At 42.2% G+C, this 72,089-nt stretch overlaps 2 protein-coding genes, 1 long non-coding RNA gene and 1 pseudogene across 6 annotated transcripts in view; 1 reads left to right on the top strand and 3 right to left on the bottom strand.

The window, feature by feature from the left end:
* Window positions 1-29,394: 29,394 nt before the first annotated feature.
* On the bottom strand, window positions 29,395-38,231 carry LOC140582161 (uncharacterized). The gene is made up of 2 exons (XM_072706190.1): window positions 35,879-38,231; window positions 29,395-35,287 (listed from the first exon to the last, which is right to left on the bottom strand). Exons 1-2 carry the CDS (start codon window positions 36,623-36,625, stop codon window positions 34,466-34,468), a joined length of 1,569 nt encoding a protein of 522 aa, XP_072562291.1. The 5' UTR covers window positions 36,626-38,231; the 3' UTR covers window positions 29,395-34,465.
* A 9,309-nt stretch (window positions 38,232-47,540) lies between these two features.
* Window positions 47,541-47,720, top strand: LOC140582582 (U2 spliceosomal RNA; annotated as a pseudogene).
* A 3,719-nt stretch (window positions 47,721-51,439) lies between these two features.
* On the bottom strand, window positions 51,440-55,071 carry LOC140582164 (uncharacterized). Of its 3 annotated transcripts, none has more exons than XR_011985080.1 (3): window positions 54,251-55,071; window positions 51,667-52,964; window positions 51,440-51,592 (listed from the first exon to the last, which is right to left on the bottom strand). XR_011985080.1 is itself a non-coding variant. In XM_072706195.1 (2 exons), exons 1-2 carry the CDS (start codon window positions 54,360-54,362, stop codon window positions 52,012-52,014), a joined length of 1,065 nt encoding a protein of 354 aa, XP_072562296.1. In that variant the 5' UTR covers window positions 54,363-55,071; the 3' UTR covers window positions 51,440-52,011. The 3 variants fall into 3 exon arrangements, 1 of the variants encoding a protein (XP_072562296.1); XR_011985081.1 differs by having other exon boundaries at window positions 51,678-52,964; XM_072706195.1 differs by having other exon boundaries at window positions 51,440-52,964.
* Window positions 55,072-66,289: 11,218 nt separating this feature from the next.
* The window catches only part of LOC140582175 (uncharacterized), a 6,829-nt gene continuing 1,029 nt past the window's right edge, over window positions 66,290-72,089 (bottom strand). For both annotated transcript variants that reach the window (XR_011985097.1, XR_011985096.1), the window contains 10 exons: window positions 71,832-71,983; window positions 71,404-71,547; window positions 70,461-70,607; window positions 70,220-70,380; window positions 69,950-70,086; window positions 69,720-69,813; window positions 68,930-69,260; window positions 68,645-68,816; window positions 68,382-68,509; window positions 66,290-68,279 (listed from right to left, as the gene is read on the bottom strand). This is a non-coding gene — a long non-coding RNA (uncharacterized lncRNA). The remainder of the gene's footprint in view (window positions 68,280-68,381; window positions 68,510-68,644; window positions 68,817-68,929; window positions 69,261-69,719; window positions 69,814-69,949; window positions 70,087-70,219; window positions 70,381-70,460; window positions 70,608-71,403; window positions 71,548-71,831; window positions 71,984-72,089) is intronic.

Below are 72,089 nucleotides of genomic sequence, written 5' to 3'. Positions count from 1 at the left end.
AAAATGTCGCGATCGCATCGTCTGGACGGAGCTGTTTCAACGCCGCTAAGCAGTGCCAATGTGCAAAAGCCTGAAATGCTACTATAGATGTCGACCTTTCAAGAATTAACGTATCAGCGACGTAGCACGCACCGATATACAGTACTTGTGCTGACTGGGTCACTTAATTGTCACACTGATTATCTCTAACAATTATAAAGCAGCATTTTGAAAACCGCTTTAAAAAAATAACGGGTAAAACACTTACCTTGGCTTCTGGCCAAACGAAATTTGTATTTCCCCCTACCTTGTTTGCCCTTCAGTTCTACTGAAGACCCATATCAGGTCCTTTTTTTCCTTTGGATGATGTTTTTTTTTCCTTGATTGTTTTTTTTTCCCTTTGCATGTTCTTTTTTTCCGTTGGATGTTTTTCTTTTTCTTTCTTTTTCTTCTTTGGATTTTAATTTACGGAACAAGAGCAGCACATTATAATAATGTCTGCTGGAAGCACCAACTGAACGCAGTGAAACAGTACCCAGCTCTTTTATAGGGAGTGTCAACCCGATGTTTACGTAACCAAAGATCTAGAACGTTGAGTCTCACTTTTCATTGGTTTCCCAGCTATGATGTCAAAATAATATTTGCTGATTGGTCGAAAATGTTAAAATGCCCCCGAGTACTGTAAAAAACAACTGAAGATTTTGTTACCCTACGAAGCGGTCATAATTTAAAAATATATATATATTTTTTTTAATCTTCTGCGCCCAAGTTATATTCAGCTAATTTTAGCAGGCCACAATTAGACTAGGCCACCCTTATTTTGTCAGAGCTTAAGGAAAGTTCCCCAAATAACACGTTAAACATAAAAAATATTTTAACTTTATTAAGCAATCAAAATACATAAATCATGGGTTTGTTCAAAAGGCATACACCTATATGCTGCACCCCAATACAGCCAACAAAAGAACAAGTTGCCCAGAGTTCGCTCAGGTGCACCTGTCATGCCCCGCTCCGTCCGATCCTAATGTGTGCCACGCCCCCTCGTTAACCTCATGTGGAATCCCAGTGTTTTACAGCTGTTTCGGATTGTTGTCATTAGTTCAGTGTATTTAGTCCGCGTTCCTGTTTGTATCCCCAGTCCGGTCATTGACGTTGTAGTGTCATGCGTTGTTCCCAGTCTGTTAGTCCTGTCGCCTGATTAAACCCTCGTCTTGCCCTACCTACTGGCTCCGCTCTCCTGCTTTCCGGCTCGCGCGCCCTGCGATCATAACAGCACCCCACAGCACAACCTTAAAAACACATCCAGCACAGATGATCGACACTAGTGAATGACACCGCAAACACTACAGGGTCAATTTAGACTCATCAATCAACCTATCCTGCACATACACTGAAAAAAATGAAACATTGGATCAACTTAAAATATTACTTCATTTTTTCACACATTTTTTTCAAGTCAGTTCAACTTAAAGTAGTCAATCTAATACACAGGTGTCAAACTCCAGTCCTGGGGGGCCGGAGCCCTGCACATTTTTGGGTTTCCCCTCATTTAACACACCTGATTTAACTCCTTGTACTAATTACCACACAGTTCTTGAGCTGAATCATTTATGGTGGAACAGGGAAGGGACTAAGCTACACAGGGCTCTGACCCTCCAGGACTGCAGTTTGACACCCTTGCCATCGGGTGTTAAGTCAATGAGTCTCCACCTCCACATATCTGCCCCATTGTAATATGCGCACAAGAAGCTATGAGGATCAGAAGAGCCATCCCAGATTTACCCACCATCATGAGAAAGACTCTGACCAAAAAGGACCTTACAGCTTTTTATTATTTCATTTTGAAGCTTTGCTGTTCTAACTGATCTTGGTAATTAGAGAGCTGTAGTGCAGGTGGTTTTTCTGCTGACATGTGATTTTATAGCATGTTGGTATCAAAAAAATTGACAGAAGAACTCTTGGAAACATATTGGATGATTCTCCTGATTGGTATATATTTTAATGGTGTTGGGGTTGTGTTTGATTGCCAGTCCTGCCCTTGGATGATTAATATATGCGGACAGGTGTTAGGGCAGTTGTGATACCCTTTTCTGTGCAGCTCCTGGTACCACCCACTCCCCTGTAGACCAATGGTGCTGGATGTATATTTGCATAGCATGACACAGTACTGTTTTTGACTTAACAGATTTTTCATTTTTTTTTTATCTACCGCGATTGTGATGAATAGGGCAAGAAAACAAAAACCACAGAAATAGTTCTTGTGCGTTATCTTCTATGGTTTAAGTAGGAGGGAATTTGGCTGAGAGGAAAATCAATTTCTTTGTTCCTTCTCCAAGCTTGGGCTCTCTAGGAAAAGCATCCAGACCTGTACAATTGAGAAGATTTCTTTGTGGATACACATATATAGGATCAAAATGCACTACTCAGACCAATTAACATACACCAACACAGGCAACCTGGAAATAGTGAGAGCAACAGGTGGTAAATACTAATATCAGTGCCATACCATCTCCACCTCCACCCATGGTGGGTTTCTAAATGAAACTCTGAATATTAAATGAGCAAAGTGATTTGATTTGTTCTTCTATCCCAAGTTGTGGTCTAAAAGCAATAAGGCCACCAACCATTATATCTGCTTTAGCAGAAACGCACTCCTTCCACCATTAAGCTCTCACCTTTTCTCAGTACTGCTAAATAATTATGAGATGCAGTCTAAAACAATCTAGCTTTATTATCCGCGCTTGGTGCCATACATTTAACTCACTTTTACACCACATGCAGTTCTCAGGTGAACATGACTGGTTTGTAACCTGATTGAAAACACCTTTTCTATTATGCTTAAATGAGAAAAGGCTATGTTGGTCTGAGTCTTTCTTATTATGGTGGATTAGTAAAACACAGCAGCTGAATGCCCAAATAAGTTCAAATGAGTGCACATTAAAATGGGGCAGATATGGGCCACCCATTTTGGGCTTGCAATTTGGGAAGAGGTTGAGACACATTGACTTAACACCCGATGGCAAGGGTGTCAAACTGCAGTCCTGGAGGGTCAGAGCCCTGTGTAGCTTAGTCCCTTCCCTGTTCCACCATAAATGATTCAGCTCAAGAACTGTGTGGTAATTAGTACAAGGAGTTAAATCAGGTGTGTTAAATGAGGGGAAACCCAAAAATGTGCAGGGCTCCGGCCCCCCAGGACTGGAGTTTGACACCTGTGTATTAGATTGACTACTTTAAGTTGAACTGACTTGAAAAAATTGTGTGAAAAAATGAAGTAATATTTTAAGTTGATCCAATGTTTCATTTTTTTCAGTGTACAGGTTATACCGTTTTGTCTGTGGTGTGAAATTAAAGCGTTTTTGTGGACTCTGGTCCACATGCGGCACCATGGACGCAGTGCTCAGTGCTGCCGTCAGCACCGTGGACAGCATAGCCGGCCCACACGGCCCGCGGGTTCACACACGGCAGCAGGCAGGTGGGCTGCCGGCTCTGAACAGCTGCAAAGGGAACCTTCATCCTAACGCCTTACAGGATGCACTTCTGGATGCCCTCACCTCTCCCCAGCCTCACAAAGATCTGCAGGAAGGTTTTACATGAGCATCAGTTTAGTTTGGGTTGGTCTTCTGTACTTGCTTCCATTAATGGAGGGCAATCTGTTAGAAATGCATTGGTTCTCATGCCATAATGACACACTCTCCATCACTCTGTGAACAGCTGCTGTTAATGTCCATAAACAGCTGGGACTCGCTACCCATCATGAACTCTGAAGGATATTAATGGGAACATCCATGTTCTGGTCATATTGAAGCACTTACACATTAGCGGCCTTGTGATTGGCCACCGACACATTAATCTGTGGCTCCTTAGTCCAGAAGTTGGTTTATTTTCTTGTGTGTTGCTGAGAATGGATCAGAACCGTCACAGGAAAGGTGCCCCTCTTTCATTCATATGCGAACAGATGTGCTGTGCTCATGCTTTGCTGAGTGTGAAAAGATTGGCGCTTCCGCAGTCGGCCGAGAGCGATGAAAGCCGCATTTGCTGCCGCTTGATGGCTCACTGGACTTGCACGCAAATCCTTCGCACACACAGCTTCCTGGATGCAGCAGCGCCGGAAAGAGGGTGTGTGTCTTCCAGAAGCTGGGGTTTTGGTCACACCATTTCACCATATATGCGTTGCACAGGGCTTTGGATGTAACTGGTCTAGGCTGCTCTCCCACTGACTCTATGCTGGACAGGTAGATGGCTGTTTGTTCGAATGACATTTCATTATATTTTTTGTATGCATAGTATGATCCTATTATCGTATTGCTGTCTAGATTTATACTTATTCGTTAAGCATGAGGCTACAGCCAGATTCCTAGTCCATGGTTTCCTTTGGCATTCACAGCAAGCACATTCTTAGTGGTGACGTTGTGGCCGCTATCCTGGGCACAGGGACCAGGCCGAGTGCCACCTTAGGTGACCGTCACCCTCCCCCTGCTTGTTGTTGCCACTCAGCCATTCAGGGACTTGCACCTGGCTGCCAGTGTGCCAACAGTAGGATACCATGTGATTACCATTCTCTTCAGGGGAAGTAGCGGATCTGCCCTCAGCTTTCTGCTGAGTCGGGGTGGGGGCTGCCAGGAAGCCTTTCATCTCTTTCATCCAGCGTGTGATTATGGTCTTATCACTCCATGAATCCGAATGCATCAGGACTCCCTGTGTCTTAAACCAAACTATCGGTGTAGCTTTAAAGTGTCAGAACTGGTGTGAGCCACCCATGAAGGTGTGTGTGTTCCCATCAGGCAGATAAGGGGAACTGGCAAAGGTACAGACGCTCGCGGGTAAGAGATTAGCACCTGGCTTGTGAAAAATACACTGATTACATGTATCTCTCCGCTACCGTGAGGCATAAGCCCCCAAGGACTCATGCTGAGGCATGTTACAGTGGGTAAATGGACCCAGCATTTCTTGGGAAGCCACATGTCAGCCCATGACCCAGTGCCCTCTCACAGAAGCACAGCACTTGCCGATGACCTCGTTGGATGATGGACTAAGAGCAGTGCTAAACACCGCTCACGCCCTGACTCCCCCCACCTGTCCCAAAGCAGGATGCATGGGGAAGTGCGGGGAAGCATTGGTGAATGCTGGTGAAGGTGCCGCTATTGCAACTTCAGACAAAGGCACCAGGACTTCGAGCCTCAGTGCCGAGTCTCTGAGAGCTCATCAAAACACTGACGGGCCAAGCAGCCCAGCAAATGGAATGTTGTCTTTCCCAGAAATGGATGCCAGAGGGCTCCAAAAATCTGCTGTGAGCCATAGACTGTGAGTGTCTGTGCCCTTGTTTGTGTACAGAGTGAAGGTGCCACTCACAGCTGGTTTTCCCACCATGCTGCTGGGATGGAGAGCTGCTCATGCGGAGACTGCTGGTCCAGCAGAAACCTGTGGCACGCCAGCAACACTGAATATGGTGTTGGGTCCAGCACTGGCGATGCATCGATTGACCCTGTCGACCCTGTGTTTCACTCTCCCAGAACACCCTAAGGCGTGATGGTAATGGAGCCCCTGTGCCAGAAATTGAGGGCTGATTCTATGCATGAGCCGTCTGCCTGCTGTCCCAGCATGCTCTGGGCTGGAGACACGTGTGGAGCCGCTGAGCTGCAGTGTGCTCGGGTAACACTGCCTTCAGTGACTCACACAGCCGTGCTCTGTTGCTTTGGAAGGCTTCTCTTCTTCCACACAGTAACTCACAATAGCAGAGCCCGCAATGACAGCCCTCCACAGGAACACACACCGCTGTGTGCATGTCCCTGGTGGGTGTGCACATCAGTCTCACTGATTATACCCGGTGACTGAGCATGGTTGATCGATCTCTGATGAGATGATGAGTGTTCACTGCTCCAGTACCTTTCCTCGCATACCGACCTCCCCAGGACGTATGGTTCTGATGTGTTTTGGGTCACCGATGCCCTCAGCTTGGTGCTGACAGATGAAGGTTTGGGTCCGTTAGGTAGCTAGTGCCATGGCGCACACCTGTGGCTGAGCGTGCCGGCTCTTGTAGGCCTGGCAGTGGGCCCATCCAGATCGGGCTCCCGGCTGTTCCAGCTGGTTAGGAGGACATGCAAACCCTGGGCCCACTGGCCCTCAGGAGCCTGTCAGAGCGCATGTTAAATTAGCCATTTGTTTTCACTCACAGGTAGGTCTGCACACAACACTGATGTGAAACGAGGCCTGGCCTGCCTGTGGTACAGCAAGGACCGACTCCATGCATACTAGCTGTAACAGGTCTCTTACCGTCACACACGCGGCCGGCGGGCAGGACAGCAGGACACAGAGAACGGCTGTCAGAGGCCCCACATCACTCAGATCTCCCTCATACAGAAGGCCGAGTGCAAGTGGCCCCTGCCACCCTTGCCGGGCCCAGCCTGGCCGAGCTGCAGTAAGAGCAGAGTGCTTGGAGGCCATAGATCCCAACTGGAGCACAGAGATCCTGTTTGAAGAGTATCTTCATATCTCTGTGTCACTGTTAATGTAAGTGCATCTCCCAACCTGTGTCTGTCAGTCTAAGTGTATCTCCCATCCAGAATCCATCAATCAAGTGCATCTCAACCTGTGTCTGTCAGTCTAAATGTGTCTCCCAGCCTGTATCTATCTCTAGAGTGTTTAGCGGCAGCAACAGCTTGTTAGCTACTTTTCTTTATATGTTTGACATTCTGATTATTTGGTTTTAAATTTCTTACAAATTACTTCCCAGGTACAAACTGATATTAAAATAATATAAAAATTCCAACAAACTGCCAGGCATCTGGCTTGAGACTGTAAGGATTGCAGTCCCTTAATGACAGGTGGGAACAGTTTCTGAGGCACGGTCCCCTTTAAAACCACTCTGGAGAATAAGGTCCCTTCACAGAGCCCTGCTGCACGACACTGAGCTGAGGACAAGCAGGCTAACATTTGAATTAGCATCCCTGCACACATCTGCCTTCTGGAGTGAAACCCAAATCACCCCACTGTGCAGGTTCCAGGCTGTATTTGGTTCTTGTGTTCAGAAGCCTCTAATGTTACTGTGCTGTCGCCGTCACCGACAGTGATTCATTCTCTCGAATATCCATGTTTATTTAATGTGTGATCTGAAGCCTGTGATGTCATTGTGATGTTAGTGTCTCAGACAGTGATTCATTCTCTTAGTTTAATATCCTACTTTTTATAAAGTTTGTGTGTTCAGAATTCTGTGTCATTGAGTTGTTACTGTGCTGTCACAGTCCAAGACACCGCCTTGGTTCATAATCCTGCTGTTGAATGGAGAGTCCCCACAAAGATATGAATACAAACATGTCACATATGCTGTCTTGGTTCACTCTACTACTGTTTATTTAGTTCATGTGTTCAGAAGCCTGTATCACTGGGCTGTCCTCTGTTAATTTCGTGTCACTGATCCGGACAGCATAACTTTAATGAATAAATGCATCATGCTCCAATGGGGCAGGAAAGCTGTATGTTTGCCGCTGTGAGATTTCTGTGTGTGTGCCCATGCTACCTGCATCCCACTCCACCCCCCCAGGCAGGTTGCTTTCTGTCCCCTAGCTTCCCATACCCCTGACCACCCTGGCAGAGATGTACTTCCACTTTGATTGCGGCGATTGTCAACTAACCTCACAGGTGAAGTTACATGTCAGCAGGTGCCTTTGCTGAAATGTTAGTGTTGGCTCCGTGTCAGACCATCCATATGAAACAGTTTGTTTGGTCACGTTTCCCCCATTATGACACCCTTTGGCCATCTGCTCCTGGTAACATGTTCAAATGAGCCATACATCAAACAGGTTTGTGGGGGAGGGGTGTTCAAGTGATTAAATACAGGGAGGAGACAGACTGTCATGCATCTTCACAGGCCCCGCTTTGCTTCTGAAAATCAGGACTTGTTTCTGTACACTTGTTGCGTGTCCTAATTTTACCCACTACTGGCGGTGATTCCCATATATCAGCACTATATCTGCCTTTTCATAATCTGTAAACCGAGGTACTGTGATGTATATTCTGCCTGTTCATGGGATAATCTCTAATCTAATCTAATGTGTATTCTACCTCTACATGGGATAATCTCTAATCCCAGCAAGCATTATGTGTATTCTACCTCTACATGGGATAATCTCTAATCACAGGATCTGTGATGTGTATTCTGACTGTTCCTGGGGTAATCCCACAACCAGCAGTGAATATTCCATCTGTTCATAGGATAATCAGAATCAGAACTTACTTTACTGCCATTATGTACCAACATACCAGAATTGTTTGTGGTCCAATGCCAAACATGAAGTACATAATATTAAAGGAGAAACACTTCACAGAATACTATGTATAAAAATAGGAATTCAACAAAGCACACAAACATGTACGGAAGACCAGTACGATCATACAAATGATAGAATGAAAGAGATCTTATGACAACAATGAACATAGAAGAGGAGAATTATCCCTGGCTGAATGGATTGCATGTGACTGACGGGATTACTGAAGTACTAGGTGAGTTTATTTATCCCTTCTGTTCCTCTTCTGATCAACATTCTTCATTTATTAAATCAGCATTCACATAGTGCTATATTTACATCAAAGTGAAGTGCTGCTTTCTAAATTCCATTTTTAAAATGAATCCTGGGTCCAGATTATGGAGAAGTGCCTTCTGGGAATTGCATTACAGAAATTGCATTACAGAAATTGCATTACTGGCTCCATCCTACCTAAAAGACCTCATCACACCCCGCACTGCACCACGATCTCTCCGATCCTCCAGCACTGCTCGACTGGTCCCACCACCCCTCAAGGCACAAGGAAGACACACCTCCCGGCTCTTCTCTGTTCTGGCACCAAGTTGGTGGAATGAACTCCCCCTAGATGTCCGAACAGCTGAGTCACTGCATGTCTTCAAAAGACGACTTAAAACACACCTTTTCCAGAAATACCTGAATTAGCACTTCTGGCATTATACTTTCATTACTTAAAAAAATAATAATAATAATAAAAAAAAAGCACTTTTCCAACAGAGTATTAGATCGATGGTACTCATAGCCTTGGTTTTTATTGAGCTAGTATCGGGAAAAATTCATTGTGGAGTCTTAAAGCACTTATGTAAGTCGCTCTGGCTAAGGGCGTCTGCCAAATGATGTAAATGTAAATGTAAATGATGGCAAAATCATAATTTTATTACTTCTACTAATAGTGAATGGCTCGCAGTGTTAATCACTAGCAAATGCACTACACAACCATTCTATGTTCTTTTAGCTGCCCCTTGTGGTGAAAACTCCCGCTGATTAAAAGATGATAACATTAGCTTTGGCTTGGCTCAGCAAGCAGTTAGGAGAAGCGGTGTCTGTACATAGCCTACAGTGTGTGAGATGGGCTTCCATTCTGTCTCCAGTGTCCCCATGCTTCTTGGAGTTCAGACACAGAGTAGGACACCTGAGTGAGGTGTCGTGGTTGTGTTGGGCTCTGCTCTGGCAGGAGGTCATCTGAGCATGGGAAGGAAGAGCACAAAAGGACAGGGCTCTACAGCAGGCAGGTGGCCCAGTGCATACTGGGTGTATATAGCTGGGTCACCTTCCTTCAGTGTGGCCGGTGAATAAAATCCCTGAAAACTGAGCTTTACCTTCATTCAATGAGAATCACCTTTTAAAATATATTTGTCTATAGTCCAAATGAAATGTTGAGAGGGGGGCTCCTTTAATGTAATGTAATGTAAAGTGCAAGAACTGGTGTTGCGCTAGCTGTCCGAATTGTAGAGCATAAGCAGAAAGGGAGACAGGATTCCCGAAGAAGTTCCATCCATCCCAAAATCTACAACTACCTTCAGCAAATAGCTTGAACACAGTCATAATGTCTAAAAGCCTTAATTACACTCATTATAATCAACCCCAGGTTCTCAGGGAATAGAATTGTTTATGACAAACAAAACATGAAGATCAACCAGTGAAATTTGAAATAATAATAAAAAAAAAAACACACACACATTTGAATTCATATCTTTGTGGGGACTTTCATGTCATTTCTACAGGAAGTTTTTTGATTGCAGTCATGGATTTTTATAAAACTTAGTTTCCCCTTGTGGGGACTGAAAAAGTGGTCTGCACAATGTCAAAATAACAGGTTTTACATTGCTATACAAAAACACACCGATGAATGCTTTAAAGTATCACACAGAATCAAGGAGTCAATTTGAAGACACAGATGCAGCAGCCACAGATTTCCACATGTGCTCCATCAACAACTTGAGATACTGCTGTTCCTACGGTAAGATGATGTTCAACATCAAAAAAATGTGGACTGTCTGCGAGGGAGCTCAGAGCAACAAAAACATGGACCGGCTGCGGCATCATTACCGCGAAGATCATTACCGGGCGCACACACGCCCACACACACAAGTCAATTTAGAGACACAAATATACCTAAGTACACCTCTTTCAATCTTTGGAGTAAAACAGAGGATCCAGAGAAAATTCATATAACACTAGGAGAACATGCAAACCTCACACACAGAGCAAAAGTGATCTTTGACTCCCAGCCCCCAGAGGTGTGATGTAACTTATGTGTCCTGAGCCTCTGCGCCGTCCAAACCCGAAAAATCACCCAACCATCAGTCTGTTTGTCCTGGGCAGAGTCACCTGGGGCCCGTGCCAAGCAGCACAGGGCACAAGGCTGGGGTACATCCTGGGCAGGATGCTAGTCCATCACAGGTCATATACACACACATTCATACACTATGGGAAATTGTAGAAGCACCAATTAGCCTAAACAATGTCTGCAGGAAAACATTCATGCATACACCGAGCAGCAGGGGCATTGCTAGAGATTGTGGGCCCCATGAAGGCATATCATATTGGGCCCCCCAGTCCAGACTAATCCAGCTATTCTCCCAATTTTTTAGGCCGCCTGTCATTCAGGGGCCCTTGGAATCATCGTAACTTTCCCCCGCCATTACGGCACCCCTGCCAAGCAGTGATGAGATTCAAAGCCCCAAACCCATCGGTGACAGACAACAGGGCCACCAGCTAAGCCTCCATGACACCCTACTTTCAAGTCAATACATATTTAAAAGTGTTGAAGTTTAAATGACCGTGTGATAATTTCAATTATATTATATTGGGGTCAAAATGTCCCCATATTACTTTCATCATATTAACACAATTCATGTTTAATTGAAGTTACTGAAAACTATCAGCATTAAAGGATGTCAAACAAGCTTTTAAGTAATAACGTGGATTGTATTGGTAGGATAAGGGATAACACACAAACGCACACACACAGGCATTTTTTTTCTAAACACACAGGTATTTTTTTTTAAATAATGATTTAATATTATTTTTTAAACCAATCAGCATACCCTGTACTGGTATAAACAATAAAATGACAGATGCCTTATATGGAGGGCCCTGTGTGATGTCAAAACAGAACAGAATTCCGGAACTGGCCAGTGATGTCATCGAAGGAAGATTTTCCTATATAAGAAGCAATTGCACCTTCACATTTCATTCTTAGAGACTCTCTCGAAGGAAGCACTGGTGAAAGAGAATCTAAGCTATATCATTTGCATAATTTCAGTATGGGTTTAAGTTGCACAAAGGTGCAGGGCCCTAAACAAAAAAATGTTCAGGGCCCAAAAAAGAAAGGCACTCTTCTCAGGTTCTGGAAGAAGCTGAGGAGGACTACGCCAAGAGATATAGACACGGCTACCATGGCTGAAGGCGGCCATGAGATGGCCAGTGATTGCCCTGCTGGCCAACAAGATGATAATGTACAACAGGAGAGCAGCCCACTTGAGGAGGCTAGCTCAGACCTGGAGAAAAATGATGGTCAGCAGGAGAGCAGCCCACTTGAGGAGGCTAGCTCAGACCTCGAGAAAAATGACAGACAGCAGGAGAGCAGCCCACTTGAGGAGGCTAGCTCAGACATGGAGAAAAATGACAGACAGCAGGAGAGCAGCCGACTTGAGGAGGCTAGCTCAGACCTGTCGAAAAATGACAGACAGCAGGAGAGCAGCCCACTTGAGGAGGCTAGCTCAGACCTGTCAAAAAATGACAGACAGCAGGAGAGCAGCCCAATTGAGGAGGCTAGCTCAGACCTGTCAAAAAATGACAGACAGCAGGAGAGCAGCCCACTTGAGGAGGCTAGCTCAGACCTGTCAAAAAATGACAGACAGCAGGAGAGCAGCCCTCTGGACGAGGCTAGCTCAGAAAAGATAGACAGACAGCAGCTTCGATGCAGAATAATCAGAAGCCGACTGGGCAGGGGCACCCAGTCAGACCGGGCAGGGGCACCCAGGCTGAGGTCTAAACTGGACCGGAGAAAAACGAAATCACAAAGTGATTTGGGGAAGGCTCCCGAGCAGCAGAAAAGGCGCATGAGGCAATTCAACAGAAGACGACCTGGCACAAAGTCGGACACCGAACTGGTTAGACCGACCAGTCCGAAACAATTGTAAACTGGACCTGGAGGACAGGTCAGCCAATACAGCAGCCTCATGTATGTTAATGAGTGCCATGAAAACAAAAATAAAGTGTACTGCTGACTTACATGCCGAGTGGTCAGCGAGTTTTATTCCTCCTATTATCATTTACTTTAGCCCAAACATACAGGTCAGACTTTCAGATATGCAGCCTTTAAAAAAAAAAAAAAAAAAAACAGAATCACTAAAATTATTGTATTGTACATATAACACAAAACTCAGTTTGCTAGAGATACTCTGATTAGGGGATTCAAATTTTATTACGGAGGGTGATACAGAGGTTTCCACTCCAAATGCGCAGAGATGGGTGCTGAGGTCATACAGGCCTTTGCATCTATTTTGTCTGAAGGCAAGATTCCCCCCAAGTTACACACTGACAAAATGAGACAACGTTTCTGTGGCTTCGGGTGGACCGAGGCATCGCGGGAGCAGAAACACACACAGAAGCTCGCTTACTGGGGAGAGCGCGCTCTTTATTATCGGTCATGGAAAGGAACACATCAGACACCCAACGAGCACCGAATCTATTACATATAGGAAATACAAGGTTGTCAGATGCCGAACTGTAGGATGCACACATGGTGGGAGATTTACGTAAGCTAACTCACACGAGGATCGGACCGGGTACACACAGGACTCGGGTAAACACACGAGCAACAATAAGGAAATGTAACCATTAACATTAATAATAACAATACAGCAAGGGCTATTTACAACTGCACGCGGGGCATGCTGGGACACGCGTCCAGCCGGTGCTACACTGCCCCCTCCTCAGACGTACAGGTGTTCCGGGCAATTCGGTTTCCCCTGTCTATCAGGAAATAATGTTTCCCCTAATATTAAAGCAAAGAGGTATGTGAAATGTCTGAAAATCACTCGGGTACATTATTACATGTGAATACTGTATTGTTATTAGTACCGAGGCCCAGAGTTTCTGTATACCTGTTTTAACAATATCCTGGATGTCAGGAAATAATGTTTCTCCTAATATTTAGGCAAATATGTATGTGAGATGTCTGAAAATCACTCAGGTACATTATTACATACGAATACAGTAGATCGTCACGCATAATATAGTCTTATAAGCAATACTATACCGTTTTCATCAAGAAATATCTCTATCCAGCGAATTAAATACTTTCATTTATTATCTGTAAAAACAAAAAACATGTGATGTTTTAAAATATATGGCTTGATTACCTCAAGAGCTTCGTAAAAAGGCATGAAAACAACAGCGAAACCGTGTACTAATCAGCGCGCGACAGGGGAAACTGAATTGCCCAGAACACCGGCGCTGGACCTTCTTCCCAGCACAGCTTCCAGGGGTGACCATGCCCAGCGACTCCCACAGCCAGGCTCCCTTCTCCGGGGACACACAGCGCATGGGGCTGCTGGAGACTTCCGGCAGTGCGGCCTCCTCCTAGCCCCGTAATGCCGCCTCCGCTGCCTCGGCTAGCCACCCCTGGCGGTCGCGCTACTTCTCCCAGCTGGTCAACTCACCGCTGAGCTGCTCCAACTCCTGCTCCTCCGCAGGTTTCAGCAGCCGCTCACGGTCACGATGGTCCCGCTCCTGCTGCTTGTCAAGTCCGCGGCGCTCTGCAGCCAGCCGGGCCTCCCAGCTGCAGCACGTCTCCTCCCGCTCCAACAGAGCAGCCCCCGCCCGCTGCGGATTCTCCTCACTGACGAGCAGGGAGCTCTTGACGGCCGGTGAGTGGCAGGAGCGTCTTCAGGGCGCGCTGCGCGGGTCCGGTGCGTCCTGGCTCAGGGTTCCCACAATTCTGGCACAACCGACTGGCTAAGCTGTTTCTAGCGCCGAGGTGGTTAAAATGGTACGGTCCACATTAGCGGTGTCTGAAATTGTTTTACATAGAAATTTTCCTACAAGGTGAAGTTAGCTTTTGTTTTTTTTCTTTACAGCAAAAGAAAAGTTTTAAGACCCCCCAAACTGCTATTTTTGTCTCTTTGGGGGGGTCTGGGTCTTGACGGGGGTTACTGTACCCCCCAGTTCCCCCCGTAATTCGAACCATGTGTCTATGCTGCTGAAATGAGCCTTGCATATTGCGAGTTGGACCGAAATCATCTTAGTGAAGTTTAGTTTGGTATTTGTAAAGCTGGCCTATCCAGTCATGCAAAAGGTTAAACTTAATTAACTATATGCAGTGGTGTAAAATTCAGCTTTCTTACTTTTGACATGAATTAACTTACTTTAATTAATTAAGCTACATATCACCCATCCATGTTTCCTAGCATTTACAGCACTGGAATGAAAATGATGCAAAATTTAATTAAAACACTGAACAGCTGTTGCCATCCCACCAACAGGGGGCAGGGCTGCCCTTCATCATATCAAGCAATGCAGTGTGAGGCTTCCTATGCATCTTGCTCCCTCCCTCTCCGCCTTGGCTTTGTTCAGCCATCTTACTTTGTGTTTCTGTGCCTATGTGCTTTGCTTGTTTCAACTGGTTTTAGGATCTAAACTGGTTAAAGACCATGGAGTGGCTGGTTAAGGAGGCTCACCAAAGCCTACACTGTCTGTAGTCTACACTGCCTACCCCTCACCCAACAAATCGTCAGTCTCATGACACCAGGCAGATAACATAAGAACATAAGAACTATACAAACGAGAGGAGGCCATTCGGCCCATCGAGCTCGCTTGGGGAGAACTTAACTAATAGCTCAGAGTTGTTAAAATCTTATCTAGCTCTGATTTAAAGGAACCCAAGGATTCAGCTTGCACTACGTTATCAGGAAGACTATTCCATACTCTGACTACACGCTGTGTAAAGAAGTGCTTCCTTAAATCCAGTTTGAAATGTTCTCCCGCTAATTTCCACCTATGGTACTGGAGTGTTAATACCAGAACATCCCGACTCCGGAACAGTCTGTACCCTCAGGCCAACAGAAGGATCAACTACTGCCACCCTCTGCCAGCTGTGCCCCCACCCCAGGCACTATGGTAATGGTCACCCAGCTCACTGCACTCTGCACCTTACATGCAGTTGCACCTGCTTTTTATACTGGACTGATAAGCACCAGTCACTTCATGCTGCAGTTTCTTCTTCCCTACGGTCCTCATATGCATGTATATTGTCATGTATAGGTTATGTAAGTTTTCTGGACTGATAAGCAGCAGCCACTTTGCACTGCACATTCCGATTCCATACCCATATCTATAGTTTACAGTACATTGTTATGTATAGTTCCTGTACTGTATGTATGCATGTCTGTTTTACATTGGTAACTACATATATTTCTTTATTCCATAAATTCTACAGAATAGTGGAATACCTGCATGGATTTAAATTCCCCGCTGCATTCCACTGTGCGTTTCTGTTTATCAGTGCCGTCCTTCCACGCACACGGACTCTGCCACGGGCATGTGCACACGTACGCCACACACTCACACACATCACGTACTTCACATACTCGCGTATCACATCTGCCATTTCCTACCTGCTTCACACCCCCATCAAGATTATCCATTGTTTGTTGCAGTTTCTGTTAAGCAAATAAATGCTTTTTTATTAAACCAATCGCTGTTTTGTGTTCATTCGGGTAGGACAGAAGCCAGCATACTATCCAAAGAAGCCCCACAGCCTTCAGGTATATTTATGTTCATTTTTGAACTACTTATCTGATGGGATTTGGTGGGATATGAGACTGATTAAATTGCCAGTATCACCCAGCATCAACACATCCCAGTTTGCTGTTTTGACCACTTTAAATCATGCATAAGATGTTGCTTGTTGGCCATAACTGATTACAGAAGCATCATATACTTTGATGTGAACTAATGTGTAGCCAAACTGTTTTCCAGCGAGCTCACAGAATACTTTTTATTGCATAATTATTTTTATATTTGTTTTGAAGAATAAAATATAGTTATTAAGGAACTGTGTGTGGTTTATCTGTTAAACTGACCACTGAACTTTAACATAAACAGAGGAAACATCACATAATGCTATAATCACAATTAACACAAATGCTTCGTCAAGAACCCCTGGGTTACATCACAAGCGACTGTCTCTGTGAGTGAGTGGAGTCTTTGGCTCTGTAGCCCTTCGTGATGGTGTCTGTATCTCATGTCCTGCTGTTCCCTTGCACACTACTCTTCCAGTGTAGGTATTGAGGCACTGAGGTTGTCTGTCAGGTGGCTGAGGTGAGTAGAGTTGCACCACCTCTTCCAGTAGCTGCACCAGGACCCTCCCCGGTAGAGCTCAGTCTGGCAAATGGTCAGTATTAGGGTGTACTCACACTTGGCCCGGTTGCCTTATATAATGCCTGAGCATGATATAAGGCTTCAGGTGTTTCATTCAGACCCATTGCCAAAAGTGTATAAAATCAAGCACCTAGCCATGCAGTTGGGTTTACAATCATTTGTGAAAGAATGGGTCGTTCTGAAGATCTCAGTGAATTCTAGCCTGGTATTGTCATTGGATACCACCTTTGCAAAATGTCAGTTTGTGAAATTCCTTTCCTGCTATATATTCCACAGCCAACTGTACGTGGTATTATTGCAAAGTGAAAGTGTTTAGGAACAGAATCCCAGCGACAAAGTGTCAGACCACGTGAAGTAACAGAGTGCTAAGGTGCATAGTGCATACAAATTGCTAATGGTTTGTCGACTCAATAACTTTCTCTGGCATTAACTCCTGCACAAAAACTGTGTACTGGGAGATTCTTGGAATGGGCTTCCATGGCCTTGCAAGCTTCACATCACCAGACACGATGCCAAGCATCGGATGGTGTGGCATAAAGCACACCACCACTGGGCTCTGGAGCAGTGGAAATGTGTTCTGCGGAGTGACCAAATCGTGCTTCTCTGTCTGGCAGTCAGATGGACAAGTCTGGGTTTGGCAGATGCCATGAGAACGTTACCTGCCTGATTGCATTGTGTCACCTGTAAAGTTTGGTGGACGAAGGATAATGGTATGGGTAGGGTACCATATTTGGTGAGATGAAAAAGAGGACGTGTCCGGGGATGTTTTTCACGTTCACTGGCCAATCAGACAGCACTTCTTTTATAATAAGTGTTCCCTAATCATCTTGTAAAACGAAAATTCACGTCCGGTGAAGGCAGACTGTTGGGTTGAGATTGTGTATATATTATCACTCATTTGTATTCTTATGAATGTATAACTTGTTTTATATGGCAACTGTGAAAGTGCTTAACAGTAATTTTCTATCACGTGCAGCAGACGAGCCCACCTCTGCTGTACGTTCTGTTGTTCCTATTTCCACTCCCACTTCCACATCCCATTCTATCCCACTCGAAATGTTGTTCACACCCACAATGTAACCTGATCACCTTAAAGTATAAATAAACCCTCTCGTGGTGCCACACCCTTGTAGCTACACTGCGGTGTGCACCCTTGCATGTAAAACAGCGCGTGTCTCATACTCTGTGGGCCAGCGGCCGGGGGGGGCTGATCACTCTCTCCGACACAGACACAGAAAATATGAGTATATGTATATGGAAAGTATGTCTTTTTCAACAAAAGTTACAAAATGTTAAAAAAGCTAAACTTTTTTAAACCTAAAGCAAATAATGCAATTCACTATAATTTTTGGAAGTTGACTTCAGTCAATCATTCTTGAGCCAAGTAGGCCTGTATACACTGAATTTGACATGGTATATTCTATCCTAATAAATATTAAAACAAAGTCTTAAGGGAATAAGCAGAGGATTAGTTTTAAAGAAGCAAAAAAATATGTAATAATAAAATAAATTCAAATATAGAGTGAAGTGCCCAGAATTTGGAAGAGTTTATGGCCGAGGTGGGAGGGGTCGGCGATGATCTCGCCAGGTCGCCTTTTTGTTCTTGGGGCAGGTAGTGAATCACTGAGGTTGAGGCTGCAGCCAATGAGCTTCTCTGCTGCTTGGACGATGCCCTGCAGTCCTTATATAAAATATTTAATATTAATTGTTGTGTCTATCATTAGGAAAACAGCGATACTGAATGGGGAGTCTTAAGTTCACCACTACATTTTAACACCACGTTCCAGATCTACAATAACAGAACCTGAATGTATTATTTTACAAACGACCATTTCAACAGGGTGGCGCGGTGGTTAGTGCTGCTGCCTCACAGCAAGCAGGTCCTGGGTTTGGTCCTGGGTCCTATCTGTGTAGAGTTTGCACGCTGTTTGTGTGGGTTTTCACTGGGGGCTCCAATTTCCTCCCACGGTCAAAAAATGTGCAGGATAGGTTAATTGATTAGTCTAAATTGGCCCTGTAGTGTGTGGGCGACTGCCCAGGGTTGGTCCCTGTCTGTGCTCATTGTTCCTGGGATAGGCTCCCTATGACCCTGGTTGGGATTAAGTGGTTTCAGAAGATGGATGGATGGACAACCATTCTGTTGAATATATTTCATTATTCTAATTTCAGTTCCAAAAATGACTTGACCTTAAGAAGAACAGTGTTCTTTACTTTTTAATCATTTTCCCACTTTTTGCTGCTGTTCTCTTTCAAGACGAAGGGAATAATGATAAACTGAGGTAAGCCTTCAGCAGCATTTACCTGGTCACACTGTAATGGTGTCACGTCGAGGGCAAGGACAGAGGCGAAGACAGGCATGGAGGAAAACCAAAAGGGGCTTTATTAAAGAAAACTACACTACAGGAAGGGCAAAGGAAACAGACCACAAGGGGTCCAAACAGGGTAGGGAGGATCAGGCAAGAACACTAGACACAGGACACACTGGGGAGCACATGCAGGCAGCAACATCAATGACTGGACTGAGGATCGCAGGACTGAAGGACACTTTTTACAGGGCATGTGAGGGAGCAGATGGGACAGCGGGGAAGACAGCAGGCTATACGTACACTAAGATGGGAGACAGAGTGGAAGAGGGCAGGACAAGACACCAGATGGGCACTGCTGCGGGACAAGGGCGCAGACACCGAACACCACTAGGGGACGAGACAGACAAGGGTAGGCAGGGGCAACACCAGGACAGGGCACTCTGGGGGCAAGACGGGACACCACTAGGAGAACTGGGGCCAGACTAGGGACAACCAGGATGATAGAACGTACATCACACACCAGGAGAGGTCCACAGACGAGTGATAACACGGGACAAGAAACATTTCGTGTGGGTTACAGGAGCTGGGGAAGACAAGACAGGCCGTTAACCATACAGAGGACACAAGCGGGGCAAGGAACTATATGGACTGCAGACCCGACAGGACAAGACCACACAGGAGTAAGGAAACGGATCACGATCGGGTAAGAGAGAACTAGGACCAGGACGAGAACACAACAGAACACCATAGAGACACACTGGGTACACAGTAGGGCAAACATGATGCTCAGACAGGGGCACCGCACTAACAGGAACCAAACACGGGCAAGAAACCAGAAAAGACAGGGAACGCAGGGCACAACTGACACACAGACCAACACAGGGTGGACAGCTGAAGGGGACTGCAGGGCAGGAGGGCCCAGAGAAGCTGGAGCAGTGGCCACGGATGGTGGCTTTTCCCAAGGACAGTGGGCTGGAGACGTCTTGGACCTGGAGTGAAGACAGAAACAGAGGAAGGGAACAAGCAGAGGGTGTGGGGGGAACAAGACTGCAAGACAAGTTAAAGTTTATGGGAACACAGGTGATCTGTACAACATGCCCTTAATGAGGGATACGGTGCTTAATAAATAAACAATAAATAAAACACAAATACATAACAGGGCTAATCATCTTTATGTGTGTGCAGTTTAAACAATGAAATCAAATTAACTTACCTGGAGATTTTAGTAATTCTGGAATTCTGAAAAATAATACTTTAAAGAGCAGTTTACAAATCTACTTAGAAATATACATTATTCTCTTAATAAACGTTAAACATTATTATGAAACATTCCACATATACATCTCAAAATTTATCACACTTAATTCATTATCTGTGATACTCTTTCAATTATTTAATGTTCCCCAAACAGCAGCAGCAGAACCACAACTTCATCTTCTTCATATTTTAGCTCTTCTCTATATAAAGAGCTGTACAAGCTCAACTTTAATATTAATTTCCCACCACTTCTACTTCTTCTATCTCTACCTGACCCACATCTATCTCTACACCGCCAGTCTCCTCCTGACCTCCTTCTCTATTTATAATCTCAACTAGTACATCACTTACTATTATTTCCAACATGGTTACATCACTCACCATGCCCACACCCTCAATAATTACCTCCCCTACTTCTACCCCCACAATCTCAACATTTACATCCCCAGATTTTACTTCTGCAAGCCCAAACTCACACACTTGGACTTGCACAGCCTCCACCTTCACATTTCCTTTCATATCCTCTGCCTTCAGGTAAATTTCCCCCCCCTCCACCTTAACCACCTTCACATTCACCTCCACCTCACCTTGCTTCCCCTTGCTTCCATTTTGCATTTTATTAATGCCTACATTCAGGTCTGCGGCCTCCACCTGTACACTGGAGGTCACCCCCACATGTTTCTCCCTCTCTGCCACCTCCATCTTTTCCCCACTAATCGCACCCTTTACCTCACCTATCCCCTGAGTGCTCCTATTCTTCCTGACCTTCTTCTTTTTCTTAAGTCTTCGATACGCTATAACATCGCCATGTTACCGAACCTAGCAAAAGGTTAATCTTACTTCAGGAACATGGGACATTTAAAAAGTAAACGTATAGGCGATCTTTTCAGAATATCATCTTCAGAGGAAATGCATTATCACAGGCCGGATGAGTATAACCAATCATATCAGCCATAAGTCTTATTGTTTTTAAGTTTAACACAAATATTTTCTCTTACCATTTAAATATAAACAATCATATTAAGAATAATGGCCACAGCATCTACAGTTTAAACTATTAATTATAAATATATTTCAACGATATTGTGCCGCAATATTTGCATGTACAATTTCAGGACATAAAATCAAATATAAAATTAAATATGCTAACAAAACATAATCTGAAAAAATAGCAAGAAACATACGAAGAGATGCTGCTCACCTCTGCGCCATCTCTCTGTCAGAATGTTTGTGTTTAACCTGCAATGATTTTGTTTCTATGGAAACCACCGAGATATCTAATTGGTCGAAAAGTATGAAGCGATGTACTGACATTATGTTCAACGAATGAAAACAAGAATTAATTGTCAGGGAGGGACAAATTTGAAGCTGGTCCAATCAGAAGTAGTCTCTTTAGATTGTGCTTACTGTAGCTGGGCGTGATTGGATATCTATCCGCCTTTCAAGCCCCCAAATCATGTATCTACTTGTCAATAGGTAACCACGCAGCTCTGTCTATAAAGTCTGTCTGTAATTTTCTTATGACATTATGTTTTTGCTAGGCAGCATTACGGTAATGCGTAATACCGCTGTATTGGGGGTGTACCGCCGCTGTATTTCCATAGCTGGTTGACGCAATTAGCATTTTAGCAACATTGGTAGGGCGACGTCAACTCTCAACGAATTTCATAGGCAACATCTACAATTCAGGAACTAGTAGGTCTTCAGATAGTTGTTTACGCTTTTGAGAAAGAAGACTATAGTTCTTGTTATTCAAATTCTGTATCCTGGTGTTTTTAATTTCGAAGATATGTCATATACAAGTTTTTTGAGAGACCAAATTTTGGTTTGATTTCTATTTTATTTTATGTTAAATAAAGTTCATTTAAAACCATTTTACAATTAGTGCAGTGTTTCCTTTAGAATTAGTGCAGTGTCCTTAAAAACTGCATGTTCAAATGTTCAAACCTAAGGCCATGCCATAATAACTGCTTTGCAGATATTTCATTTAGGAATCTATAGAGGATATAGGTACTGTAAGCCAGTCTGTGTATGTGTGTTTGGGTGGGTGGTAATGTATATATTATGTTGTGGGGACCAAATGTCCCCACAGTGTTATAAAAACATGTTATTTTGACTTTGTAGGGACATGTTTTTGGTGCCCAAATGAAAAAACTCAATTTTATAGAATTCTGTGAATGCAATCAAAGGAATTGTCAAAGTCTTGTATTTTGTTTGCTTACTTACTGTTACTTCTTGGTTACTACTGTAGGGATTAAGGATTAAGGTTGCCATAGTTAGGATTGGGGTTATGCCCATACAAATGAATGGAGAATCCCCACAAATATTCAGATACCTAATCTCTCTCTCTCTCTTTCTCTCTGTTTGTGTGTGTGTGTGTGTGGTATGTCATGTTGGGATTACAGTTTTCTCCATAGAAATGAATGGAGAGTCCCCACAAAGATATAATTACAAACCTGTGTGTGTGTGTGTGTGTGTTGTGTGTGGTATCAGATCAGTCTCTGAGAGTTCAGTAGTCTGATGCCATGTTTCTGAGTCTGGGTTGAAGGCCTGAATGCTTTTCCAGACGCTAGGAGTGTGAAAAGATAATGTGAGGGGTGGGTGGGGTCATCCACAAAGTTGGTGGCTTTGCAGATGGAGCGTATGATGTGAATGTCCATGACGGAGGGGAGAGAGACTCTAATGATCTTCTCGGCTATCTTCACTATCCGTGAGTCTTGTGATCTGAGGCTTGGAAAAACATGTTGTGCTGCTCAACCTTGGCACAATGATATGGGTGAATCATGGACACAATAGAATTTGAGGGTGATTAGTCCATACAGGGACAGAATCATTCCATACCTCAATCACCTTGTACGTATGTCTGCTAGGTGGAGTTGCTCCTAACTGTGCGCAGTGGAGTTGAACAATCACAACTTCCCAGAATATTACAGTAACAGGACGACAGTGAACAAGTCTTATTAGTTCAATGCTGTGTGGACGATGTAATCGTCCGCGTGTTCACCTTAATACACAGGACATTCAAGCCATTGCAGAATCCAAACCCAGAAATGCAGCAACCTCCACCAGCAACGCCAATATAGAAACTGCCACAAAATCCATGCCCCCTGATAGCCCCTTTTATTTCCACCACCGTCATGGGGACCGTACTACAATGAGTCAACACAAGGTAAGCTGCAAAGTGCAAACAAATTTACAACCTACCCTACATGTTATGGCCTTGGGTGCCTGGAGCGCAGACAAACCAGCAGGAATCCAGGGATCAGGAATACGGGGTTTACGTTCCCTCTGTATCTCGCTTTCGGGTCTGTCTGTCCGCTTTCCCCGTGGTTTGTCGGTGGTTGTCTGCGTTGTTGTCCCTGTGTCTGTTCTGCGTGTCTGGCCAGTCGGCATCCGGCCAGTACAGGCTGGGGTCACGAAGCACGCAACGATATGACATTACATCAATGACCGGACTGGGGAAACAAACGGAAACGCGGACTAAATACAATGGACTAATGACAGTAACCAGAAACAGCTGATAAACACGGGGATTCCACATGGGGTTAATGAGGGGGCGTGGCACATAAGGGGAGCGGACGATCTGGGCATGACATACATAGTGCCCTACGTTTACTTTGTCTGTACTATGAGTACGGTGTTTGGCAGTATATGTCGGTCATTCCTGTTATTCAGTGACTTTTCTGTCCTCATGGTTTACTTATATTTTCTCTGACATGAGTCACATATTTAAAGCAAATATATATTTAGGTCTTCGTTATCACGTAAACAGAGACAATACGTATTAAAAATGTAAAAACTTTTATTGATATATGCATTAAGGCTGCCATGATTAGTGGGCATAGTCGATGACATGTTCTTCTTCAATATCACTATGCAATTATTGAAGTAGCTATTCTCTAAAGCCCTGCAGTGACATGTAGTTTGTTATGCTGTGTTTGTATGAAATGCCTTTTTATATATCATTATTGTTTCAGTTTATGCTGTAGCCATTTGTGCATGAATCTCCTTGCGTCAGAGGAAGTTGGGAGTGGGGTGTGACCTTTATGAAGCAGAATGAGACGAGATGAGTTGTAAAATAAATGGTTACGGTAACTGCAGTGAGACCTCTCTCATGCGGCCCTGCTCAATCTGTGTAGTCATACAGTACCATGGCAGTCAGTTAAACAGGGAGGTTTATCTGCAGTGTTGGATTGTCTCCTGGGAACCTGTACAGCCAGTGCTTGTAGTGTGATGTAGGACACGAAATCAGGACCGCCCACTTTTTACTCATTTTAATCTTAAAATATGGACAGTGTGAATTGGAACTTTGCCATTTTGCTCATATCACTTCCTCTGCCAGCACTTGCAGGATGGGCTTCCCCTTTCATTCTGCTTCCTCCCAAGGTTTCTTCCTTCTAGGGAGTTTTTCCTTGCCACTGGCTTGCTCTCTGTGGGCTTTGGGCAGGGATAAGGTAAAGTGCTTTGAGACAATGTAATGTTGTGAAAATGCGCGACACAAGTAATATTGAATTGAAATGAATCACACCAGCTAGTCTCAGCTGACAGCAGCTCTTACTTATCTGATAAGGGGGGGGGGGGTATCACATACCTTCTGGTCAACGTCAAAAGAAATTTATATATAAAATAATGTATTGCATATTGCTATAACACTCAGTAAATGGGACCTATTATGCTTTTCCCTTTCTATTAGTGTGTTACATGGCTTCAACTGCATGTAAACGGTCTGCAAAGTCTTTAGATGCAAAGTACATAGCAAAGGGAGTAACTCTCAGCACAGAAACCACTCATCTCTCATCTGCCTAAAACACCTCATTGGAATTCCAGCCCTTACTTCCGTGACATGATGAGGTCACCTCATAACACAATCCTTATTGTCTGCCTACCTGCAAGGATCTGTCTGCAGACTGAAAGACAGGGGAATGAAGGGTAAACCGACCAATCAAACCACACTGGACTCATTGGGGGTGGGATTAGACAGAGGGTGAATAGACATGTGCATTATGAGAAAACAATATGTGCTTTTCGAACACTGAAGCATGCATACTCTATTCTAGTTGATCATAGATATAAAATTATAAACTGAAAGTGAGCATAATAATGCCCTTTAAGCAACAGTAGGCTGCTGTCCATGGTGCTGAAAACCTGGATTGGCAAATTTTACATGAATTTTTTTCACCTACGTGAACTGTAACCCTCTTATTTTGTTGGCAGTGATGCTCTGTGAAGTCATACAGAGGTGGGTATAGAAAGGATTACAGTGAGTAATAGGTGATTTAGATGAACTTTTTTTACATTTGACAACCAAAAGGCTTTGGACAATCAGTTCAACTTTGGACTATAGCACCTCCAAAAAGTTTCTCTGTCTCTCTTGCTAGTTATTTCTCTTTACCCCCCAGTCAAGGAGGAATCAAATGCAGAAGCACATTGTACAGTAGGAGATGTAAGGTGCAACACACATTAAAAGCTCTTTTTGTGTGAACATTATAAAACAGATTAATACATATTAAGCAGTTTGAAACTTTACATTCAGACCTACATCAGTCAGAAAAAGCAGGCGATGACCAGCCCAACCAGCAGCTCCATCCCTGATTGTACAGAATCGTTTGTCAGGGTAACTACTGAAGCCATGACTAAACTAATTTCCCTCTCTGCCTTCAGCTTCACCAGCTAGATTAAACTAATCATTGAGGAGGAAAATACAGTCAAGCCTCACAGTGAAGCCATAAAACACACTTGGGTTAAATGTATTACACTTTTTTCCAATCATTTTGACGCGTGTATCAATACCATGTCCACTTTTTCCAAACACTTAACACATGCACCATAAAATTGGACTATGTGAGCTAAACTATGTACACTGTAATCCCGAATAAGTTGGCAAAACTCAAAATATTTGAGGTATGACTCAAATTTTTTAAGTTATGAAATTTCCAATTTTAAGTAAGCAGAAAATATCTAGTTTTGAGTTTGTTGTACTCATACAAAATAATTTGTTCTTACTTAAAATACCCAAGTTACCCTGTTTATACATTTTGAGATCAATTAACTTATTTTTTTTTATATCTCCCAAAATTCACTTGTTCACTTTTTTTAAGTGTACTTATATATTTAAGTTAACTCAACATGAAAATGTAACTTAAAACTGTTAAACAATGTTCTTATACTTGACTGCAAGTCCCCATGGGGAAATTGCCTTTTATGTCTCCCTCAACTTGCTCTTTGTAAGTAAGTTGCCCATGAAGGGCAGCCACTCATGGCTGTGCCCAGGAAGCTGGGGGTTAGGGGCCTTGCTCAAGGACCCACAGACATGCTGAGGCTGGATTTGAACTGTTGATCTTGCGATTACTGGCACACAGGCTTAGCCCACTGAGCCACACAGAACACATGGACCCTGTCGCTTGAGTACAAGAATTTTTATAAATAAATTACAAATATCAACTCTAAACACAGAAAGCATACAATAGGTATTTTAGACATCCAGAAATTGTGCAAATGTTGCAAAAGTAGTCAAGTAGAAAACAATTTGAATAGTGGAATATAATCGTGTGCATTATATGTTTGTATGATCAGCAGGGTTTAAATATGAGTACAGTCAATCAATTTCAATACATCTATATTGTACAGCACAATACTATATACAGTACTATATGCTATATACAATATCTATACCAGGGATGGGCAAACTACGGCCCGGGGGCCGTATGCGGCCCGTTAAGCTTTTTAATCCGGCCCCCCGAATTAGAATCAATTATAATGGTAAACCTTGTTAATGTTTTACTTTCCCTGCAATTGTGGCGTTTCTCGATAGATGGGACACTCTGATACACTGACCTTTGTTGAGGCGCTGTCTTATGCTGCATTGAAGTGGTGTCGGAAGATCCGTCTTGCTGAGTTGTTTTTCCCCAGTGGGAAAGTGATTTTTACGATCATTCCGACACCATATGAACGCATCATTACTGAGCATTTTCCCTCTTTGACAGCTCAACCTGTGACGCCTGGCTCGTTTTTTTCCGAAATTGGGATTCCCTCAGGCAGTTCAGTCGGTGGGTCTAAAGACAAACCGCTGTTTGCGGCTACCTGCCACCGGCTTGCCTCTGCCGCCGTGCTTCTAAGCTGCTGCAGGTTTAAACGAACCTCCTCTGCCAGGAAGGCGTCCTTCGTCGTATGAGCAGCGAGTGCACATGCTGCGGGGTCCTCCCGAATCTCGGGCTGCTGGATACAGTACCCAGCCTCAGCAATTAAAGCGCTGTATTCAGCTTCGGTGAACTGAAGCGCCTTCTTCCGGAGGTGTAATCATATTTACGTGGATTTACGTGTTACATGTCATTTCTGTTAAGGTGCGCACATAAGTGGTGTGCAGGTGCACTGCCTTCTCAATATAAACAATGCGCACCAGATATATATAACATGGCCACATACTGGCATGCTGTCACTGTTCCGATGATCTGCATCTCCAACCATTTTTGAAATGTTCAGGAGGAGAGTGATGATAATGTCCTGAAGGATATCAAAACTTTAAATGCTTCAAAATGGTAACTGTTAGTAATTTTAAAAAAGCTGTATTTTGTCAATTGAATTTTCAGTGTTTTAAGAGTCATTTCAATAAAGAAATACTGTGGGACTTGGAAGAGATATTTTGTTGTGATGCTTTTGTTAATTTTCTATTGAAATTAAAGCACGTTTTCTACATATCCCATGTTATTTTTTCTCTTATGAGGTGAATTACCAAAACACTCCATCCATCTGCTCCTGGTCCGGCCCTTCTGTCAAATTTTAGAACCCTCTGCGGCCCACGAGTCAAAAAGTTTGCGCACCCCTGATCTATACAGTATCTAAGTAGTATTGCATTTGTAAAATGCAACTAGAAAACCCCTTGTCTCATGCTGTCTTGCCATGCTTCCCCGAAGATAATACTTGTTACAGTTCGCATCAGTTAGCATAGCACTGCGCTAGCAGACCATAGCTGCTCTGGGTAAAATTGTTCTAAAATACATTACACAGCAAATGTGCCAGTGTTAAATTAACACTGCATACTGTTTATATTGGCCCACAGCATTCAGTGTTACCTATAATACTTTACAGTGTGCAGTAAGTTTTGTTTTTACAGTGTTAATATTTATTAATTCATATACTGTTCAGTTGACAACCTAGACTGTTAAGACATCAGCTCCACATATTAGCCCCATTTTAATATGCACACAAGAAGTCATAAGGATCAGAAGAGCCACCCCAGATTCACCCACCATAATGAGAAAGACTCTGACCAAAAAAGACCAGCTTTTTCTTGTCTTATGTTTAAGTGTTGTTGGCTCAGTTCTGACTGATCTTGAAGATTAAAGTTGGTCCTGGTGGTTTTCCACTGATTTGTGGTTTTATATATGTTGGTATCTGGTCAAAGAAAGTTTCGTGGAGACGTACAGGACATGTCTCTAGAGTGATATGTATTTTAATGGGGTGGGGGTGCATTTGATTGCTAGTCCTGCCCTTGGATGATTAATATATGCGGAAAGGTGTTAGGACAGTTGTGATACCCTTTTCTTTGCAGCTCCTGGTACCGCCCACTCCACTGTCGACCAATGGTACTGGATGTATATGTTACAGACCTCAAACATGAGTCGCCTGTATACAGAATATGTGTCCTGTTTCATACAGGAAAGAACAGACAAAAGTCATCTGTTGTGTTCACTCAGCGGGCTATCCTCTATCTGAGGGCTTTTTTTATTTCTCTCCACCATGCAACATATAACATCCAATACACATCAAGGCCCAATCCCAATTCTATTTTCTACCCCTTTGCCTACCCCTCACCCCTTCCCCTTGCCCCTTGAAATGAAGTGGAAAGGGGTAGGGTTAAAAAATTTCCCCTAAGAAATGGGACAGCACTACTACACTGTTATACGTCATCATCCATTGTCACTACCTCCTAACGTTACGTCAGAGGACATGCTCCGATGTTTATCACAAATTCCAAGATGTCGCCGTCAGCATCGTAGCATGTAAAGATTACTCACTCCCAAAGTTTTTTTGCGCCGTATTTGGACTTTAAAAACAGATGTTCGTTTTCACCTCGAAAACGTATGAGCCTTCGGGTTTCCTCAGCTGTCCCTATACAGAATATAATTTACAAAAATGTTGTCATGTTGCAATAAGTACGAATAGTGTAAGCACCGTTCATTTACATGTACACATATGGCCGTAAGCAAAACAAAACAACGCGTTACAACATGCAGTCAGTTACCGGGTAACGTTATATGACATAAAAATATATTTCCTAATATTGTGCAATCAGTGCTATCCGCAAGCAAACTTTAGCGATTTTTTTTCAAACGTTTCTTTACAGAACATCACCGTAAACACAAACACAAGATTGATGGTAATATACATGTAATGAAAAAATGTCATAAAAATCCTTATTAATGGCAAAAATTACTTAACATTTATGGGTCTGCTTGCTCGAGTGGGCAGCCATGTTGTAAATTTCTCTTAGCCCTTCGTTTGAAGTGAGGTCCCGAAAAATCTTCGTTTCGAGGGCTATCTAGCCCTTCCCCTTACCCCTACCCCTCCAATCAAAAGAGAATTGAGACACCCCTACCCCTACACGTGAACGCGCCAAACGGAGGGGTAGGGGTAAGTGTAGGGGTAAGGGGTAGAATTGGGATTGGGCCCAATACTCCACAGTTAACTTACTGCTACTATCACTTGCATTTAACACACATACATTCCCATATAGGTCATTCCCATCAGTGGATAAACTCTTACTGTGTACTCACACACACTCTACTCATGCTGCTTTAATCAGCCCACTCTGTTTCTTTTAAGCTAGCTTGGCACAGCTTCTCTCTTATTACTGCCTGAACACTTAAAGTGATTACTGTTTCAACAGTCAGTCTTTTTAACCAAACACAGCTTAACATTTAACCTTTTAATCTCATTAACACTTTACAATGAATTAATTAAAGAACAAAATCACATGAATGAAGTGAAATAGAAATATCCAGGAGCTATATACAAACAACAAAAACTTCATCAGTACGGCCGCCATCTTATCTCCCCACGGCAAAATAAACTTTAGCGCTGTGCCCCATAAAGTTCCCAACAAACCGTTTCTATTTCTAACTTTTCTCTTACAATCTCCCAAAGACATTAGAAGTCATTTCATCCACTTTGCGGTGAATTCAAACACAATACTAACCTGTTTCATACAGGAAAGAACAGACAAAAGTCATCTGTTGTGTTCACTCAGCGGGCTATCCTCTATCTGAGGGACGGAAGCCCAGCTTTGTTCACCACAACTACTGCTAAGTTTCGAGGATACTCCCTCTTGTGGTGGAATTGGGGAACTGCAGCACATCAAATCCCACAAAGAAAATACATTGAAATAGTCAATTTACCCCAAAAGAAACACATAATACATAACAAATTGTGACTCTCCATTTGTAGGCGTCACACACTCCCCCACAAAAAAAAATAAAATGGCTCCTGACATTTTACCTCCATTTAACTTCTTTACTAAATATCATTCAACTCTCAGTGCTATTCTCGCCACTCTTGGATTTCATAGCAAGTATACATAGGCGGGTTACTAAATACTGGCTGTATGTATGGTTGTGACAGGTAGAGTGATGGGATGTGGTGTGCGACTGGAGCAGGGTAAAGTGTCTGGGTGTATGGTTGCATGTTCAACAGTGTCACGTGTGGCACCTCATAAGTTGCTGCACTATTGACAGATGGCTGGACATGAAGTGACGGCTGGCCTAAAGTGTTATAGGTGAACATCGTTGCTGGTCGCCTATCTCTTGTGGACCTTCTGAGTGTCTGATCATCTGGATGAGGGGCCAGGCCTGGTCCCGCATGAGTCCCTCCCGAAACAGGCTGCTCTGTTTCGCTATCATTTTCCATGGCTGGTGCGTGAATGACCCCTGACTCCTCATCACACACATCTTCCTCTTCTTCACCGAAATTGTCAAGTTCCATGTTTTGTTCTTCACGCCGCTTTTGTTCAGTTTCTCTCAGTCCTCTTGTCAGTTTTACAGGGGTCCCCTCTGCATACCTTAGTTCTCTCTCGCTCGCAGGTTTTCCAGTTCCGGCTCTGTGACTGGATTCAGTAGGAGCTGAATTCCTCCCTGGGACACAGGTAGGTTCACTGGTAGGTGTCACATCCTTTCTGGTTCCAGTTCTCGGGTTATATCGTAACTCATAGTAAGTGGAATTGTCATCCTCGCCAGAACTTGTTCCACTGTACAGTTGTAGTTCCGTCTCTCTTACGGTTTTTTTCCTTTTCGTCTCCTTTAGGTTTGTCCTTGTTTCCTCCCCTGTAACAGGTAGCTCAACAGGTAAGTCATTGACAAGATGCAACAGGTTACGATGCAGGACACGTGACTTCTTACCATCTCTCTCTGAAACGACCTTGTATACTGGACTATCTCGGATTTGTTCTTGCACGACATACACAGAATTTTCCCAATATGCCCTCAGTTTGCCAGGGCCACCTCTTTCGCCCTGATTCCGTACCAGCACCCGGTCTCCGGGTTGTAACACCACTCCTCTTGCGTGCCTGTCATAATACTTCTTGCCCCGTGCACTTGAGTTTCTGTTGTTCTCTGAGGCTATCCGGTATGCCTCTGTCATCCGCTCCGCCCACTTTTCAGCATAACTCCTTGCTGTCTGTGGTTCCTTGTCTGTGGTCAGCCTGAGCAACAGATCAATGGGCAACCGTGGGTGTCGGCCGAAAAGCAGGAAAAATGGTGAGTAGCCAGTTGCTTCATGGCGCGTACAATTGTACGCATGTACAATCTGGGGAAGATGTTCTTTCCACCTCTCCTTCTCCTTCTCACCCAGGGTCCGCAGCATCTGCAACACAGTCCTGTTAAATCGCTCCGCTGGGTTGCCCTGGGGGTGATAAGGAGTTGTGCGTGAGTGTCCTACCCCACTCATTCGTTGCAAATTCCGAAAGAGCTCGTTCTCGAACTCACGCCCCTGATCGTGGTGCAGTTTTGAAGGGTAGCCGAATCTGGGGATATAGTCACTGAAAATCTTCTCCGCCGCTGTTCTGCCTGACTTGTTGCAGGTCGGATAAGCCTGTGCATATCTAGTAAAGTGGTCTACAACAACCAGGATGTATTGGTAACCTCCTCTGCTAGGTTCCAGGTGGAGATAGTCAATGGAGACAAGCTCCATCGGTGAGCTTGTGCTAATGCTGGACATTGGGGCTCTTATGTGAGTGACTGGCTTCTTTTGCTTTATACATGGGCACTGTCTGGTAACATAAGCTTCAATTTCACGCCTCATGTATGGCCAGTAAAATCTTTGCCTTGCCAAGTTGAGGACCCTTTCAGTCCCGACATGGCCCATGTCGTTGTGTAAGTGTCTGAGTACCAGTGGTTTAAGGCTGGTAGGTAGGACTAACTGACGTCTCTCTCCAGTCTTACGATACAGAATTCCGTCCTCAACATGGAGCTTGGTCCATTCATGCATCATTTTTCTGACTGTACCTGCTGCACCACGTTTCATGTCATCTGTGAGAATTTGACTAGAACCTTTCATTTTTAGGATCTCACCAATCACTGGATCTGTCCTTTGGGCCTTTTGCAGCTCAGCAGGGTCAATGGGTTGTATGGGTTCCACACTGCTTAATTCAGCCTGTGTGCTTTGTGACAGGGCTAAGGCAGCAACCCATGCAATGTCTCCGTCCTTGTCCACCTTACAGCCTTCCCATGTGGCAGTGACAGTTTCTCTAGGCAGCTCTTCTGTACACTTTGAGACAAATGCGTCAATGTCGAGTGGGCATCGAGACAGGGTGTCTGCGTCGACATTTACTTTGCCAGGTCGGTAGCGTATGTCAAACCGGAAATCGGACAGTTCACCTACCCACCGAAAGCCTACAGCATTCAACTTGGCAGTCCGCATGATATACGTCAAGGGATTATTGTCTGTGAAGATGGTGAAATGTGGGGCGTAGAACAAGTAATCCCTGAATTTATCGCAGACGGCCCACTTGAGAGCGAGAAATTCAAGTTTTCCTGAGTGAAGCTTGTAATTTCTTTCGGCTGGTGTGAGGGTCCTTGAGCCGTATCCGATTACTCGGAGCTTACCGCCTTGGTACTGGTAAAGGACTGCTCCCAGTCCTTTATCAGAGGCATCCGTATGGAGTACGAATGGTAGCTCGAAGTCTGGATAAGCAAGAACCGGGGGGTTAACCAACATGTCAATTAGCTTGCACAGTGTCTCGTGGTGTGTCTCAGTCCAGCAGACTGGGGTCTTGGAGGGTAGTTGGGTGCCCTTTCCCTTCCGTCCCCCACCCCTCCCCTGGGACTGCTCTGGGATAGTTTTCGACTGCAACAGGTCATAGATGGGTTTCGCCAGTCTTGAGAAATCTTGGATATATGAGCGATAATAGCTCAAAAACCCAACAATTCTCCTCACTTCTCCGACAGTAACGGGTCTTTCCTTTGTCAGTGCATACACTGCCCCCAGGTCCTTGGGATCGATGCGCACGCCCTCGGCCGAGACCAAACGACCTACATATCGAACCTCCCGCCTGAACAGGTCGCATTTTGTGGGCCTGAGTTTAACCCCATGGTCCTGCAGAGCTCTCAGGACCTTCCTGAGTCCATCCACATGCTCCTCGAATGTACGAGCATAGCACAGAATGTCATCCAAATATGGGATGCAACATTCGTCTCGCAGGGGGGAGAGCATTTCTTCCATGCTGCGTTGAAATGCAGCGGGTGCGTTTGTCAGCCCAAACGGAATACGCACCCACTCATAAAGACCCCAGGGGGTAATGAATGCAGTAAGGTGGCTTGACCCCTCTGCTATAAACCCCTGGTGGTACGCCTTCCCTTGGTCAAGAATGGAAAACCAACTGTACCCGCCCAGGGTGTCTGTGAGGTCTTGGATTCTCGGTAAAGGGTGGCGGTCTGGGATGGTGCGCTGGTTCAGGAGACGGTAATCGATACAGAGTCTGAGCGTACCATCTTTCTTACGCACGCAGACGACAGGTGCTGAGTAAGGGGATCTAGACTTCACAATCCACCCTCTTGCCAAGAGGTCTTCAATATATTCTTTTACCTCCTTATAAAGGGGCTTGGGGATGGAGGTATAGGATTTCTGAATGGGAGTATTGTCATTAAGTGTGATAGACATTTCCAAATTCTTTATACACCCCATATCATTGTCGTCTCATGCAAATGCTCCTGACTCCTCTCGCAACATTTCCTTCACCATTCCCTGCTAGTCCTCGTTTAAATGGCTAATGTCAACAGGTGGGTCCCATGGTTCCACCCCGTCTCTCCTGCCACCTTTGTTCAGCTGAACTCTGGGGCCATCATCACCATCAGCTCTGGGAGTGACACTTATCGTGGCAGGGCCGAGCTCACCAGTTTGCACCACTCGGACTACCGATTCGATGCTCCCTAGTGGGGTTTTGCAGGGCAGAGTCACATCATGTTTCATGTGGTTACCGATGGGGACTCGCACATAGGGGACTTTTGCTTGGCAAATCTCTATGAGGCTGTTACCCACATCGAGCTGTTGCAACTGAGGGTTAATATCACTGGGTTCAAAGAGCACGAGTGCCTTTGATGTGTTAAATGTGGGTGGTATTCTACACTTAACATACCTGACCTGGCCAGCTGGAATGACCACATCATGTGACCCAACCTTCAGCACACCCTGACTAAGGTCAACCTGATTGGTGGATTTGGTTTGTATGAGGCTGACTAGTGCGGTGGCTTTGTCCTCTTGTAGGCCCATCGCACTGCGAATGAGGCTCACAAGGGTGGGGATGAGATCGACATCATCTTCTGATCCCAAGATCAGTCGCTCGACCACATTGAAACCAATCAGGGGGCGGTTCAAGGGCACGCTACTCACCAGGAAGGGCACTTGTATCACCATGTTTGGATCACTGCTATTTGGGAGGCTCACCATCGCTCCCACCCAACCCTCATATGGCAAAACAGTACCATTGGCAGTCAGCACACTGAGATCCTTCTGCCCGATCAGTTCAGCCAATGGCCGCAGCTCATGGTCTGGGAGGTATGTCTTCACCCACTGAGGATCGAGAAGGCTCACTTGAGCACCGGTGTCCATTAAACAGTCTACCTTATAACTGTTAATGTAGCACTTGATTTCACATTTCCTCCCCACTAACCGCGCCACTTTTACCTGTGTTTCGGCCTCTTGGTCAGTTCCTGGACAAGTGACACAATGGGTTTGTACATCAGTCTGGGTTCCTAGTGGTAGCCCTATCTTTGTGGTGCACTGCCACTCTCTATCGCTCAATGCATGTACATCAGCGGAGGGTTGACTTAAGTTCTTTGCTCGCCACCTTTTAAGACATCCAGCTGCTCTATGTCCCTCATCTCCACAGATGAAGCAGTGGTTACATGCATCTGTGCCATTTTCAACACACTTAGGACAGCTGTATCTCTTTGCCTTCTGTCTGTCTCTAGGTTCAGGGTGGCTACAACGAAAGGGTTGTTCTACAGTTTTCGCGGCTGTGAGGGCTTCTACCATTCTGGTCAGAGCATCGACCTTTGAACTTAGTTCTTCAATCTCTTTATTTCTACACTTTGTTTTGGAGTCTGATGGTTTTACGGTGTCTTTATCAGTTTCAAGTTGAGCACTGTGAGCATGGGTTACCTTTTGGCGAGCAGAATATCCAAGTCTCCGCTGTCGCTCGCTCTCCTCGCTGGATACTTTATTCACCTGTCTTATCAGTGCTTCATCTGATACTGAGTAGTCAGCAAGCAGGGGCTTGAGTTCATTACGAATGTCACTGTACTTAGGGAGGAGACCCTGATGAATAGTGCGCAGAAACACATTCTGGACGGTACGAAACTCATATTCAATGTCCTTGTTACCTTGTCTTGAAGCAAACATGACTTTCTGTTTCAGTCCTATCATTCGGTAAAGAAACTGTTGGGGACTCTCATGTTCATGTTGCTTCGTGCTCATCAACTCCTGAAATAACTCACTTCCACTCTTTTCACTCAGATGTGAGTGCAGAAAGCTCCCAAGTTCACTGAGGGTTAGGTCATCCTTATTAATCAGCATGTCCTTGAACTGCCCTGGTTTGATTATGCATAGGACACCCTGGATGATTTCGCTTTCTGTATATTTTGCCATCAGTCCTTCATCAATCTGCTTACACAGTCCATGATAACTGATATCGGATGTATTGTCCCCGACCTGACCCCCGTGAACCTTGAACTCTCTGTGCTGCAAAAATGACAAATCTCTTAAGAAGACCATGTTATCAGGTTTGCTGTGTGCTAAATCTGCTGTATGGCACCTATTGGTTCGGCTTTCTGCCCTCAACTGCGGCTGTGGGGTAGCAGTACTGGTAGGTGTCTGTTGGATTACCCTAACCCTAACCCAAAGCTTCATAGTTAGTTATTAATATTTGATACTCTGTTAATTGTGAACCCACAGGCTCAGTAGTAAGGGTGTTAGCTGACTTAGCCTCTGCATTGCTCTGCTGTACTACTGTGGTGAGTGGACTTAGGGTTGATGTCTGTGTAACTCCCTCACCCTCTGATACGACTGGCTGACTGACTGTGGTAACACGACCAGCAATAAGCCTAGTAATCATATCATCTAAGCACAATAAATGGGAAAATCCCTGGTCCTCTAGCTCAAGCAATGTTTCACAACTCAAATATTTACATATGTAATCAACACAACTCTCCTCATCCCCTTGGGTGGCACTTACAGGATCCAGCCCAGGTACTTCTGTGATGTTTCTGACGACATGAAGGAGTTCTTCTGCTGTCAGCGTGTGAAGACTTTTCTTTATCTGCCACGCCAGTCCTTTTCTTTCACTGTCCTCCATGTTGTTGTTTTTTTTTTTTCTTTTCCTCTGCTAGCAACGTCTCACAGTCCAGTTGTCTTGAGCAAGCAGTGCTGCACTCCTCCAGCTGGGGTACCCCTCGCACTCTGTGGTCCCGTAGCCACCTCAGTCACTCACCCGCCGCTTCACCGTGCCGGCCCTGTGACGTCTGCCTTGGATTCGTGAATTAATGGATCAGCGTCGCCTCGTCTATGACGCCGATCCCAGCGGTGCCTCCAAAATTCTGTTACAGACCTCAAACATGAGTCGCCTGTATACAGAATATGTGTCCTGTTTCATACAGGAAAGAACAGACAAAAGTCATCTGTTGTGTTCACTCAGCGGGCTATCCTCTATCTGAGGGCTTTTTTTATTTCTCTCCACCATGCAACATATAACATCCAATACACATCAATACTCCACAGTTAACTTACTGCTACTATCACTTGCATTTAACACACATACATTCCCATATAGGTCATTCCCATCAGTGGATAAACTCTTACTGTGTACTCACACACACTCTACTCATGCTGCTTTAATCAGCCCACTCTGTTTCTTTTAAGCTAGCTTGGCACAGCTTCTCTCTTATTACTGCCTGAACACTTAAAGTGATTACTGTTTCAACAGTCAGTCTTTTTAACCAAACACAGCTTAACATGTAACCTTTTAATCTCATTAACACTTTACAATGAATTAATTAAAGAACAATCACATGAATGAAGTGAAATAGAAATATCCAGGAGCTATATACAAACAACAAAAACTTCATCAGTACGGCCGCCATCTTATCTCCCCACGGCAAAATAAACTTTAGCGCTGTGCCCCATAAAGTTCCCAACAAACCGTTTCTATTTCTAACTTTTCTCTTACAATCTCCCAAAGACATTAGAAGTCATTTCATCCACTTTGCGGTGAATTCAAACACAATACTAACCTGTTTCATACAGGAAAGAACAGACAAAAGTCATCTGTTGTGTTCACTCAGCGGGCTATCCTCTATCTGAGGGACGGAAGCCCAGCTTTGTTCACCACAACTACTGCTAAGTTTCGAGGATACTCCCTCTTGTGGTGGAATTGGGGAACTGCAGCACATCAAATCCCACAAAGAAAATACATTGAAATAGTCAATTTACCCCAAAAGAAACACATAATACATAACAAATTGTGACTCTCCATTTGTAGGCGTCACATATATTTGCATAGAATGACACGGTACTGTTTTTGACTTAATAGATTTTTTTTTTCATCCACCGCGATTGTGATGAATAGGGCAAGAGAATAAAAACCACAGAAATGCCGCTTGTGTGCTTGCCAATGACTAAATGAGGTTATTTAGCCTATATGGTTTAACTAAAGAAGGCACTAGGTGGGAAAGAAAATTATGGAGGGCTAAGAGTGCCAAAATTAAATAAATAAATACACCAATAATTAATTAATTAAATGTGTCATGAATTGTTTAAAATGGGAAATATAAAGATAAATTATTACTTAAATGTGTCATGAATTATTTAAAATGGGAAATAAAAATATCGTTAATTAAATGTGCCATGAATTATATCTACCATTAGAAATAAAATCATTATTAATTAATTACATGTGTCATTTACAATTATTTCACTATTTATTTAATTTTGGCACTTTTACCACATCATGAATTAATTTTATCTGTCAGTGTGACCCATCAAAGTCAGTAGGCGGGTCACTGCGGGTCGTCAACCGAGAGTAACATCTGATTGGTTACCCTATACAGCAAGTCAAAACAAATAGATCCCAGATAATGGATCGGTACGGGACCCGTCAACATACTCCGAGACAATAGATGGCAGTATTTGTTTTTACATTGCTACCTATAATAATCAAGAAGAAGAAGAATTTCGCAACGGCCTTAATTGAGCGATATAGGTAGGGGTGTCACTACCGAAAATGTAACTTCCGCTACTACGCATGCGCACGCTTGCGACTTCTGGAAGAATTCGTGCTATTTTTATGGCATCGCGTCACATTTCATCCACTGTTGATTTTTTATGATAATGTCGACAGCGAGAGGAAAGAGAATTAACCGGATAATGATGGAGTCCTTCGACTTTAAAAGATTTTATTTCGCATAGGCCTTTAATGCCTAATGTGCTTCAGAAGGAGCGACGTAAAATACAGGGTATGGCCATCAATTTTAGTCAAAGGTGACATTACTTTAATGTTACCATTATGTACAGTACTACTCCCAGTTCGATGTGCTGTGAAGTTACTTAAACTAAGCCTGCTTTTTGCTCCTTAGTCATTTCTATCAGTGTAATTACCACTGCAATTGTATCAGTGTAATTACCACACACTCCTGTCAGTTATGGCAGCTGTGTTTTGTGGTGCTAAATGAAGCAAATTTTATTTGTTTCTGACAGACGACCGATTGTTTTATCTTGGGCCAAACCGCACAACATAAACATTGTTTATGTTGTGCAAATAAAAGTTCTTAACTATTATTTTGGAGTGACTTTTTTTTTTTTTTAGAAAATGCTGTACATATATCACAGCCCCTTGATAAGCAATATGGGTACACAAGATTGATATACACCCCAATTTTATTACGATTTCTAAAGAAAAGGCATCTATTCAGCAATACCAATTGGGAAAGTGTAAGATTACTGTCCGGTGTTCTGACAAAACGTCCTACTTTATCAAAACATCCTACCGTAGTGCTAATCGATAGCCCTAACCCTAACCCCCCAAAACCCCCTAAAACTCTTACCTTAACCCTAACCCCTAAAACCTAACCCTAATCCCAAGACGGTGGAACTGCACATGCGCAGAAAGGCTCGATAGCACGTCTCGATAGGTAGGATGTTTTGTCAGAACACCGGCACTAAAAGCAACGCGCACACAGATGCAAATATTACAAACTGCAAAGCAATATGGTTTAAATACCACAATAAAGTGACGGCTGAACTGTAAATATAAACATCAATGACCCATCTAACAATACGTGACCAATGAATGATGATACACGACATTCATGCCCTGAATCACGGTCTGCCGCAAAATGTGAATACATGCGCAGTATTGGGCCTGGTCCATGATTGGTAGCGCCATGTTGGAAATGACACAGCTTCAGACCAAAACAATCGGCTGCACAAGATCCAGATAGATCATTGTTTGTCCCGCCTACTGACTTTGATGGGTCACACTGACAGATAAAATTAATTCATGATGTGGTGAAAGTGCCAAAAGTGCCAAAATTAAATAAATAGCGAAATAATTGTAAATTACACATATAATTAATTAATAATGATTTTATTTCTAATGGTAGATAATTCATGGCACATTTAATTAACGATATTTTTATTTCCCATTTTAAATAATTCATGACACATTTAAGTAATAATTTATCTTTATATTTCCCATTTTAAACAATTCATGGCACATTTAATTAATTAATTATTGGTGTATTTATTTAATGTTGGCACTCTTAGCCCTCCATAGAAAATAATATGGAAAAATCTATATATTTTTTTTTTTGTTCCTTTCCTAAGCCTGGGCTCTCTAGGTAAAGTATCCAGATCACAAGCACCACTACAGTTAAGATTGCAAGACCAAATACACTGGTAACAAAATGTGGTAAAGACTAATATCAGTGCCATACCATCCTCAATCGTGGTGGGTTTCAAAAATTAAGCTTAATTAAAATCTGAATATTAAATGAGCAAAATGATTTTATTTGTTCTTCCATCACAAGTTCTGGTCTAAAAGCAATAAGGCCACCACCCATTCTGGCTGCTTTAGCTGAAACGCACTCCAACCATTACCAGAGCTCTCACCTTTTCGCAGCCCTGTTAAATAATTATGTTATGCTGTTGAACACAGGCATGCTTCGTAATCTGTGTTTGGTGGCTGGTGTTATACATTTCACACACATTAATACCACAAGCAGTTCATAGATGAACTTAAATGGTTCTTCCTTATACAAATTTAAAAAAAAACCTATTAGTCACGCTTAAATTAGAAAAGGCAATGTTGGTCTAAGTCTTTCTTATTATGGTGGGTTAGTAAAACACAGCAGCTGAATGCCCAAATGAGTTCAAATGAGTGCATATTAAAATGGGGCAGACATGGGCCACCCATTTTGTACTTGTGTGCCACCCATATTGGCTTGCAATCCAGGAAGAGGTGGCGACTAACTGACTTAACAGTCTAGGTTGTCAACTGAACACTATTAGAGTTTTAAGAAATATTAACACTGTAAAAACAACACTCATTGCACACTGTAAAGTATTATAGGTAACACTGAATGGTGTGGGCCCATATAAACAGCATGCAGTGTTAATTTAACACTGGCACATTTGCTGTGTAACATGTTTTAGAACAATTTTACCCACACTGTAAAAAAAAAAAAATGTTCAGCCAACTCAAAAATTCAAGGCAACATGATGCAATACATTTCTGAGTTAAGTCAACTCAGTTACAAAAGTTCAACAAATTACCTATAAACAGAGGTTCAGCTAACTTTGACTTAAGAGTTAAGGCAACACTAATACAAGTTAGATTAACCTATCACTGTAAAAAAATGTTCAGTCAACTCAAAAATTCAAGGCAACATGCTGCAATACATTTTTGAGTTAAGTCAACTCAGTTACAAAAGTTCAACAAACCTATAGACAGAGGTTCAGCTAACTTTGACTTAAGAGTTAAGGCAACACTAATACAAGTTAGATTAACCTAGGTACAAAGTTTCAATAAACTTAGATTGTTAAATTGTCAACACTATTTTGCAAGTTCTATTAACATAGGTACAGAGGTTTAGTCAACTTTGTTTGAGGAGTCAAATTAAATTTAAATAAACCTGCCTTGTTTAGGTGACATTTTAAGAGTTACTGTTTTCATGAACTTTTTTAAATAGCGAGATTCAACTGTAATATTTCAAGTTGCCTTGTTTAGAGTACTAAAAACATATTACCATTAGAACCTATAGGCTAAAAAGGAAACATTGGATCAACTTAAAATATTACTTCATTTTTTCAAACTTTTTTCAAGTTTGGTTAATATAATTTTTTCAAGTCAGTTCAACTTAAAGTAGTCAATCTAATACATTAGATTTTTGCACTTAAAACCAATAAAACTGCTCATTCTCAACTAATAAATATAATTTGAAAGAACTAAATAACCCAAAAGCCAGTTTACTGCAACAGTCTACTTTATTACAACACATTGTTGCATCCTTGTATAAATAGCTATAAACAAGATACAGTGGCCAGAAACAGTACCTTTTGTCTTTAGACCACAACTTGGATTGGAAAACCAATGAAATCATTTTGCTCATTTAATATTCAGATTTTCATTAAGCTTAATTTTTAGAAACCCACCACGATTGAGGATGGTATGGCACTGATATTAGTCTTTGCTACATTTGCTAGCTATTGATGTATACTAATTGGTCTAAGTACTGATGTTTGCATCCCCCAAGAAATCTTATCATGCTTTGCAGCTCATTCTTTCAAAGTATATCAATTATGGAGGTACATATGGTCTGGATGCATTTCCTAGAGTGTCTTGGCTGTGAATAAAAACAAAGCAATTTGTTTTCCATATCGTTTTCTCTAAACCATAGAAGATACTCCATCTGAACTAGTCACTGGCAAGCAGACCGAAGCCATTTATGTGGTTTTTGTTCTCTTGCCCTATTCATCACAATCATGGTGGATTAAAAAAAATCTTAAGTCAAAGGCAGTACTGTATCATACTATGCAAATATACATCCAGCACCATTGGTCTAAAGGGGAGTGGGTGGTACCACGAGCTGCACAGAAACTGTCCTGAAACCTTTCTAAATATGTTAATCATCGAAGGGCGGGACCTGCAATCAAATACATATCATTCTGGAGACACACCCAGTACGTCTCTTAGAGTTTTTCATCTGTCTTGATGTCAACATGCTACAAAACCACCAAGACCACAGCTCTCTAATCTCCAAGATCAGTCAGAACTGAGCCAGCAAAACTTCAATATAAGAGGGGAGGAAAAAAAAAAAAAAAAGCTCTAAGGTCCTTTTTGGTCAGAGTCTTTCTCATGATGGTGGGTAAATCTGGGATGGCGTTTCTGATCCTCATGATTTCTTGTGCGCATATTAAAATGGCGCAGCTAAAAAATTAAAGTTGAACACATTACAGAAAATTATATATCAATCCTACGTGAAACTTGTGACACTTTTTTCAGTGGGTTCTAATGGTAATATAAGTTTTTTATTACTCTAAACAAGGCAACTTGAAATATTACACTTGAATCTTGCTATTTAAAAAAGTTAATGAAAACATTAACTCTTAAAATGTCACCTAAACAAGGCAGGTTTATTTAACCTCCTGAGACCCGACCTAATCATTTATGTCCATTGTAGTGGACATTTGTATTTTTGCATTTATTTTTTCACTGATGTTGGGAAACGTATTTATTCTTGTTGTGCACTAAAGAGGACATGCTGTGAAATTAAAATAAGAATAAATTTGAAAAAATCTAAATTGCAAGATGTCTTATTTCCTCCAAAGACAAATAACCTACAATTGAAGGACATTTTTTTCCTTGGGTCTCAGGAGGTATTTAATTTGACTCCTCAAACAAAGTTGACTAAACCTCTGTACCTATGTTAATCGAACTTGCAAAATAGTGTTGACAATTTAACAATCCAAGTTTATTGAAACTTTGTACCTAAGTTAATCTAACTTGTATTACAGTGTTGCCTTAACTCTGAAGTCAAAGTTAGCTGAACCTCTGTCTATAGGTTTGTTAAACTTCTGTAATTGAGTTGGCTAGCTTAACTCAAAAATGTATTGCAGCATGTTGCCTTGAATTTTTGAGTTGGCTGAACCTTTTTTTTTTACAGTGTAGGGAATTTACGCAGATTTGCGCAGGCTTAGTAGTTCTAGCATCAGAGATTGAAACTGCTTTTGTAAAGATGTGGGCAGTATTTCAATTCCATTTATTTCAGCACCAGGACAACAGCCCCCCCCCCCCCCCCCCCATGAGGGGCCCCACCAGAGGACACCGGACAGGGAGCCACCGGCCCAGCCCACCAGAAAGTAAGAAGCTCATTAATCATTAATTGCAATGTGTTTGAGTGCAGACATGAGCATTAGGAGAGCCGGACATTGTTGCAAATTGCACTGTAATGTTGGCCCATACATCCACACTAGAGAAACTTAAAACACTGTCTTGACAGTCAGTTAAAACCAGCCACAGCCTAAGGATTAATGGAGCTCAGAATGGGCTGAGATATCCCTGATCTGTCTGCCGGTTCCTGCTAGCATGTTCCAGGGCCCAGTGTTGGGAAAGTTCATTTTCTACATGAACTAGTTCAAAGTTCAGTTCACATATTTTAAAATGAACTAGTTCAGTTCATAGTTCATAATTCAAATTTTTTTAACTAACTTCGCAGGTTCCAAAATGAACTAGTTCATAGTTCTTTTATTTTTTCCAGTATGTTGCTGCAAGCTGTTACCCTAAGAATACTGGCATTTTCCAGTTGTTGCCCCCCATTCAGTCCACACTCGTATCCAGCTGCAGCTTTCACCCTACAGTATATTCTCAGAAACATGAGGAAGAACGTGCTGCTTGAATGGTTTTTTTAATGAGGAATTAAGAAACAATCTGAGGTAGGAACCAGGCTGAGGTAGGAAACAAGGATGTACCTCAAAGCGCAAAACATTTAAACATTGATTTTCTTCTCAGTAAGTCACTTTTCAATTTTTTGTGAATGTATTTTTTTCTGAGTTGTTTGCCCAAAGAAAAAGAACAGATCTAGAACTTGGGTAATAAAAGTGAAATATTTAGTCCAAATGAATGAGAAAAAACTAAACAAAAAAATCCCTCAATAACTTAAAAAGAGTCAATCAGAGTCCAAGGCCATGGACATAAATGACTCAAATAATAATAATAATCATCAATGGGGAAAAAAAAAGTCCAACACGTGCTGGGCCAAGGACAGTGTTACTTTCTATCCAGCTTGAAAACCCCTTATCTGAATGAAGATCCTCTGTCACTGGTCCCAGTGGTCTCTCCCTGCTAGGTCTGCTGTGTCTTGCTTCCAGTAAAAACAAGATATGCTCTGTTATTTTCATGCAGCTCACCTCTGCACACCCACACACTCATCTCCATTGTGCTTCTATAGCCCAATAAATAGGTCAGAACAATATTTAAGATACCTTCAGATCTTTTTGTTGGCATTCAAGTTCAGCTGCTTCTCAAAGTTGGCATCTCCCAGTCGGTTTCTCCTGGGCCTGAATGAGACGAAACAAGAAATTTTAACATCATGAGAAACCGGAGTTTTTCTGTTAAATCTGAAGAATGAAGCTGCAGAATCTTTCTTCTCCATTTCACCACTGGACTGGGGTTGACCTAAGTCTCTTGCAGCTGAGTTATTAGAGCTGAGGGTTTGAAATTCTCTTTTCAGCATCAATCTGTACAGCACACGTTTTTCCTCATCTTGGACCCAGTCTAGCTTGAATCTTGGCATCAGCATAGCGGAGAGTATGTGCTCCCTCTTCTCCAGAAGATCTGCCAGCCTTGTACTCAGTGACTGCAAGATGCTCTCTATAAGGGGACGGCATGTAATGAGACCCTCTGCAGCAGTCTGCTTCATGCTCTCATCCAACAGGTCATTCATAAGACATTGCAGTTGCACGATGGTTGGAGCCAGGTAGCCAAGAAAGATGTTTTTCTCTGCTTGGAGGATGTTTAATGCAAGTGCTAAAGGCCTCATCACGTCCACAAATTTGTGAATGAAGTTGACTTCATGTGGAGAGAATCGGCGAAAGCCAAACTCATCACTCACAGTGTGCAGAATCAGCATCATGTAGGGGAGTGGCATCATTTGCAGGGGGGACCTCAGCCACATTTATTTCTGCCCTGATAGTTAATGTTGCTATGCGAGACAGTCTCTCCATGGCAAGAAATACAGAGTTCCATCTTGTGTCATTTGGCACAATAAAGCTAATCCCAAGCTTTTCCTCCACAGTATCAGAAGCCTTTGGACTTCGCTTAACTCGATTCCACAAAGCAGAAGCTTTTGCAAAAACAGCTCTCGACATTGTTTTGTAATGTGGTTCAGTTACTTTTTCTGTATCTTTGGCCACTAGATTCAAGGTGTGAGCTATGCACCTTCTATGAGGGGGGAGAGAGGGATGATCCAGACCTGAGAGAGAATGAGGCTCCATCTGGTCATCTTCATCTGAGTTCTCACTGGCAGCAGCAAAGGCTGACTCTGGTTCACTGTCATCTTCACTTTTAGTTTCATCAAAGTGGACCACTGTCTCTGGCTGTTCAGTATCAATAGCCACATCCATCCCAAAACAATTGAACGCCTTGACAAAATTTGAAGCGTTGTCTGTAACTGTACACACAACCTTGTTGTGGATTTTGAATTCTTTGTTGACATCTGACAATAATTTTGCCAATACATCATGTGTATGTGCTCCTTTAATACGCCGACATGCCAGGACTGCAGAATGTCTCTTAGAAACATCATTTTTGTTCAGTCAGTGGATAGTGATGCCCATAAATGCTTTGTTCACAGCTGACCAGCAATCTGCTGTTGTGCACACAGCATCGACCGCAGAGAGTTTAGTTTTAAGTTCACATATGTTTTCTTCAAATTTCTTGTTCAGCAGTGTTTGTACTTTTTTTCTTGATGTCACCTTTTTGGATGGCTGCAACCCCTTTATTAAGTTTATGAAAGCTGGGTTTTCCACTTTCCTCAAAGGCTGCAGGTCTCCAACAATATACTGCAAATCCAGGTTGTCCAGCTGCGGCTGGGAGATAACAGAGCTGCCGTTACTGTACGCCGTTATTTGGTTTTGGGTGGTAGAACAGGATCTGTCTTTCCATATTACACACATAGGTTTGGGCTGCCTTGTATTTGAACTAGGAGTCTGAGTAAATTGATCTGTCTTTTGATTTTTTAGTGACCTGCACATACCTTAAAAGGTTAGACGGGTGCTTTATTTCAATATGCCGTTTCAAGTTTGCTGTTGACGTTGTTGATGTGCGGAGTTGCTTCTTGAGACCCGGCGGGCACAGTTTACACAAAAAGGTAAGGTTTTTCCCACCAGGATCATCACTGACCTTTTCAAAAAATTCTTTTAGGTGGACATATGAAGTTTCATTCATCATTGAGACAGAAGTAGTGCCGCTGCCTTCATCGGATTTTGCCTCCATTCATCCTTCGCAATTTAATGACGCATGCGCGGTGCGACTCTGTGGTGGCTGGTGTTGCCAGATCTGGTCTTTCCCCCTGTATAATAAAGCCCGTTTTAGATTGTGTTGTAGCGGTTGTATCCTAGATATTGTACAGTCAGTGGTTATAGCCGGGATTTTGCCTGGCTCCATGGAAATCTGGCACTCTCTAGAACAAAATTGAACTACGAGAGAACGACGTTCATAAATGCCAGAATGAGCGCGTTCACGTTCACGTTCATCAGGCAGATATACAGCACGTTCAGTTCACGTTCACCCAGAATATGAACGAGTTCATGAACGATCGTTCAATGAACTCGTTCAGGCACAACACTGCATATTAAACGGATTTTTGAAACAGGGAGTCGGAAGTGGGGCTTGCCCCGTCTGCTCCAGGCATCGACTCTGTATTGCAGTGCTTCCAGGAACGGTGCACCTCTACTGCCCCCTGTTGTTGAAAGGCAGAACTGACTGACTGAATGGGTGACTAATAGACTGAGTGCCTCTGGATGGCCAGGTAATTAGCCGCATGTGCTGTGAGGGAGGGGCCCTGTCCGTGCCCCCATTTCCCGCCGTTTTTCTTTTTTCTTTAAAGTAAGGTGACACGCTGTCGTTTGTGCGGTGGGCAGCTGTGCTGAGGTAAGGCATGACGTCATCTTTCCCTTTTGAATTTCCCCTCATGTTTGTTTAAACGATTGCTGTTTTTTGAGAGGACAGGAGGACAGGGAGGACGCCGGTGGCTGCGACGTCCCTGGGCATTCTACTCCGAGCGGGGGCGTCACGGAGGCCCGGCTAACGGCGACCCGCTAAGCGGCGGCCCCATATCGACTCGGGTCTCTCTTCGGTCTTCAGGACCGGTATACGTTTCTTTTCTTTTCTGGATTGGAAAAGACAAGAGCAAAAGTGGAAGAGTTGACGAAATGGCGTCGGATGGCGTAGCTTCTAGCGGTGGGGCGTAAAGACCTTGCATTCCAGAGCATCCCCGCGCATATGAGAGTCTGCTCCGTACATCTCCGTTCAGGTAAGTCAGGTTCCGGTGTGATCACTAGACTCCATTCTTGTGTTTGTCCCTAAAGAGCAGCCAGGATAGGAAATGCTGGAAACCCATCCCGACCGGAGTCCATCCCTTCCCGGTGGCACAGTAACCCGAAAGTGTTTGTGAGTGTGGTTTATGTCAGATTAGGAGAGCTGAAATGAACCTTTTGTTGGATGATAGCCGGCGACCAAAACAGAAAGAAAAACGTATGCTGAAAACAACTCGCACGTTTTGTGAACGAGGCTGAAGGGGGTGCGGTTTCGACAGAATCCTGTAGAGGGCACTGTGTATGCTAAATTGAAGGCTCCAGGAATGTTGTCGGCATTTCATTTCATGGTCACACGGCCATCGGCTCTGAAATTAAGCTGTTCTTTTAAATAGAATTGTTTAAATTTGCAAACTGAATTGTATGCTGTGTTTGAATGTTCAGATATCATTAGATATTTCACTGCATATTTTTCAACTTAATGGCCTCTGAAATTGGTGCTCTGTCACTAAGACGTACTACACAAACAAAGCATTTTCTGCCCAGTGTAAAGGCTTCTTATTCAGTTTCCCTACAGTGGATAGCTGGGGTCCGTGGGATGTTTGGATGTTAGTGTCAGGGCATTCTGGTAGAATGTGACCATTGGCAACAATGGGCTGGACAGCTCTGTGCTCATCTTGTCTCATGTGGGACTCCCACCATCACTGCCACTGAGCATCTCCTCTACAAGCAAACACTGGGGTGCCACCAAGACCAGCAGGCTGCTGGTGGCTCTGGGATGCAACCACTACTGAGGCCAGATGAGGGAGCCACTAATGATGGCTTGAAGACATATCAGTGTCAGAATGACATGTTTGAGATAAATGTAGAACTACAGGATAAATTTACAGTTATACCGCCAGGTGTTTTCATAACAGCTCGCTTATAGTAACATTATCACTAGCAACCATTTCACTTGTTTGACGAGAGAGAACTGACAGACTTTTGTCTCTCATACGTTCCCTGTAATTATGCGCTAAATAATGAATTGTCATGACCGTTATTTGATAATGTGTGTGGTTTTTATGTTGTTGTATGATAAAATCTTGTCGCCACGGTACTGACAGTAATTTTGTGTCACCAATTAGCTAGCATCGCTCACTTGGTAAGAGGCTGAAGCTAGGTTTGCCGCATAGCCTATGTGGCCATGGCTTGTAGTAAAATGGCACATGGGATAATGAATGGACATGATCGTTTTTCATATTTATGTGTATAGTTTTTTGTCATGACGTTAAAAAATCTTGTCAGTCCGTTTCTGACAAACTTGTGTTGATCAGTGACCTGAGCATCGCTCACATGGTAGACTATTATCTGTCTGAACAATTATAAATTGCACTGACCAGAAAAGCTTGAGTGTTGATAGCATCACAGGCAGAACCATAAATGATTTTTTTTGTTTGTCATTTTTAAACACATTGACAATGCATTATAATGCATTCATAAAGCATTATAAACACGGCTATATTTCTAAAAGGGCATAACACATTGCCATGATTATTATGCACTATGACTGCCTTATGAAGCTCTCATCTATAATGCACTATAGATACCTTTGTAATGCAGTAGAAAGCTGTATTATTCCGACCATCATAATGCATTATGAGGGTATCTATAGTGCATTCCAGATGAGAGCTTCATAAATCATTCATAATGCATAATACACATGGGTATAATGTGTTATGCCTTTTGATAAATAATTATAGCCACGTTTCTAATACTTTACGGATTCATTATTATTAGTTATGAATGTGTTTATAAATTGCTAAAGCAATGGCTTTAAGTAGTGTTACCTGATTTTTGTTTACAAACGTAACATTTTTTGCTGAGGGGCTCTCTAACCCCAAAATGGCCTTAGATGAATTTGCAGAGACAGAAATCTTCCAGAAGGAGCTGGAGGCTGCCAAGAAACGGGTGGAGAAGAAGATGGAGAAAAAGAGGAAAAGGCCAGACTCACGACAAGCAGGCCGCCTTTGCAGATGCTGCCGCATGAACCTGAAACAGGGACCAAACAGCTAGCCTGCACATCCACACCGGCTTCCCTGGAGTGGCAGGGAAATGCACTTACTGCCCATCTAAAGTGTACTCTGTATACCGAGGAGATTCGGGCGTCTCCTTTGTTTAAGGCAGAGTGATAAAGATGGGTAAACTTAATAATTTTAATTTAGTCATTTTAATGTAATATTTGAATGCAGGCCTTAAATGATCCATATTATTTCAATAAGGCCTCCCTTTAGGGGTATAGTCCATGCTTTTACGTTTGTGTAAAACAAACCAAACAAAGGACACGGCCGCATGACCCCGCGGCGCCGAACAAAGAAGCACTGTGGGACACACGCCGGCGTCCGAAACAGACTGAGGAAACGAGCACATCGCCCGCCCCTGCCCAGAGTCCCGCTCGCAAACGTCCAGTCTAAACTAGGTGACCTAAGAGCGAGGTTGGGGTTCCAGCGCGATGCAAGAAACTGCAATATATCACGTTTCACGGAAACGTGGCTGACCCCCCTGGTACTGGATCTAGTGGTGACTCCGTCGGACTCTTTCTCTCTTTTTCCTGTTTCATAACTGCTTGCTGTTGGTCATTTAGGACTTGCTCTTTGTCCATGAAACTATGTCACCACTATGCTTGCAAATTTAAGGATCTAGGAAATTAGCTTATATAATATTATATTATAATATAAATATAATTTTATATATATAATAATAATAATATACAGCTGCAGACTCTTAATGCCACTCTCAGGCCCCTTCCGTTTGGTGGACGCATGTGCAGAAAACAAAGAAACATGTACTTTATCAGTTTCACAAGTTTTCAAAGTAGAGTTGGATGGCACCTTTAACCTTAAAGGCCTGTATTTGCGGCAGAATGGTCATGCAATTTGGGTTTAACACCAAAATCATGTCCCTGTGCTTGCATCATTTAATGAATTGCCCCTCTATGTTTTTTGCATTGCACTTGAGAACTGAAGAAACCTTTAATTCAATGGCAAGTCCACTACAATTCTCTACATGTACATGAGTTTAACCAACCATTATATAAGCTAATCAAATTTTGTTTCAAACTTCACAATGTTTTAAATAACCACACAGACACAAACCAAATGCAAAATAATCCACATTTATTTATATCTTAGTCTTATCTTATTCTATGTTACCTTATGTTATACAAAATCTTATCTTAACCTTATCTTAACTTACTCTATATTAGTCTTATCTTATTCTATGTTACCTTACGTTATACAATCTTATCTTAACCTTATCTTAACTTACACTATATTAGTCTTATCTTATTCTATGTTACCTTATGTTATACAAAATCTTATCTTAACCTTATCTTAACTTACTCTATATTAGTCTTATCTTATTCTATGTTACCTTACGTTATACAATCTTATCTTAACCTTATCTTAACTTACACTATATTAGTCTTATCTTATTCTATGTTACCTTATGTTATACAAAATCTTATCTTAACCTTATCTTAACTTACTCTATATTAGTCTTATCTTATTCTATGTTACCTTATGTTATACAAAATCTTATTTTAACCTATATTAGTCTTATCTTATTCTAATCTTATGTCATACAAACTTAGGATAAGTTAAGGTTAAACTATCTTAATCTTATCTTATCCTAAGAACTTGTGAGATCTCTCACCTAATTATTTACAGGTTCTATGAAAAACTATTTACATCACACAGATAGCCCATCTCCACAGCCAACTCCAGGACCCCGGGGATGGCACTCAGCTGGTCCAGCGCATCATTAGGAAATATCACCTCAGCTTCATCAACCCAATTGTCAACATACGTGTAGTGAGCCTCTAGGTTTTGGTCCCTCCCCTGCTTGCAGATGGAAATTGCATTTAAAAACTCACTCCAAAACTGAATACACCAATGGTAAGTTAAGCACTTGGCCTCATAGGTCATTTTAGGGTAGTTGCTAAGATAATAGTTATGCAACTTATTGAATCTTTCCATTTTTTCAAAAACAACAGAAGGGGACATAAATGGGGGTGTCGGACCCGTAACCAGCTGAGATGAGGGGTGCGCTGGAACCTGATACGGAGGGGTGGGATGAACCATGGCCGGAGCTGAAGATGGATGTGGGGCTGGGCTTACATGTGAGACTACGTGTGGTGACGGAGGAGGAGAGTCTGTAAAAAAAGATGGAGATGGAGAGGAGACAAAAGAGGATGGGATGGGTGACGGAACTAAGAATGAAGTGGAGGAGAAGGCCGGTGAGCAGGGCTCAGGCTCAGGCTCTGACATAGATGGAGCGCGACACAGGATGGTTGCAACCTCATCGTCACTCTGGGTGAGATCCTCACACGGGATCTTCTCACCCACTTGGGTTGAGTCAAACGGGTTTCCCAATTTGCAGTTACTGAAGCGTACTAGATTCCGTAAATTTTTTGTAAATGGCCCCTTTTGTTTTTTACACCAATTTCTACGTCCTGACCGGCCTCCCGCCGTATTTCTACGGCGTCCTGAGCCCTGCTGACCCCTGCTGGTTGCCACCGGGGAGGGAGCAGACGAAGTGGCGGCAGACACGGTGATGGAGCTGGGTGCCGGCGGCCCAGTGCGGCATTTCCTCCGATGGCCTCCACCACTGGTGCTGGTTCGTCCTTTGGGGTTAAAAAGACAGGGGACAGCACATTTAAATAAAGTGAATCCTTATGTCACTCTACAACAAAACTACATCACATACATCACAGATATCACACTTGGCAGTCAGTATTGCACATTGAGAAAAATTCTGCCATCTTATTGGATACAGGAAACGCAAGCTTGGGAGACTTATGCGCTGGTCTTGAATCGGGCCGCCTGCGTTTCGACAGGGGAACTTGACTTATAAAAACACACCAGTTAGTGCACAGATTCCCTGATATGCAGAACAACAGCGAAAAACCACACTGGAAACTGATGTAACTTATGCATTATTACACCAATGTTGAAATGCTTTCCTCGCCCTAGTAGCATAAAAGCCAATCTAGTTTATTTATTTTTGTTTTGTTCAGGCTTTTTGACAAATGAAGGCCCTTTTTAGTAGGCCAGTGTCTAGTCAAAGGTGTAAACTTAAGAGGAAAATAAACTATTCTGACTGTGCCATTAATTCTCTTTTTTTCCCAGTTACTTTGGCAATATTGTCTTTTTATTCAATTTTGATAGTAATTTGAAATGTTGTAATTTAAATTAGATTTCCACAGCTAGTTCTGGCAATAGTTGAAGTTGTCATGAAAAATAATAATCCTGTACCATGCCTTGATCACTAACTGCTATTCTGCTACTGCTAACAGCATTGTAAGGAACTGTGGTTTTGATAGACATTTCACATAATTAAGTAATGATGTCTCAGCAACAACGTAAAAACCAAAGACCAAATTTTCTGGAGATGTTCATGACATTATTTGCTAGATTTATTTAAAAAATTGATCAATTTTGAAATACAGGTGTTTTGTTATTGAATTTTTAATACTTTAATAACCCATGGTAATTATTCGTATGGGGATGGCATATTATTTGTTCAACCTATAGAGCTGGACAATAGCTTTAAAACAATATGAGGACCATTTCTGTGCAGCTTATATTATGGTAAATATAGCCAGTCAAAAAAAAAAGAAGTTAAAACTTCATCCATCCACACATCACAGCGACAGATTTTATTGATTTCTGATTTCATTATACAATACAGCAGACATGCCGAAAAGAGCCCCGTATTTTTACTGCTTCATGGTAACAAATCACCGTTTGCCTAAAAGTCAACCGTTTTATTATCTAGTATCCTAAGACATGTAGTTCCAAAATAAGATAGTTATCACAGACTGCAAGATTCAACAAGACCAGCCAACCCTATTCTGACTTTCATTCTTCGAGTGCTGAGCTATTCTGGGCATCACTTTGCAGTCCTTACCATGGCTAACTGAACCGGGGATGTCTTCCGGAGCAATCCGGACACTGACTGCCCCATTTGGCAGGAGCCAGTCGATTCTCCAGAGGCACACAGTGGCGTTCAGGGCAGACATCTCGATCACGTCTTGTCTCTCGCTGGGAAGCTGCAAATCTGAGCTGCTTTGAATGTTCAAATCAAATTAACTCGAAGTGCAACTACAATTGTTATGATGCGGTTGCTATGGTACTGTGGCCAATTAGTGTCAGCGTGCTGCAAAGTCGTCAAACACGTTAACCAAATGACAACACACACGATGTACATTAACAAAAGCGCGGAAAAATAATAGGAGCACCGCAAATTTAGAAGACACGTTTAAAAAGAGAAAAGCGCTGCAGATCCGCTCACAACACAGTTGCTAAGTTTCCGGGTGACAAAGAAACCAATTGTGGCTGGGCTGTATATCGAATATGTTTACGCAATACAAATATATTATCAAAACAAGATGTAGAATGACACAATACAGGTCGTGTCTGTATAATTGAGATATATATATATATATATAAATAAAATTTGATCGTTTGTTAAAATTATTAGGTCGCTATTACAGTATTTGAATACAATTTCTTCCTGGTAGCAAGTAACGCGAGAGCTGCGGTCGTGACCTTCCACAGACTCCCAGAATTCATAGCGACAATTAAGCGACCCATTCAGTTAGTGGAAGATTTGATGGAGGGGAATGAGCGGGAGACGTTCTTATCTCACTTGTGGTTTTGATTTACAACTGAATATTTAGCACAGTTGGAAATTTTGGTGTAGTGCTAATATTCCTAAGAATCTAGGGATATGTCGATCGATACACTTATTGCGATGTTGTGTTTTACGTACAGGTATCGGTTTTAATTAATAGTTTTCATGGAAAGGTTCCCGCGGTGGTTTATTTTCTGCTCTGTCTGACCCCCGGACAGTTAGGCAGCAGGGCTGTAATTAATCTTCAGCCATTTCACTCTTCCACTGTAGCAACGTCAACTGAAGAATTATGAACAATGATGGAGGCACATTCGCAGCTGTTCCGAGCTTTCCAATGTTTCTCTGACTATGTTTTACTGGTTTCTTTGCTTCCAGTACCAGTATTTTATTCATCTTTGTTCTTCTTTAATGTTGGTGAATATTTCTTTTATTTCATATTGTATTTTACTTGTGGTTTTATCCTTAACAGGCTTGCTCCAAAGACATCTTATTGTATTTGCACAGTGACAGTAACGCTGTCTTATCTTGCAAGAGGAAGTAGAATAAGGCTGCACTGCTAACCTTAGCATTAGCAAACCTAGCAATGTTGGTAGTAACGCGTTACTGTAATTCCACTACTTTTGTCTGTAAGGAGTAATGTAACTAATTACCATTTCAAATTAAAAAACGCAAGGTACTGAAATTTCAACGGACTCGTTACCTTTGTCTTGCGTGAAAATATTAATGGATAAAGGCAGCATGTTCCCCTAATTTCCTGTTTATGATGTAACGCCATCCGACCTTACCGTGGCGCAATGAATGGGTGATATTATAGGTACGCTGATAGGTACAATTAGACAGTTGTATTTTCTGGCACTGTCACAGCAGCAACACTAAAGTAATATAACTACCATGCAGTTTGCTAAGTCACGAAGTTATCTTTTGTCATGTGATTATACCGTTACATACCTTAACGCAATTAAGATGTTTTCATGTGTTTCTAATGATACAATTACAACACTAGCCATGTAGAGGCATTAATCGGGAATTCATTTATAAAGGCTTCATGTGACCGAAAAAGATGCCAAACATTCATAGGTACGTATCTAAGAGGATTTTGGGATTTATAAAGAAAAACGTATGCTGAAAACAACTCGCACGTTTTGTGAACGAGGCTGAAGGGGATGCGGTTTCGACAGAATCCTGTAGAGGGCACTGTGTATGCTAAATTGAAGGCTCCAGGAATGTTGTCGGCATTTCATTTCATGGTCACACGGCCATCGGCTCTGAAATTAAACTGTTCTTTTAAATAGAATTGTTTAAATTTGCAAACTGAATTGTATGCTGTGTTTGAATGTTCAGATATCATTAGATATTTCACTGCATATTTTCCAACTTAATTGGTACTCTGTCACTAAGACGTACTACACAAACAAAGCATTTTCTGCCCAAGGTAAAGGCTTCTTATTCAGTTTCCCTACAGTGGATAACTGGGGTCCGTTGGGATGTTTGGATGTTAGTGTCAGGGCATTCTGGTAGAATGTGACCATTGGCAACAATGGGCTGGACAGCTCTGTGCTCATCTTGTCTCATCTGGGACTCCCACCATCACTGCCACTGAGCATCTCCTCTACAAGCAAACACTGGGGTGCCACCAAGACCAGCAGGCTGCTGGTGGCTCTGGGATGCAACCACTACTGAGGCCAGATGAGGGAGCCACTAATGATGGCTTGAAGACATATCAGTGTCAGAATGACATGTTTGAGATAAATGTAGAACTACAGGATAAATTTACAGTTATACCGCCAGGTGTTTTCATAACAGCTCGCTTATAGTAACATTATCACTAGCATCCATTTCACTTGTTTGACGAGAGCGAACTGACAGACTTTTGTCTCTCATACGTTCCCTGTAATTATGCACTAAATAATGAATTGTCATGACCGTTATTTGATAATGTGTGTGGTTTTTATGTTGTCGTATGATAAAATCTTGTCGCCACGGTACTGACAGTAATTTTGTGTCACCAATTAGCTAGCATCGCTCACTTGGTAAGAGGCTGAAGCTAGGTTTGCCGCATAGCCTATGTGGCCATGGCTTGTAGTAAAATGGCACATGGGATAATGAATGGACATGATCGTTTTACATATTTGTGTGTATAGTTTTTTGTCATAACGTTAAAAAATCTTGTCAGTCCGTTTCTGACAAACTTGTGTTGATCAGTGACCTGAGCATCGCTCACATGGTAGACTATTATCTGTCTGAACAATTATAAATTGCACTGACCAGAAAAGCTTGAGTGTTGATAGCATCACAGGCAGAACCATAAATGATTTTTGGTAACATCTTTTTTTGTTTTAGTCATTTTTAAACACATTGACCATGCATTATAATGCATTCATGAAGCATTATAAACACGGCTATATTTCTAAAAGGGCATAACACATTGCCATGTTTATTATGCACTATGACTGCCTTATGAAGCTCTCATCTATAATGCACTATAGATACTTTTGTAATGCAGTAGAAAGCTGTATTATTCCGACCATCATAATGCATTATGAGGGCATCTACAGTATAGTGCATTCCAGATGAGAATAATGATTTATGGATTCATTATTATTAGTTATGAATGTGTTTATAAATTACTAAATCTACTCCGTCATCCCAACACACATGTAGGGCTTTGAGGTGCATGTGCGTCGCTGGGGGGCAGGGGAGGTATTCCTCCTCTGTCCTCCCGTGACCACCTGTGTCTCAATCACACATCACAAGCACCATGCCCTTCCCCTGTTTTAAAGCACTTTAGAACAACACACACCAACACCACATCTGAGTGGGCGGAGGGAAGCATGGGGTCTTTTCACACCCCCGTTCTCTGCTCGCCATCTGGAGCCGGGGGCTGAGAAGAATAGAATAGAATAGAATAGAATCTTTATTGTCATTGTAGCAATGAGACATTGTACAACGAAATTAAAGTGCAATTCTCCAGTGCACAACAATGGGTGTGGAGTAGTAGGGGCCCCCTGTGAAGCTCTTTTCTGTGTCCCGCTGTGCAGCTGGTGAACCATGCACAGAGACAGTAGACCATGATGCTCTCTACTGTGCAGCGGTAGAAGGACACCATCAGTTTCTCTGGGATGTTGTTCTTCCTATGAACCCTCAGGAAGTAGAGTCTTTTTTGGGCCTTCTTCACTACCTCTGCAGTATGTGTCCCCCAGGTCAGGTCCTCACTGATGGTGACTCCCAGGAAGCGGAAGTTTGAGACCCTCTCCACACAGTCCCCATTTATGATGAGTGGCTGGATGTTGTCTGCCTTTTTCCTGAAGTCCACGATGAGTTCCTTCGTCTTTGCTGTGTTGAGGAGCTAGTTGTTATTACTACACCATTCTGACAGTGTTTCCACCTCGTCCCTGTAGGCAGACTCATCTCCCCCCGAGATAAGCCCTATGACAGTGGTGTCGTCAGCGAACTTGACAATGTTGTTACTGTGGTGGACAGGAATGCAATCGTGGGTGTATAGGGTATAGAGCAGGGGGCTCAGCACACAGCCCTGTGGAGAGCCAGTGCTCATGCTGATGGGTGTGGAGTAGTAGGGGCCCACTCATAGGAAGTCCTATGTCTTTCAGTTTGGTTATCAGAGTGTGGGGGAGGATCGTATTGAACGCAGAGCTGAAATCTATGAAGAGCAGCCGTGCATAGCTTCCCTGCAGCTCCGGGTGAGACAAAACAGTATGGAGAACAGTGGTCACAGCGTCTTCCGTAGACCTGTTTGCTCTGTAGGCAAACTGGTGTGGGTCAAACATAGGAGGAATGAATGACATGATGTGGTTCCTGACTATCTGTAGCTTCTCAAAGCACTTCATAACCACGGGAGTCAGTGCAACTGGCCTGTAGTCATTAAGACTGGTGATGGTCTGTTTCTTGGCCAGAGGCACTATGATAGAGGATTTCAGGCAGAGCGGTACAGTGGACTGGGACAGAGACCGGTTGAATATCCTGGTGAAGACCCCAGCCAGTTGGTCTGCACAATCCTTCAGCACGCGTCCCAAGATGCCGTCGGGTCCAGCTGCCTTCCGTGGGTTGACAGTCTTCAGCGTGTGTCTCACCTCGTGCTCCCCTACTGTGAAGATGGGGTTATTGTTGGTTTCTGAATGGAGTCCGTCTGTCTCTGGGTGGTCCACCTCGAACCGGGCAAAGTAGTGATTGAGTTCCTCCACCAGCGCTAGATCACCCCCCACATCACCGGTACTGGTCCTATAGCTGGTCATATGCTGGACACCCATCCACACCTGCCTGCTGTTATTGCTGTCCAGATGTTCCTCAATCTTCCTCTTATAATCTGAGCTGGCCGTCCGGTTGGGGTCTGGGCTGGTGGGCTTCTCGGCTGCTGCGGGGTCCGGGGTGGTCTTCTTGTCCCCACGCCAGAGGAAAAAAAAGGGATCCATCTCCGAGGTCTGGTGGCGGATTGCCCCTCTGGGGGCGGTGGTGCCCGGATCTCGGAGTATAGAGTATATATGGGGAGTGTGAGTGTGTGTACGGCGTTCATTTCTGTGTGTCTTCATATTGGGCGAATGGGTGAACATTTGTTTATGTGTGCATGATGGTGGGAACGTATGCTTGTGTATGTGAGCGCCTGTTTGTCTTTACGCAGGTGTCAGGTTGGGTCTTAGACTCCACCTGAAATAACATCTCAGGCTCTATTGCCCCCCGCCACACTCCCTGCCGGTGGATGAGGCCCCAGCTGCCAATGTGTTGGTGGTTCTCGATGTGGGCTGGATGCTCTGGTGTGTGCTGGCTCACTCTCGGCGGTTGCCTGTCGGGGCCTGGTCCTTCCGGCTTGGTCGGGGCCCCGGCTGGGGGGTGGGAGGGCCCTTGGACCTCTGGGCCCGGGGTCCGGTCTGCCCTGGTGTGGCCGGCCGCCGGCGGGGCCTGCGTGCTCGCCGCCACGGCGCCCTGGGGCTCCTGCGATGTGGCTGCCGGATGGCCCCCCTCCGGAGCGCTCCTCTGCCCTTTTCTGGGTGGGGGCTGCAATTGTCCCTGCGGTGGTCCTCCTGGGGTTCCCGTGCCCTGGGGGGCCTCTGGATGTTTGGAGGCCCGGGTTGGCTTCATGTCCTGGGTGGGCGGGGCTGTGGCTCCCCACACACACTACTAGACATTTACATGGAGAAACCTTAGGAACACCAACGCGCTGACACACACAGGTGTGCACACAGGTGCTCACAGACACGTGCTCACGGACACACACTATCTTGACCGACTGTTGCTTCTGGGCATGTGTTGTAATGCTGGTTGTGTGTGCTGTTCAACAACATTTAACGTTTGATGGTCGTTGTGATTAGTACAGATGTTGTAGACTCACCTAAAGGATTATTAGGAACACCTGTTCAGTTTCTCATTAATGCAATTATCTAATCAACCAATCACATGGCAGTTGCTTCAATGCATTTAGGGGTGTGGTCCTGGTCAAGACAATCTCCTGAACTCCAAACTGAATGTCAGAATGGGAAAGAAAGGTGATTTAAGCAATTTTGAACGTGGCATGGTTGTTGGTGCCAGACGGGCCGGTCTGAGTATTTCACAATCTGCTCAGTTACTGGGATTTTCACGCACAACCATTTCTAGGGTTTACTGGAAAAATTGTTGCCTGGTGTGATGAGTCTCGATTTCTGTTGAGACATTCAATTGGTAGAGTCAGAATTTGGCACAAACAGAATGAGAACATGGATCCATCATGCCTTGTTACCACTGTGCAGGCTGGTGGTGGTGGTGTAATGGTGTGGGGGATGTTTTCTTGGCACACTTTAGGCCCCTTAGTGCCAATTGGGCATCGTTTAAATGCCACGGCCTACCTGAGCATTGTTTCTGACCATGTCCATCCCTTTATGACCACCATGTACCCATCCTCTGATGGCTACTTCCAGCAGGATAATGCATCATGTCACAAAGCTCGAATCATTTCAAATTGGTTTCTTGAACATGACAATGAGTTCACTGTACTAATATGGCCCCCACAGTCACCAGATCTCAACCCAATAGAGCATCTTTGGGATGTGGTGGAATGGGAGCTTCATGCCCTGGATGTGCATCCCACAAATCTCCATCAACTGCAAGATGCTATCCTATCAATATGGGCCAACATTTCTAAAGAATGCTTTCAGCACCTTGTTGAATCAATGGCACATAGAATTAAGGCAGTTCTGAAGGTGAAAGGGGGTCAAACACCGTATTAGTATGGTGTTCCTAATAATCCTTTAGGTGAGTGTATGTTGTCTTTCTCTTTTTAGCAGACATGGAAGCAGATTATCTGTTTTGTTTTTTTTCTTTTCTCCCTTTCTTTCCCCTCTCTCTCCCTCCCTCTCTTCCCCCCTTCTTCTCCTTTGTTCCCCCCCCCTTCTTTCGAGGAAGTAAATAAAAATAAAAAATAAATAAATAATAAAATAAATAAATAAATACAAATAAAGTAGTCCTCCGCAGAGGGGGGGTGGAGGAGGGAATATTTATAAAAAAAAAATAAAAAATAAAATAGAAAAAAATTACCATGCGAATGCGATCTGAATACGCGCTAATGCGGCTATTTAGAATGTGAATAGCGATCTTCGAGTGACAGCGGTACTACACACCCCCGATGCAGGTAAAACAAAGTAAGGTGACATGGTTTACTTTTTTGCCGATTTAACCTAATTTTTAAAAGTTTAATACTTCCGACAATGGACGTTTTGAAAAGAAGGCAGATTACGGATTTAGTCAGCGTTTTTTTCATGTTTCTATAATAAGATTTCAGCGAGTTATGAACTGAAATACGCGAGAAAGATACACGGCATTGCCGACGATGCCGTCGACTCCAGAGGGTTAGAGGTCTTAACTTTTTAATAGCATGCATATAAGGTGACATTTTAATTGTTTTATTGACCATATAATTGTAATTAGGTTTAAATGGTGTATAATTGTATTTGCTGGTCTTATTGCCCTTTTCCTATTTTATGGGTAATAGTTCCCCAGCAGGCATTTTCTGTTGTAAAGATGTTGTTACAACGTTGTCTCTCAACATTGAATAACCGTTATCAGAGTGTTGGTTTACATAATATTTCCATATTGATTCAATGTTGAGATTCAACTTTGTTTATACAACAAATGTAAACAGAATTAGTTAATGTAAACAGTGCAACAGTTAAGGCAGTAAATGATGTAAATAGTGCAGTACCACTAACACTGCCAAAAAAATGTAAATGTTCATGTTGGTTGTAGAAGAAGAATTAAGATTTAACATATGCTGTATCAAAGACACTTGGGTTTTTTCCTAACTGGAATTCATTTTGTGTTTTCCATCACCTCCTGCTCTGCACAGCAAATGTGCCAGTGTTAAATTAACACTGCATGGTGTTTATATGGGTCCACACCATTCAGTGTTACCTTTAACACTTTTCAGTGTGCAGTGACTGTTGTTTTTACAGTGTTAATATTTATGAACTCTTATAGTGTTCAATTTACAACCTAGAGTGTTAAGACAATGTGTCTCCACCTCTTCCCAGATTGCAAGCCCATAAGGGTGGCACACAGGTACAAAATGGGTGGCCCATATCTGCCCTATTTTAATGTCTCTCATTTGAGCTCATTTGGGCATTCAGCTGCTGTGTTTTACTAACCCACCATAATAAGAAAGACTCAGACCAACATAGCCTTTTATCTTTTTATGCAAGTTTCATTTCAGTTCAGCTCTTAATAACCAACAAACTGTGCTGAGAACCATCTGTGGTATAAAAGTGCGTGAAATATATGGCACCAAACACCGACTATGAAGCTAATCTGTGTTAGACTGCATAACATAGTTGTTTAGCAGGGCTGAAAGAAGGTGAGAGCTATCTTAATGACTGAAGGAGTGTATTTCGCTAAAACAGATACAATGGGTGGTGGCCTCATTGCTTTTAGACTACAACTTGCGATAGAGGAACAAATCAAATCACTTTGCTCATTTAATATTAAGACTTTCATTAAGCTTAATTTTTAGAAACCCACCACGATTGAGGATGGTATGGCACTGATATTAGTCTTTACCAAATTACCATATGTGTTTTTTTGTGTTGGTGTAAGCTGATTTGTCTGAGCAGTGTAGTTCTTATATATCTGCATCCCCAAAGAAATCTCAATTGACAAGGCACATAATGTCCAAATGATCTTCCTAGAGAGCCCAGGCTTAGAAAAGAAACAAAATGATTGGTTTTCTGTAGCATTTTTCACCCAGCCAATACCTTCTCTTGTTAAGCCATAGAGGCCAAACCACACAGCAAATTGTCCAGTGTTCATTTAACTCCACAAGTGTACATTTTACACTTCTATAGTGTATATATAGGTCCCACCAGTCTGGTGTTTAAGTAACACTTTCAAAAGTGTTGAATATATACCCCTTGACAGAGTATCTTGTTTTACACCATAAGTGTACAATATACTCTAGTGTACACTGTATTACTCTCTGCAACAGTGTATTATTTATTATTTTTGACACTGACAGGGTAAAGCGCTTACCACACAGGTTTATTCTAAAAATGTACAAAGATTAACTGTGCTTTTAGTACTATGGAATTAAAAACATTTGTAAATTTCCAAATGTTCACCATTTTGCATTTATTTTATATATATATATATATATATATATATATATATATATATATACAAAAACTAAATCACACAAACCCTTCAAACCAATTTGATTTATTTTCTCAAATTCAACCGGCCACAAACTCATGTTTTGTTTACAAACACAATTAGTACAGCGTGCATAAAAACAGTGTAACAGCATTAAAATAATAAATTTAAATTTGTATGACTGTATGAATTTTAACCACTTGTGCAATTTCATATTACTGAACAATATCATACACACTTAAATGTGTATTGTATTAAAATGTTAAAAGTATAACTACAAAGGAACAGACAGATTCAATGAGCACAAAAGTATAGTGTAGTATAGTATAGTATTCCTGTTGCTTTATAGTAACAGGAATATCATCTTTCAATTCTGAACAAACAAGAAGTCCTGAGCGGTATTCTGTCCCAAAACAAGAAATCCAAGAAAGTATTAACAAAACAGTCAATGTCAAGTTGCAGTTTTAAAAGAACAAATCATTTATATTTGTATGACTATGAATTTCAGTCATTTGTGCAATTTCATATTACTGAAAAACAACATACACACTTAAACATGTATTGAACTCAAAGACCTGAGCACAAAAGCACTCTGGAAAAAGCTCTAAAAAGTGCTTTATAGTAAAACATGTAACGGAACAATATAAAGGTCATTTTGCTGAAATCCATACGTTGTTTGAAGGTCAAAAGGCTTAAAGAAATGCAAGGTTTTGTCATGATTCTGGGCGGTTCGGGCACGGGAGCGAGGCATGGTGCAGGCACAAAAAAAGGGCGGACGACCCACTGGCGGCTCCAGGAACACAAAAACGGGGTTTATTAAACAAAACTGAAAACACTATAAACACAACTAAACCAAAAAGACCACAAGGGGTCAAAAACAGAAAGGGGACAAAACAAGACTAAATAACAAAAACCGAATACACGCAGAACACTGAAAATATCAAAACCATCAACCAACGACAATCATAGACATAGACAATGAACCACTCGGGAACTGAACACAGGCAGGAACTAAAATACTAATGGGTAACGGGACTAACACGGGGCAGGTGAGGCTGATTAACAAAGACTAGGGAAACAGGACACAGGTGAAACCAATTAACTCAAAGACACTGAAAACAGGGAAACTAAGAACTAACCAAGGAAACAAACTAACACTGGGGAATTACAGAACAGGTAAAGACACAAGCAGGGGCACCAGGAACAAAACCAATAACCAAATACAAAATCAGACACAAGAAACTCAAATGAAACACTAGGGAGCAAAATACAAAAACAGGAGGTGGGATTCAAACATAGGACAGAAGGGTACTCAGGACAGAAGGGTAAACAGACAGCACATGCTTAATACATTGAGCCACGAGACCAGACAAGTGAGAGGGGAGAAACAAGGACTGACGTATGGACGGGATGACCAGCACCACCTGCTGGTCAAACGGGGAAGGGGCACAGAAGGACCACAGCGGGAGGCCGACCCTGACAGGTTTCAACATTTAAAAGGGAAACTTTCCTGCAAAGCCCCTCATGGACTTGAAATGAGTGAAGATGTTCAACAAAACATACGGTTTCAAAATCAGAAGTCAACAAAAAATGCTGACCATTGAATTCAATTAAGTCTGTAATTTTACTGAAGACAGGAATATCATCTTTCAATTCTGAACAAACAAGAAGTCCTGAGCGGTATTTTGTCCCAAAACAAGAAATCCAAGAAAGAGTATTAACAAAACAGTCAATGTCAAGTTGCAGTTTTTCTGCAATCAGTTCACAATCCAGCAAGTTAGAAAGCTGAACGCTTGTTACAGGTCCACACTCTATACTCTTGAAAGGCTGAGATTCCCAGTGGTATGCGATAGCCATTTGATGTTTAAGTGCTAATGACTTCGTAATGTTTTTGAAATTCTTTACACTTTTTTTAAAAAAGCGATGCTTTGCTTCGTAACGCATCCCCCAAACATGAACAAGCGGGCCTATCTTCCTGATGCATCGGGGATAATGGATCATGAAGTGATGCTTGGGAATAAGATTCCTTGGATAGAGTTCTTTGAACAGCGTGTGGTGTTCACAGATCAAATGTTTCAGATAAACAGTCATTCCATTCGAGATGACTGGAGAAAACACAATATTTATTATCTGCAGTAGAAGCAGCAGTAATCTCCAGTGCTTATTTCCTACTTCAACCAGATCTCCAAAAATCAGTGGCAGATTTCTAATGAGGCAAAATGTCTGGATGGCATTGAGACCCAACCCAGTCCCAGCTTGTTCAAACTTAACCATGGTAGGTCGGTTTTTACATTCAACATAACCATAGTTAAATGAGTAAATTCTGTTGCTCGCAGACTGTAAGGATACAACATTGCTCTCCGACAGATAATCAAAAAGCAATTTCATCTCTAACTGTGCTACTCCCTCTAGTAAATCGTGCATGATATCCATGGCATAGTTTTCAGAAATATTAACACTAGAAAGACTGACTGGGTCAATTGACCCAAATCAAACAAAATCACTGCTATTTCTCATTGAAGTTCTTGCTACAAAAATCTGAAAAAATCTGACTTTTATTTTTTTATCATTCTTGAACAGAACATGGTAACACAAATGAAGTTGCTGGTGAAATTAGTATTTTACAGCAGTATATACCTAGAAAGACTGACTGGGTCAATTGACGTAATGTCATGCAAATTAATTAGATAACCAAGTCATAATAACAATAACATAATAGTCATAACACCATCACCGACAGGGCAACTTGAGAGAAGAGTCAGCTGTCAAGTCACGGTCGCTTGTAAACGCAACAAAACTGTCACTACCTGTGACACGTGCAAGCGTCCTGTTTGCGGCAAATGCTTGGCCAAAATATGCATGAGCTGTCAAACGAAAGCTAACTGAAGCTAACTTTTTTCAGATTTTTGTAGCAAGAACTTCAATGAGAAATAGCAGTGATTTTGTTTGATTTGGGTCAATTGACCCAGTCAGTCTTTCTAGTGTTAAAATACTCCAACTCGTTAAGTAAACATGTTCTTTTGACACCAAATGATGACTGTAAACCATCATCAGTAAGGAGGCTTTGACAGTGCTCAGCATGTAAAACTCTGTCACGCAGTGTGATGTCCGGATGATCGTCAAAGAAAATGGTCTGAGAAGAAAGCTTATCAATTAGACAAAACCTGCAAAAATAGTTTGCGCTAAATGACTGTACAAACCCAAAGAGTGTGTGCACTCCTAAATTATAACCAGTTACTTGAGCTATTGTTCCACGTATTGGTTCTTCAGAGAGTGGCAACTTAATTCCAGAACTCTCAAGAATTTTAATATCACACACAATAGGCTCCAGAATTGCATTAAAGCCATACCACTTGAGATCTTGTGTGTGAAAAAGTGCCAAGAGATGAATATTCATTAGGGCAGAGTTGACCTTAGGAGACATGTTTCTCAAAACAAAATACATACTCCCAACCTTATGAATGCCATGTTTGGATCCCAGAGGATTTGAGGTTTCAAAGTCATCATAAAAAAGTTGTATTTGAAGAGACTTCTTTTCTTTGGAAAAAAGGGAATGCTCTTTAAAATAGCTACCATCACAAAACTCTCTTAAAATTTCCCTCTCCTCACTTGGCTGTACAAAATGTTTATGGATTTCTTCATTTCGGAACATGAAACTTAACGTCTGCAATACAGGAACATATACGAATTTATCAGTGACTGGCACTTGATCATATGTACCTGTAGTTGTATTTCGCCTAGTGTCATATCTCTGTCCTAAAGGTATTTCAATTGGTTCTACAACACCCTAAGTCTCAAAGAAATACTTTTTCCATTTTGTTTCTGTTGTGAACTTAGAGAAGGGATTCTCAAGACAGTCAAAATATTCTTCAATAGCTTTCCTATGTTCATCAGTTTCAATCAAGTTAACAACATCCTCTTTAATGTTTGAGTGCAATTCATACACAAGTTCCTCCATATTTTCAGCCACTGATGTAACAACATTGGTGGGTACTCCACTACTCTGCAGTTTTGCAATTAGAGATGCACACATTTCTTGGGTTCGCAATGTTCTCTCATGGCCACTTGTGCTTGGTTTTTCTGAAACTGTGCGGGAGGGCTGCATTAAAGAGGGTCTAGAGGGAGGTTCTAATGAATGCATGTCAGAGCTTTTACTCTTGTGTCTACTTTGGATGTGTTTTCTGAAGCCGGAGAATGTAACAAATCTTTGACAACACCCATCCTGATCGCATACCAACTGTGACTTTCTGCCAGGAAAAATAGCATGAGTAAGCTTGAGATGGCGAATTAACTCTGTTACTGTATCAGAAATCAACTTGCAAATAAAGCACCTGAACATGTTTTAAAGATGACTGTGTAACAACGCTTAATTAAGAAACTTGGCTCGAAGATCTCTGACTCGTGGGCTTTCACGGGTAATGCCTACATCAATGTTGTAAATCGTGGTCTGAAGAAAGGTAAATATATTGTGCAAAGCGGCATCATATGAAATGCCAAACACATAATGAACTTTGAAAAGTTCGTCAAAGGCTGAGAGAGAGGACTTAGCCATGCAGGGGATGAGCCACTTATCCACAGCAATGTAGTAGTCATGGATGCTACTCTTCGAAGTGCCAACTGCCAAGATGTAGGGCTGTGTTGTCTGTGTTGATCCAAGGACTTCTTCAAAACTGCAACAGGACTGAAAACAGAAAAAAGAGTCACATTTAAATTAATGTACATCTAGATGTTAAACATTCTAGGCATGACATGCAGTTCTACATAAAATTAAGAGTAAGCATACCTTATGAAATCTTACTACGCGATCCAAAGCTTCACGAACACTGATCTTGACAAACTTCTTATTTCCGCTAGAAGGTGGTGGCAGGAGATAGACCAGCAGTAACAGGGAAGACATATCACAGTCCCAGTCTAAATTCAAAAAAGAAAAAAGCAAACCATAACAAATCTATATAAGCATATATACCAATATACATAAGTTATTTTATATACACATAAAATGATTATCATTACTCTTGATTAGCATACATAATGAACTGTCTGTACCTTCTTGACAGGTGTTGCAGTTTTCTGCAGACTGAATCAGACAACTCAAAAGTGGTGACTGAGTGAGGTTTTTGGCTTCTTGAATTACTTTTTGCTTCAGAGTACAGTCCCACTTCTCCAGAAGTTTAGATGCAGTCTCCACTCCAAACAGTAACTCAAAGTCTTGAAGCACCTAAAGTTGTATACAGTTAAAAGCAAGAAAATAATTAGTTACATTACAGAGTGTTGCAGCTAAATAGTCCATTCAATTTTGAACAACAACAACCTATTGTGTGCAACACTTACAAGTCCTTTTGTGTCAAGAAACCTTGGAAATAAGGAAAGAACAGATGATGATTTTTCAGGATCTTGGATCATTTTCTGGCGATACTGGAAGGTAGATTTCATTTTTGCAGTAACTTGTTCTGGATCTGAGCAATGTTTCAAAAATGAAATGGCTTCTTGACAGCGATCTCCTTCTAGCTGCTTTTCTGTTGGGGAAGACTCTTTCGGTTCGAGGACCCCTCCTCTCACATTTATCATCAGAAGTGGTTCTGCTGCAGCGGTTGTTACGTTGAACTGTCTTCAGTCTCCAGGCTATATATCCTGAGTTACCTTCTGCATCATAGAAGTGTTCCTACAATGTAAACAATAAATGTAAAAATTACAGCACTTACATGAAAGACAGTTTTACGTTGATAAATGAAATATATAAACAGACCTAAAAGTAGTGATAATAATATGGTAGGGGTGGAGCCGAACCCGAATACGGTATTCGGAAAGGCACAAATAACGTGTTTTTTACGAATACTTATTTCAAACAAACATCAACCAATATTGCATATCCATAATTATTATAATGGATATAATTAAAGAATACATACACTATAATGTAAATTAGAAGTCTAATGCAAAAAACTGAATTTTTATGCCTATTTTGAATTTTACTCAAATACAAATACAAATACAAATAGTTTTCCCCCCTCAACAAATACAAATACAGATACAAATACCGGCTGCTTTGCACATCCCTATTATATGGCATGCTAATAATAACAACATGCATCCCTACTAAAAAGTAAATTAGAGAACTCACGTAGCCTTTTCTGGAAAAGGGATCTTTGAGAGAGGGAAACAGAGTCACAATCCCAACTGCATATTTAACTCTGATCTCCTTAGGTGGAATACTCCTAAGTAAACAAAAAAAAGCTACATTGTTCTATTTAGTCATTAAGTGTGCTTAACTGAGTAGTTAGAATGGTTATTCACACACTGTATAATCAAATTATTTAAACAGAGTAAAGGGAACAACATTCTTTACCCTACCCATATTTATCGATCATGTCTCCAACTAATGCGTTCACAAGAATCCGTCTTGTGGAATCTGTGATTTTCCCAGTTGTTTTGTATTCCTGCAATATCTTCTCCCCCGCAGGCTATTTTTCTAAAACACTTTTCACAAGCTTAAAAACAAACAAAAAAAAAAAAAATTGTAAAATCATCTAACAAAACAACATTCACATTTTAGTAGGATTGCGACGAGCCTGCAACAAGTTCATCAGCAAGTGGCACATATATAGCAAAAGCACATATTACCTCCTTAGCTTCTTGCAAATGGTCATCAGAACGAGTTCTTTTAGGTGGGAAGAAAGGACCATCACTGTCTGATGGCTGTGTGTCTGACGATGATGCAACTGAATGAAGTGATGGTGCATCTGTCTCATTTGAAGATGGATAGCTTGTGTGTGCAGGAGAGTCTTAAAATCAAATAGAAATTTAGAACAAAAGCATATATACACATTTACACACATATACATATAATTACATCTTTTCATACCTGTTACAGCCACAGCATCAATTACCATCCAAAGAGTGTCAGGCTTCTGCTCAATAATGTCAGCAAAAACATCTTCATCTACTTCTGTTCCAGTCTCGTCAGCTAAAAAAACCTTATGATCTGTGGAGATGTCAAACTTCTGCTTGACTGGAAAGACAAAATGGAAATTACGGAACAGAAATAGGTGAACAGGAAAAAAGATTTAAATAAAAGATCTCATCCATCATGCAAAAATCATGCATTCTTAACCATTTCCCTCAAATTCACTGATTTTGATTTTGAAGTTGACAATTTACAGCAATTGACAAAAAATCCCTGAATCTGATCTGGGGAAGTTACCTTTTTAGTAACCTAACCTATCCACGTATAAGAGGTGAAAAAGAAATAATTAATATAGAATAAAAAAATCAATGTTTCTGCTTTTACATTATAATTGTTCTTTCATTTTATATTTACAAAAGAAAATATGCTTGAGCATCAAAGTGGGGGAAAGACTTGTTATTAACAATGGAATGCATATAAACCATATTACAATTATTAGCCAGATATCACCATTGAGGAGCACTTACCATCCTTGATTACAGAATCATAAGACGATCCAGTAAGCTTTATGTACTTTTTGTGATGTTGGTACTGCACTTTTAACAGCATAATGTTGATGTTTTGCTTAAAAAAACATGTTTAAAAAAGCATTCCTACATTAAAATAGGCATATAAATTAAAAAAAGGTGTGGAACACGGTCTTTGTATCAGAAATTAACTAATGCTTAGGGGTGTAACGGTACACAAAATTTATGGTTCGTTTTGTACCCATTTTAAAACGTAAAATTGATTGTCTTTTAAAATTTAAATTAGTAAAAATCAACAGTTCACATATATTCAATATGAAACACTATAAATCATTTTATTTATCAAAACAAACAATCAGGAGTGTAAGTCTTACCTGTGGCTTTATCTTGCATTGATTTGCGAAAAGACCATAACTGTCCTTCAAGCGCGCTGTTTCAAACGACCAACAACATGACGACTGCAATGCCCCGTATGTAAAGTAAGCACCGAACCAGTGTAGATGTTCGCGCCAAAGTTTCTATGCAAATTGAAATTATTCGATTAAAAAACAGCCTACGGCCATATATGAAATTCAGTTTTCACTAACAATTAACAGTTACAAAACGTACAAAATAACTTACTAAAATGCAGAATGTTTTAAACAGCTTTAACATTCAGGCACCCTGCTTCAGAAATAGGTATCCTCTATAATAACTTTTGAACAACTTTACTTTTACACACTAACCACATATAACTTACTCAAATTATAAAAATAGATTGGCCGTCATTTAAAACAAACATAATCAGAATTGTAAGCCTTACCTGTGTTTTTATCTTGTATTGAACAGAGAAAAGACCATAACTGTGTGCTTCAAGCTCGGTTCTCCTTTCTTTCAAACGACCAACATGACGACGGAAATGTCCCGTATGTAAAATAAGCACCGAATCAGTGTAGATGTTCGCGCCCAAAATTCCTATAAAATTGAATTAATCCGATCAAAAAATAAAGCCGTATAGTTACAATAAATAATGCAGTTCTAATGTTTCGAAATGTCCGATTTCACTAAAACTAATGTTACA

This window comes from Paramormyrops kingsleyae, chromosome 24 (assembly GCF_048594095.1).
Source record: "Paramormyrops kingsleyae isolate MSU_618 chromosome 24, PKINGS_0.4, whole genome shotgun sequence".
Classification (NCBI taxonomy): domain Eukaryota; kingdom Metazoa; phylum Chordata; class Actinopteri; order Osteoglossiformes; family Mormyridae; genus Paramormyrops; species Paramormyrops kingsleyae.
The sequence above is the reverse complement of the archived record's forward strand: the minus strand, read 5'-3'. Positions and strand labels throughout refer to the sequence as shown.

Excerpts from the sequence above, each read along its gene's own strand:
- LOC140582161 (XM_072706190.1), bottom strand. The coding sequence starts at position 36,625 with ATGAAGCTTTGGGTTAGGGTTAGGGTAATCCAACAGACACCTACCAGT. Across the intron at positions 35,288-35,878 it reads GATATTCTGCTCGCCAAAAG|TGGGTGAAGACATACCTCCC; the intron begins GTAACCCATGCT and ends CTCGATCCTCAG.
- LOC140582164 (XM_072706195.1), bottom strand. The coding sequence starts at position 54,362 with ATGTCTGCCCTGAACGCCACTGTGTGCCTCTGGAGAATCGACTGGCTC. Across the intron at positions 52,965-54,250 it reads CCCCGGTTCAGTTAGCCATG|GACGAACCAGCACCAGTGGT; the intron begins GTAAGGACTGCA and ends TTAACCCCAAAG.